Genomic DNA, 72,089 nt, shown 5'->3' with positions numbered 1-72,089 from the left:
TGTGCATAAGTCCTTTGGTTTAGGCGTGACACTCAATTTGAGTTTTTATTGCTTTAAATGCATTTTCAGCCCGAGCTGAGCACGTTTTGTGAGTTTGAATGTATCTTCATAGGAATGAGTTGTGTGGTCAAATTAATGCTCATTTAGGCTTCAGGTGGTCATCCTGAACTAAATACCTGTTGAAGTGTGTGAATAAGTCCTTTGGTTTAGGTGTGACACTCAATTTGAGTTTTATTGCTTTAAATGCATTTTCAGCCCGAGCTGAGCACGTTTTGTGAGTTTGAATGTATCTTCATAGGAATGAGTTGTGTGGTCAAATTAATGCTCATTTTGGCTTCAGGTGGTCATCCTGAACTAAATACACGTTGAAGTGTGTGCATATGTCCTTTGGTTTAGGCGTGACACTCAATTTGAGTTTTTATTGCTTTAAATGCATTTTCAGCCCGAGCTGAGCGCGCTTTCTGACTTTGAATGTATCTTCATAGGAATGAGTTGTGTAGTCAAACTAATGCTCATATGGGCTTCAGGAGGTCATCCTGAACAAAATACATGTTGAAGTGTGTGCATATGTCCTTTGGTTTAGGTGTGACACTCAATTTGAGTTTTTATTGCTTTAAATGCATTTTCAGCCCGAGCTGAGCACGTTTTGTGAGTTTGAATGTATCTTCATAGGAATGAGTTGTGTGGTCAAATTAATGCTCATTTAGGCGTCAGGTGGTCATCCTGAACAAAATACATGTTGAAGTGTGTGCATAAGTCCTTTGGTTTAGGCGTGACACTCAATTTGAGTTTTTATTGCTTTAAATGCATTTTCAGCCCGAGCTGAGCACGTTTTGTGAGTTTGAATGTATCTTCATAGGAATGAGTTGTGTAGTCAAATTAATGCTCATATGGGCTTCAGGAGGTCATCCTGAACAAAATACATGTTGAAGTGTGTGCATAAGTCCTTTGGTTTAGGCGTGACACTCAATTTGAGTTTTTATTGCTTTAAATGCATTTTCAGCCCGAGCTGAGCACGTTTTGTGAGTTTGAATGTATCTTCATAGGAATGAGTTGTGTGGTCAAATTAATGCTCATTTAGGCTTCAGGTGGTCATCCTGAACAAAATACATGTTGAAGTGTGTGCATAAGTCCTTTGGTTTAGGCGTGACACTCAATTTGAGTTTTTATTGCTTTAAATGCATTTTCAGCCCAAGCTGAGCACGTTTTGTGAGTTTGAATGTATCTTCATAGGAATGAGTTGTGTGGTCAAATTAATGCTCATTTAGGCGTCAGGTGGTCATCCTGAACAAAATACATGTTGAAGTGTGTGCATAAGTCCTTTGGTTTAGGCGTGACACTCAATTTGAGTTTTTATTGCTTTAAATGCATTTTCAGCCCGAGCTGAGCACGTTTTGTGAATTTGAATGTATCTTCATAGGAATGAGTTGTGTAGTCAAATTAATGCTCATATGGGCTTCAGGAGGTCATCCTGAACAAAATACATGTTGAAGTGTGTGCATAAGTCCTTTGGTTTAGGCGTGACACTCAATTTGAGTTTTTATTGCTTTAAATGCATTTTCAGCCCGAGCTGAGCACGTTTTGTGAGTTTGAATGTATCTTCATAGGAATGAGTTGTGTGGTCAAATTAATGCTCATTTAGGCTTCAGGTGGTCATCCTGAACAAAATACATGTTGAAGTGTGTGCATAAGTCCTTTGGTTTAGGCGTGACACTCAATTTGAGTTTTTATTGCTTTAAATGCATTTTCAGCCCGAGCTGAGCACATTTTGTGAGTTTGAATGTATCTTCATAGGAATAAGTTCTGTGGTCAAATTAATGCTCATTTAGGCGTCAGGTGGTCATCCTGAACAAAATACATGTTGAAGTGTGTGCATAAGTCCTTTGGTTTGGGCGTGACACTCAATTAATTTTTTATTGCTTTAAATGCATTTTCAGCCCGAGCTGAGCGCGCTTTCTGACTTTGAATGTATCTTCATAGGAATGAGTTGTGTGGTCAAATTAATGCTTATATGCTCTTCAGGAGGTCATCCTGAACAAAATACATGTTGAAGTGTGTGAATAAGTCCTTTGGTTTAGGTGTGACACTCAATTTGAGTTTTATTGCTTTAAATGCATTTTCAGCCCGAGCTGAGCACGTTTTGTGAGTTTGAATGTATCTTCATAGGAATGAGTTGTGTGGTCAAATTAATGCTCATTTTGGCTTCAGGTGGTCATCCTGAACTAAATACACGTTGAAGTGTGTGCATAAGTCCTTTGGTTTAGGCGTGACACTCAATTTGAGTTTTTATTGCTTTAAATGCATTTTCAGCCCGAGCTGAGCGCGCTTTCTGACTTTGAATGTATCTTCATAGGAATGAGTTGTGTAGTCAAACTAATGCTCATATGGGCTTCAGGAGGTCATCCTGAACAAAATACATGTTGAAGTGTGTGCATATGTCCTTTGGTTTAGGTGTGACACTCAATTTGAGTTTTTATTGCTTTAAATGCATTTTCAGCCCGAGCTGAGCACGTTTTGTGAGTTTGAATGTATCTTCATAGGAATGAGTTGTGTGGTCAAATTAATGCTCATTTAGGCGTCAGGTGGTCATCCTGAACAAAATACATGTTGAAGTGTGTGCATAAGTCCTTTGGTTTAGGCGTGACACTCAATTTGAGTTTTTATTGCTTTAAATGCATTTTCAGCCCGAGCTGAGCACGTTTTGTGAGTTTGAATGTATCTTCATAGGAATGAGTTGTGTAGTCAAATTAATGCTCATATGGGCTTCAGGAGGTCATCCTGAACAAAATACATGTTGAAGTGTGTGCATAAGTCCTTTGGTTTAGGCGTGACACTCAATTTGAGTTTTTATTGCTTTAAATGCATTTTCAGCCCGAGCTGAGCACGTTTTGTGAGTTTGAATGTATCTTCATAGGAATGAGTTGTGTGGTCAAATGAATGCTCATTTAGGCGTCAGGTGGTCATCCTGAACAAAATACATGTTGAAGTGTGTGCATAAGTCCTTTGGTTTAGGCGTGACACTCAATTTGAGTTTTTATTGCTTTAAATGCATTTTCAGCCCGAGCTGAGCACGTTTTGTGAGTTTGAATGTATCTTCATAGGAATGAGTTGTGTAGTCAAATTAATGCTCATATGGGCTTCAGGAGGTCATCCTGAACAAAATACATGTTGAAGTGTGTGCATAAGTCCTTTGGTTTAGGCGTGACACTCAATTTGAGTTTTTATTGCTTTAAATGCATTTTCAGCCCGAGCTGAGCACGTTTTGTGAGTTTGAATGTATCTTCATAGGAATGAGTTGTGTGGTCAAATTAATGCTCATTTAGGCTTCAGGTGGTCATCCTGAACAAAATACATGTTGAAGTGTGTGCATAAGTCCTTTGGTTTAGGCGTGACACTCAATTTGAGTTTTTATTGCTTTAAATGCATTTTCAGCCCAAGCTGAGCACGTTTTGTGAGTTTGAATGTATCTTCATAGGAATGAGTTGTGTGGTCAAATTAATGCTCATTTAGGCGTCAGGTGGTCATCCTGAACAAAATACATGTTGAAGTGTGTGCATAAGTCCTTTGGTTTAGGCGTGACACTCAATTTGAGTTTTTATTGCTTTAAATGCATTTTCAGCCCGAGCTGAGCACGTTTTGTGAGTTTGAATGTATCTTCATAGGAATGAGTTGTGTGGTCAAATTAATGCTCATTTAGGCTTCAGGTGGTCATCCTGAACAAAATACATGTTGAAGTGTGTGCATAAGTCCTTTGGTTTAGGCGTGACACTCAATTTGAGTTTTTATTGCTTTAAATGCATTTTCAGCCCGAGCTGAGCACATTTTGTGAGTTTGAATGTATCTTCATAGGAATAAGTTCTGTGGTCAAATTAATGCTCATTTAGGCGTCAGGTGGTCATCCTGAACAAAATACATGTTGAAGTGTGTGCATAAGTCCTTTGGTTTGGGCGTGACACTCGATTAATTTTTTATTGCTTTAAATGCATTTTCAGCCCGAGCTGAGCGCGCTTTCTGACTTTGAATGTATCTTCATAGGAATGAGTTGTGTGGTCAAATTAATGCTTATATGCTCTTCAGGAGGTCATCCTGAACAAAATACATGTTGAAGTGTGTGCATAAGTCCTTTGGTTTAGGCGTGACACTCAATTTGAGTTTTTATTGCTTTAAATGCATTTTCAGCCCGAGCTGAGCACGTTTTGTGAGTTTGAATGTATCTTCATAGGAATGAGTTGTGTGGTCAAATTAATGCTCATTTAGGCTTCAGGTGGTCATCCTGAACAAAATACATGTTGAAGTGTGTGCATAAGTCCTTTGGTTTAGGCGTGACACTCAATTTGAGTTTTTATTGCTTTAAATGCATTTTCAGCCCGAGCTGAGCACATTTTGTGAGTTTGAATGTATCTTCATAGGAATAAGTTCTGTGGTCAAATTAATGCTCATTTAGGCGTCAGGTGGTCATCCTGAACAAAATACATGTTGAAGTGTGTGCATAAGTCCTTTGGTTTGGGCGTGACACTCAATTAATTTTTTATTGCTTTAAATGCATTTTCAGCCCGAGCTGAGCGCGCTTTCTGACTTTGAATGTATCTTCATAGGAATGAGTTGTGTGGTCAAATTAATGCTTATATGCTCTTCAGGAGGTCATCCTGAACAAAATACATGTTGAAGTGTGTGAATAAGTCCTTTGGTTTAGGTGTGACACTCAATTTGAGTTTTATTGCTTTAAATGCATTTTCAGCCCGAGCTGAGCACGTTTTGTGAGTTTGAATGTATCTTCATAGGAATGAGTTGTGTGGTCAAATTAATGCTCATTTTGGCTTCAGGTGGTCATCCTGAACTAAATACACGTTGAAGTGTGTGCATAAGTCCTTTGGTTTAGGCGTGACACTCAATTTGAGTTTTTATTGCCTTAAATGCATTTTCAGCCCGAGCTGAGCGCGCTTTCTGACTTTGAATGTATCTTCATAGGAATGAGTTGTGTAGTCAAACTAATGCTCATATGGGCTTCAGGAGGTCATCCTGAACAAAATACATGTTGAAGTGTGTGCATATGTCCTTTGGTTTAGGTGTGACACTCAATTTGAGTTTTTATTGCTTTAAATGCATTTTCAGCCCGAGCTGAGCGCGCTTTCTGACTTTGAATGTATCTTCATAGGAATGAGTTGTGTAGTCAAACTAATGCTCATATGGGCTTCAGGAGGTCATCCTGAACAAAATACATGTTGAAGTGTGTGCATATGTCCTTTGGTTTAGGTGTGACACTCAATTTGAATTTTTATTGCTTTAAATGCATTTTCAGCCCGAGCTGAGCACGTTTTGTGAGTTTGAATGTATCTTCATAGGAATGAGTTGTGTGGTCAAATTAATGCTCATTTAGGCGTCAGGTGGTCATCCTGAACAAAATACATGTTGAAGTGTGTGCATAAGTCCTTTGGTTTAGGCGTGACACTCAATTTGAGTTTTTATTGCTTTAAATGCATTTTCAGCCCGAGCTGAGCACGTTTTGTGAGTTTGAATGTATCTTCATAGGAATGAGTTGTGTAGTCAAATTAATGCTCATATGGGCTTCAGGAGGTCATCCTGAACAAAATACATGTTGAAGTGTGTGCATAAGTCCTTTAGTTTAGGCGTGACACTCAATTTGAGTTTTTATTGCTTTAAATGCATTTTCAGCCCGAGCTGAGCACGTTTTGTGAGTTTGAATGTATCTTCATAGGAATGAGTTGTGTGGTCAAATTAATGCTCATTTAGGCTTCAGGTGGTCATCCTGAACAAAATACATGTTGAAGTGTGTGCATAAGTCCTTTGGTTTAGGCGTGACACTCAATTTGAGTTTTTATTGCTTTAAATGCATTTTCAGCCCAAGCTGAGCACGTTTTGTGAGTTTGAATGTATCTTCATAGGAATGAGTTGTGTAGTCAAATTAATGCTCATATGGGCTTCAGGAGGTCATCCTGAACAAAATACATGTTGAAGTGTGTGCATAAGTCCTTTGGTTTAGGCGTGACACTCAATTTGAGTTTTTATTGCTTTAAATGCATTTTCAGCCCGAGCTGAGCACGTTTTGTGAGTTTGAATGTATCTTCATAGGAATGAGTTGTGTGGTCAAATCAATGCTCATTTAGGCTTCAGGTGGTCATCCTGAACAAAATACATGTTGAAGTGTGTGCATAAGTCCTTTGGTTTAGGCGTGACACTCAATTTGAGTTTTTATTGCTTTAAATGCATTTTCAGCCCGAGCTGAGCACATTTTGTGAGTTTGAATGTATCTTCATAGGAATGAGTTCTGTGGTCAAATTAATGCTCATTTAGGCGTCAGGTGGTCATCCTGAACAAAATACATGTTGAAGTGTGTGCATAAGTCCTTTGGTTTGGGCGTGACACTCAATTAATTTTTTATTGCTTTAAATGCATTTTCAGCCCGAGCTGAGCGCGCTTTCTGACTTTGAATGTATCTTCATAGGAATGAGTTGTGTGGTCAAATTAATGCTTATATGCTCTTCAGGAGGTCATCCTGAACAAAATACATGTTGAAGTGTGTGAATAAGTCCTTTGGTTTAGGTGTGACACTCAATTTGAGTTTTATTGCTTTAAATGCATTTTCAGCCCGAGCTGAGCACGTTTTGTGAGTTTGAATGTATCTTCATAGGAATGAGTTGTGTGGTCAAATTAATGCTCATTTTGGCTTCAGGTGGTCATCCTGAACTAAATACACGTTGAAGTGTGTGCATAAGTCCTTTGGTTTAGGCGTGACACTCAATTTGAGTTTTTATTGCTTTAAATGTATTTTCAGCCCGAGCTGAGCGCGCTTTCTGACTTTGAATGTATCTTCATAGGAATGAGTTGTGTAGTCAAACTAATGCTCATATGGGCTTCAGGAGGTCATCCTGAACAAAATACATGTTGAAGTGTGTGCATATGTCCTTTGGTTTAGGTGTGACACTCAATTTGAGTTTTTATTGCTTTAAATGCATTTTCAGCCCGAGCTGAGCACGTTTTGTGAGTTTGAATGTATCTTCATAGGAATGAGTTGTGTGGTCAAATTAATGCTCATTTAGGCTTCAGGTGGTCATCCTGAACAAAATACATGTTGAAGTGTGTGCATAAGTCCTTTGGTTTAGGCGTGACACTCAATTTGAGTTTTTATTGCTTTAAATGCATTTTCAGCCCGAGCTGAGCACGTTTTGTGAGTTTGAATGTATCTTCATAGGAATGAGTTGTGTGGTCAAATTAATGTTCATTTAGGCGTCAGGTGGTCATCCTGAACAAAATACATGTTGAAGTGTGTGCATAAGTCCTTTGGTTTAGGCGTGACACTCAATTTGAGTTTTTATTGCTTTAAATGCATTTTCAGCCCGAGCTGAGCACGTTTTGTGAGTTTGAATGTATCTTCATAGGAATGAGTTGTGTAGTCAAATTAATGCTCATTTAGGCTTCAGGTGGTCATCCTGAACTAAATACATGTTGAAGTGTGTGCATAAGTCCTTTGGTTTAGGCGTGACACTCAATTTGAGTTTTTATTGCTTTAAATGCATTATCAATCCGAGCTGAGCGCGCTTTCTGACTTTGAATGTATCTTCATAGGAATGAGTTGTGTGGTCAAATTATTGCTCATTTAGGCTTCAGGAGGTCATCCTGAACAAAATACATGTTGAAGTGTGTGCATAAGTCCTTTGGTTTAGGCGTGACACTCATTTTGAGTTTTTATTGCTTTAAATGCATTTTCAGCCCGAGCTGAGCACGTTTTGTGAGTTTGAATGTATCTTCATAGAATGAGTTGTGTGGTCAAATTAATGCTCATTTAGGCTTCAGGTTGTCATCCTGAACAAAATACATGTTGAAGTGTGTGCATAAGTCCTTTGGTTTAGGCGTGACACTCAATTTGAGTTTTTATTGCTTTAAATGCATTTTCAGCCCGAGCTGAGCGCGCTTTCTGACTTTGAATGTATCTTCATAGGAAAGAGTTGTGTGGTCAAATTATTGCTCATTTAGGCTTCAGGAGGTCATCCTGAACAAAATACATGTTGAAGTGTGTGCATAAGTCCTTTGGTTTAGGCGTGACACTCAATTTGAGTTTTTATTGCTTTAAATGCATTTTCAGCCCGAGCTGAGCACGTTTTGTGTTTTTGAATGTATCTTCATAGGAATGAGTTGTGTGGTCAAATTAATGCTCATATGGGCTTCAGGAGGTCATCCTGAACAAAATACATGTTGAAGTGTGTGCATAAGTCCTTTGGTTTAGGCGTGACACTCAATTTGAGTTATTATTGCTTTAAATGCATTTTCAGGCCGAGTGGAACAAGTTTTCAAAATGTGTCTTGAATCATGTTATGGTCTATGTTGCCCTCTACTGACCAAAGTCCGTTATTGTCTCCGAGGCCTGAAACCATCTTACATTTATATGACTGTATAACTGTACTCTTGAGCCAATTATTCAATTTCTCTTTGTTCTTGAACTAATTATAACTCAACGCGGGTACCATGACTATACTCAATTTCAGTTTTTATTGCTTTAAGTGCAGTTTCGGGCCGAGCTGAGCACTTGTTCTGAGTTTGAATGTATCTTCATAGGAATGAGATGTGTGATCATATTAATGCTCATTTAGGCTTCAGGAGGACATCTTGAACAAAATACATGTTGAAGTGTGTGCATAAGTCCTTTGGTTTAGGCGTGACACTCAATTTGAGTTTTTATTGCTTTAAATGCATTTTCAGCCCGAGCTGAGCACGTTTTGTGAGTTTGAATGTATCTTCATAGGAATGAGTTGTGTAGTCAAATTAATGCTCATATGGGCTTCAGGAGGGCATCCTGAACAAAATACATGTTGAAGTGTGTGCATAAGTCCTTTGGTTTAGGCGTGACACTCAATTTGAGTTTTTATTGCTTTAAATGCATTTTCAGCCCGAGCTGAGCACGTTTTGTGAGTTTGAATGTATCTTCATAGGAATGAGTTGTGTGGTCAAATTAATGCTCATTTAGGCTTCAGGTGGTCATCCTGAACAAAATACATGTTGAAGTGTGTGCATAAGTCCTTTGGTTTAGGCGTGACACTCAATTTGAGTTTTTATTGCTTTAAATGCATTTTCAGCCCAAGCTGAGCACGTTTTGTGAGTTTGAATGTATCTTCATAGGAATGAGTTGTGTGGTCAAATTAATGCTTATTTAGGCGTCAGGTGGTCATCCTGAACAAAATACATGTTGAAGTGTGTGCATAAGTCCTTTGGTTTAGGCGTGACACTCAATTTGAGTTTTTATTGCTTTAAATGCATTTTCAGCCCGAGCTGAGCACGTTTTGTGAGTTTGAATGTATCTTCATAGGAATGAGTTGTGTAGTCAAATTAATGCTCATATGGGCTTCAGGAGGTCATCCTGAACAAAATACATGTTGAAGTGTGTGCATAAGTCCTTTGGTTTAGGCGTGACACTCAATTTGAGTTTTTATTGCTTTAAATGCATTTTCAGCCCGAGCTGAGCACGTTTTGTGAGTTTGAATGTATCTTCATAGGAATGAGTTGTGTGGTCAAATTAATGCTCATTTAGGCTTCAGGTGGTCATCCTGAACAAAATACATGTTGAAGTGTGTGCATAAGTCCTTTGGTTTAGGCGTGACACTCAATTTGAGTTTTTATTGCTTTAAATGCATTTTCAGCCCGAGCTGAGCACATTTTGTGAGTTTGAATGTATCTTCATAGGAATAAGTTCTGTGGTCAAATTAATGCTCATTTAGGCGTCAGGTGGTCATCCTGAACAAAATACATGTTGAAGTGTGTGCATAAGTCCTTTGGTTTGGGCGTGACACTCAATTAATTTTTTATTGCTTTAAATGCATTTTCAGCCCGAGCTGAGCGCGCTTTCTGACTTTGAATGTATCTTCATAGGAATGAGTTGTGTGGTCAAATTAATGCTTATATGCTCTTCAGGAGGTCATCCTGAACAAAATACATGTTGAAGTGTGTGAATAAGTCCTTTGGTTTAGGTGTGACACTCAATTTGAGTTTTATTGCTTTAAATGCATTTTCAGCCCGAGCTGAGCTCGTTTTGTGAGCTTGAATGTATCTTCATAGGAATGAGTTGTGTGGTCAAATTAATGCTCATTTTGGCTTCAGGTGGTCATCCTGAACTAAATACACGTTGAAGTGTGTGCATAAGTCCTTTGGTTTAGGCGTGACACTCAATTTGAGTTTTTATTGCTTTAAATGCATTTTCAGCCCGAGCTGAGCGCGCTTTCTGACTTTGAATGTATCTTCATAGGAATGAGTTGTGTAGTCAAACTAATGCTCATATGGGCTTCAGGAGGTCATCCTGAACAAAATACATGTTGAAGTGTGTGCATATGTCCTTTGGTTTAGGTGTGACACTCAATTTGAGTTTTTATTGCTTTAAATGCATTTTCAGCCCGAGCTGAGCGCGCTTTCTGACTTTGAATGTATCTTCATAGGAATGAGTTGTGTAGTCAAACTAATGCTCATATGGGCTTCAGGAGGTCATCCTGAACAAAATACATGTTGAAGTGTGTGCATATGTCCTTTGGTTTAGGTGTGACACTCAATTTGAGTTTTTATTGCTTTAAATGCATTTTCAGCCCGAGCTGAGCACGTTTTGTGAGTTTGAATGTATCTTCATAGGAATGAGTTGTGTGGTCAAATTAATGCTCATTTAGGCGTCAGGTGGTCATCCTGAACAAAATACATGTTGAAGTGTGTGCATAAGTCCTTTGGTTTAGGCGTGACACTCAATTTGAGTTTTTATTGCTTTAAATGCATTTTCAGCCCGAGCTGAGCACGTTTTGTGAGTTTGAATGTATCTTCATAGGAATGAGTTGTGTAGTCAAACTAATGCTCATATGGGCTTCAGGAGGTCATCCTGAACAAAATACATGTTGAAGTGTGTGCATATGTCCTTTGGTTTAGGTGTGACACTCAATTTGAGTTTTTATTGCTTTAAATGCATTTTCAGCCCGAGCTGAGCACGTTTTGTGAGTTTGAATGTATCTTCATAGGAATGAGTTGTGTGGTCAAATTAATGCTCATTTAGGCGTCAGGTGGTCATCCTGAACAAAATACATGTTGAAGTGTGTGCATAAGTCCTTTGGTTTAGGCGTGACACTCAATTTGAGTTTTTATTGCTTTAAATGCATTTTCAGCCCGAGCTGAGCACGTTTTGTGAGTTTGAATGTATCTTCATAGGAATGAGTTGTGTAGTCAAATTAATGCTCATATGGGCTTCAGGAGGTCATCCTGAACAAAATACATGTTGAAGTGTGTGCATAAGTCCTTTGGTTTAGGCGTGACACTCAATTTGAGTTTTTATTGCTTTAAATGCATTTTCAGCCCGAGCTGAGCACGTTTTGTGAGTTTGAATGTATCTTCATAGGAATGAGTTGTGTGGTCAAATTAATGCTCATTTAGGCTTCAGGTGGTCATCCTGAACAAAATACATGTTGAAGTGTGTGCATAAGTCCTTTGGTTTAGGCGTGACACTCAATTTGAGTTTTTATTGCTTTAAATGCATTTTCAGCCCAAGCTGAGCACGTTTTGTGAGTTTGAATGTATCTTCATAGGAATGAGTTGTGTGGTCAAATTAATGCTCATTTAGGCGTCAGGTGGTCATCCTGAACAAAATACATGTTGAAGTGTGTGCATAAGTCCTTTGGTTTAGGCGTGACACTCAATTTGAGTTTTTATTGCTTTAAATGCATTTTCAGCCCGAGCTGAGCACGTTTTGTGAGTTTGAATGTATCTTCATAGGAATGAGTTGTGTAGTCAAATTAATGCTCATATGGGCTTCAGGAGGTCATCCTGAACAAAATACATGTTGAAGTGTGTGCATAAGTCCTTTGGTTTAGGCGTGACACTCAATTTGAGTTTTTATTGCTTTAAATGCATTTTCAGCCCGAGCTGAGCACGTTTTGTGAGTTTGAATGTATCTTCATAGGAATGAGTTGTGTGGTCAAATTAATGCTCATTTAGGCTTCAGGTGGTCATCCTGAACAAAATACATGTTGAAGTGTGTGAATAAGTCCTTTGGTTTAGGTGTGACACTCAATTTGAGTTTTATTGCTTTAAATGCATTTTCAGCCCGAGCTGAGCACGTTTTGTGAGTTTGAATGTATCTTCATAGGAATGAGTTGTGTGGTCAAATGAATGCTCATTTTGGCTTCAGGTGGTCATCCTGAACTAAATACACGTTGAAGTGTGTGCATAAGTCCTTTGGTTTAGGCGTGACACTCAATTTGAGTTTTTATTGCTTTAAATGCATTTTCAGCCCGAGCTGAGCGCGCTTTCTGACTTTGAATGTATCTTCATAGGAATGAGTTGTGTAGTCAAACTAATGCTCATATGGGCTTCAGGAGGTCATCCTGAACAAAATACATGTTGAAGTGTGTGCATATGTCCTTTGGTTTAGGTGTGACACTCAATTTGAGTTTTTATTGCTTTAAATGCATTTTCAGCCCGAGCTGAGCACGTTTTGTGAGTTTGAATGTATCTTCATAGGAATGAGTTGTGTGGTCAAATTAATGCTCATTTAGGCTTCAGGTGGTCATCCTGAACAAAATACATGTTGAAGTGTGTGCATAAGTCCTTTGGTTTAGGCGTGACACTCAATTTGAGTTTTTATTGCTTTAAATGCATTTTCAGCCCGAGCTGAGCACGTTTTGTGAGTTTGAATGTATCTTCATAGGAATGAGTTGTGTAGTCAAATTAATGCTCATTTAGGCTTCAGGTGGTCATCCTGAACTAAATACATGTTGAAGTGTGTGCATAAGTCCTTTGGTTTAGGCGTGACACTCAATTTGAGTTTTTATTGATTTAAATGCATTATCAATCCGAGCTGAGCGCGCTTTCTGACTTTGAATGTATCTTCATAGGAATGAGTTGTGTGGTCAAATTATTGCTCATTTAGGCTTCAGGAGGTCATCCTGAACAAAATACATGTTGAAGTGTGTGCATAAGTCCTTTGGTTTAGGCGTGACACTCATTTTGAGTTTTTATTGCTTTAAATGCATTTTCAGCCCGAGCTGAGCACGTTTTGTGAGTTTGAATGTATCTTCATAGAATGAGTTGTGTGGTCAAATTAATGCTCATTTAGGCTTCAGGTGGTCATCCTGAACAAAATACATGTTGAAGTGTGTGCATAAGTCCTTTGGTTTAGGCGTGACACTCAATTTGAGTTTTTATTGCTTTAAATGCATTTTCAGCCCGAGCTGAGCGCGCTTTCTGACTTTGAATGTATCTTCATAGGAAAGAGTTGTGTGGTCAAATTATTGCTCATTTAGGCTTCAGGAGGTCATCCTGAACAAAATACATGTTGAAGTGTGTGCATAAGTCCTTTGGTTTAGGCGTGACACTCAATTTGAGTTTTTATTGCTTTAAATGCATTTTCAGCCCGAGCTGAGCACGTTTTGTGAGTTTGAATGTATCTTCATAGGAATGAGTTCTGTGGTCAAATTAATGCTCATTTAGGCGTCAGGTGGTCATCCTGAACAAAATACATGTTGAAGTGTGTGCATAAGTCCTTTGGTTTGGGCGTGACACTCAATTAATTTTTTATTGCTTTAAATGCATTTTCAGCCCGAGCTGAGCGCGCTTTCTGACTTTGAATGTATCTTCATAGGAATGAGTTGTGTGGTCAAATTAATGCTTATATGCTCTTCAGGAGGTCATCCTGAACAAAATACATGTTGAAGTGTGTGAATAAGTCCTTTGGTTTAGGTGTGACACTCAATTTGAGTTTTATTGCTTTAAATGCATTTTCAGCCCGAGCTGAGCTCGTTTTGTGAGCTTGAATGTATCTTCATAGGAATGAGTTGTGTGGTCAAATTAATGCTCATTTTGGCTTCAGGTGGTCATCCTGAACTAAATACACGTTGAAGTGTGTGCATAAGTCCTTTGGTTTAGGCGTGACACTCAATTTGAGTTTTTATTGCTTTAAATGCTATTTCAGCCCGAGCTGAGCGCGCTTTCTGACTTTGAATGTATCTTCATAGGAATGAGTTGTGTAGTCAAACTAATGCTCATATGGGCTTCAGGAGGTCATCCTGAACAAAATACATGTTGAAGTGTGTGCATATGTCCTTTGGTTTAGGTGTGACACTCAATTTGAGTTTTTATTGCTTTAAATGCATTTTCAGCCCGAGCTGAGCGCGCTTTCTGACTTTGAATGTATCTTCATAGGAATGAGTTGTGTAGTCAAACTAATGCTCATATGGGCTTCAGGAGGTCATCCTGAACAAAATACATGTTGAAGTGTGTGCATATGTCCTTTGGTTTAGGTGTGACACTCAATTTGAGTTTTTATTGCTTTAAATGCATTTTCAGCCCGAGCTGAGCACGTTTTGTGAGTTTGAATGTATCTTCATAGGAATGAGTTGTGTGGTCAAATTAATGCTCATTTAGGCGTCAGGTGGTCATCCTGAACAAAATACATGTTGAAGTGTGTGCATAAGTCCTTTGGTTTAGGCGTGACACTCAATTTGAGTTTTTATTGCTTTAAATGCATTTTCAGCCCGAGCTGAGCACGTTTTGTGAGTTTGAATGTATCTTCATAGGAATGAGTTGTGTAGTCAAATTAATGCTCATATGGGCTTCAGGAGGTCATCCTGAACAAAATACATGTTGAAGTGTGTGCATAAGTCCTTTGGTTTAGGCGTGACACTCAATTTGAGTTTTTATTGCTTTAAATGCATTTTCAGCCCGAGCTGAGCGCGCTTTCTGACTTTGAATGTATCTTCATAGGAAAGAGTTGTGTGGTCAAATTATTGCTCATTTAGGCTTCAGGAGGTCATCCTGAACAAAATACATGTTGAAGTGTGTGCATAAGTCCTTTGGTTTAGGCGTGACACTCAATTTGAGTTTTTATTGCTTTAAATGCATTTTCAGCCCGAGCTGAGCACGTTTTGTGAGTTTGAATGTATCTTCATAGGAATGAGTTCTGTGGTCAAATTAATGCTCATTTAGGCGTCAGGTGGTCATCCTGAACAAAATACATGTTGAAGTGTGTGCATAAGTCCTTTGGTTTGGGCGTGACACTCAATTAATTTTTTATTGCTTTAAATGCATTTTCAGCCCGAGCTGAGCGCGCTTTCTGACTTTGAATGTATCTTCATAGGAATGAGTTGTGTGGTCAAATTAATGCTTATATGCTCTTCAGGAGGTCATCCTGAACAAAATACATGTTGAAGTGTGTGAATAAGTCCTTTGGTTTAGGTGTGACACTCAATTTGAGTTTTATTGCTTTAAATGCATTTTCAGCCCGAGCTGAGCTCGTTTTGTGAGCTTGAATGTATCTTCATAGGAATGAGTTGTGTGGTCAAATTAATGCTCATTTTGGCTTCAGGTGGTCATCCTGAACTAAATACACGTTGAAGTGTGTGCATAAGTCCTTTGGTTTAGGCGTGACACTCAATTTGAGTTTTTATTGCTTTAAATGCATTTTCAGCCCGAGCTGAGCGCGCTTTCTGACTTTGAATGTATCTTCATAGGAATGAGTTGTGTAGTCAAACTAATGCTCATATGGGCTTCAGGAGGTCATCCTGAACAAAATACATGTTGAAGTGTGTGCATATGTCCTTTGGTTTAGGTGTGACACTCAATTTGAGTTTTTATTGCTTTAAATGCATTTTCAGCCCGAGCTGAGCGCGCTTTCTGACTTTGAATGTATCTTCATAGGAATGAGTTGTGTAGTCAAACTAATGCTCATATGGGCTTCAGGAGGTCATCCTGAACAAAATACATGTTGAAGTGTGTGCATATGTCCTTTGGTTTAGGTGTGACACTCAATTTGAGTTTTTATTGCTTTAAATGCATTTTCAGCCCGAGCTGAGCACGTTTTGTGAGTTTGAATGTATCTTCATAGGAATGAGTTGTGTGGTCAAATTAATGCTCATTTAGGCGTCAGGTGGTCATCCTGAACAAAATACATGTTGAAGTGTGTGCATAAGTCCTTTGGTTTAGGCGTGACACTCAATTTGAGTTTTTATTGCTTTAAATGCATTTTCAGCCCGAGCTGAGCACGTTTTGTGAGTTTGAATGTATCTTCATAGGAATGAGTTGTGTAGTCAAATTAATGCTCATATGGGCTTCAGGAGGTCATCCTGAACAAAATACATGTTGAAGTGTGTGCATAAGTCCTTTGGTTTAGGCGTGACACTCAATTTGAGTTTTTATTGCTTTAAATGCATTTTCAGCCCGAGCTGAGCACGTTTTGTGAGTTTGAATGTATCTTCATAGGAATGAGTTGTGTGGTCAAATTAATGCTCATTTAGGCTTCAGGTGGTCATCCTGAACAAAATACATGTTGAAGTGTGTGCATAAGTCCTTTGGTTTAGGCGTGACACTCAATTTGAGTTTTTATTGCTTTAAATGCATTTTCAGCCCAAGCTGAGCACGTTTTGTGAGTTTGAATGTATCTTCATAGGAATGAGTTGTGTGGTCAAATTAATGCTCATTTAGGCGTCAGGTGGTCATCCTGAACAAAATACATGTTGAAGTGTGTGCATAAGTCCTTTGGTTTAGGCGTGACACTCAATTTGAGTTTTTATTGCTTTAAATGCATTTTCAGCCCGAGCTGAGCACGTTTTGTGAGTTTGAATGTATCTTCATAGGAATGAGTTGTGTGGTCAAATTAATGCTCATTTAGGCTTCAGGTGGTCATCCTGAATAAAATACATGTTGAAGTGTGTGCATAAGTCCTTTGGTTTAGGCGTGACACTCAATTTGAGTTTTTAAAATGCATTTTCAGCCCGAGCTGAGCACATTTTGTGAGTTTGAATGTATCTTCATAGGAATGAGTTCTGTGGTCAAATTAATGCTCATTTAGGCGTCAGGTGGTCATCCTGAACAAAATACATGTTGAAGTGTGTGCATAAGTCCTTTGGTTTGGGCGTGACACTCAATTAATTTTTTATTGCTTTAAATGCATTTTCAGCCCGAGCTGAGCGCGCTTTCTGACTTTGAATGTATCTTCATAGGAATGAGTTGTGTGGTCAAATTAATGCTTATATGCTCGTCAGGAGGTCATCCTGAACAAAATACATGTTGAAGTGTGTGAATAAGTCCTTTGGTTTAGGTGTGACACTCAATTTGAGTTTTATTGCTTTAAATGCATTTTCAGCCCGAGCTGAGCACGTTTTGTGAGTTTGAATGTATCTTCATAGGAATGAGTTGTGTGGTCAAATGAATGCTCATTTTGGCTTCAGGTGGTCATCCTGAACTAAATACACGTTGAAGTGTGTGCATAAGTCCTTTGGTTTAGGCGTGACACTCAATTTGAGTTTTTATTGCTTTAAATGCATTTTCAGCCCGAGCTGAGCGCGCTTTCTGACTTTGAATGTATCTTCATAGGAATGAGTTGTGTAGTCAAACTAATGCTCATATGGGCTTCAGGAGGTCATCCTGAACAAAATACATGTTGAAGTGTGTGCATATGTCCTTTGGTTTAGGTGTGACACTCAATTTGAGTTTTTATTGCTTTAAATGCATTTTCAGCCCGAGCTGAGCACGTTTTGTGAGTTTGAATGTATCTTCATAGGAATGAGTTGTGTGGTCAAATTAATGCTCATTTAGGCTTCAGGTGGTCATCCTGAACAAAATACATGTTGAAGTGTGTGCATAAGTCCTTTGGTTTAGGCGTGACACTCAATTTGAGTTTTTATTGCTTTAAATGCATTTTCAGCCCGAGCTGAGCACGTTTTGTGAGTTTGAATGTATCTTCATAGGAATGAGTTGTGTGGTCAAATTAATGTTCATTTAGGCGTCAGGTGGTCATCCTGAACAAAATACATGTTGAAGTGTGTGCATAAGTCCTTTGGTTTAGGCGTGACACTCAATTTGAGTTTTTATTGCTTTAAATGCATTTTCAGCCCGAGCTGAGCACGTTTTGTGAGTTTGAATGTATCTTCATAGGAATGAGTTGTGTAGTCAAATTAATGCTCATTTAGGCTTCAGGTGGTCATCCTGAACTAAATACATGTTGAAGTGTGTGCATAAGTCCTTTGGTTTAGGCGTGACACTCAATTTGAGTTTTTATTGATTTAAATGCATTATCAATCCGAGCTGAGCGCGCTTTCTGACTTTGAATGTATCTTCATAGGAATGAGTTGTGTGGTCAAATTATTGCTCATTTAGGCTTCAGGAGGTCATCCTGAACAAAATACATGTTGAAGTGTGTGCATAAGTCCTTTGGTTTAGGCGTGACACTCATTTTGAGTTTTTATTGCTTTAAATGCATTTTCAGCCCGAGCTGAGCACGTTTTGTGAGTTTGAATGTATCTTCATAGAATGAGTTGTGTGGTCAAATTAATGCTCATTTAGGCTTCAGGTGGTCATCCTGAACAAAATACATGTTGAAGTGTGTGCATAAGTCCTTTGGTTTAGGCGTGACACTCAATTTGAGTTTTTATTGCTTTAAATGCATTTTCAGCCCGAGCTGAGCGCGCTTTCTGACTTTGAATGTATCTTCATAGGAAAGAGTTGTGTGGTCAAATTATTGCTCATTTAGGCTTCAGGAGGTCATCCTGAACAAAATACATGTTGAAGTGTGTGCATAAGTCCTTTGGTTTAGGCGTGACACTCAATTTGAGTTTTTATTGCTTTAAATGCATTTTCAGCCCGAGCTGAGCACGTTTTGTGAGTTTGAATGTATCTTCATAGGAATGAGTTGTGTGGTCAAATTAATGCTCATTTAGGCTTCAGGTGGTCATCCTGAACAAAATACATGTTGAAGTGTGTGCATAAGTCCTTTGGTTTAGGCGTGACACTCAATTTGAGTTTTTATTGCTTTAAATACATTTTCAGCCCAAGCTGAGCACGTTTTGTGAGTTTGAATGTATCTTCATAGGAATGAGTTGTGTGGTCAAATTAATGCTCATTTAGGCGTCAGGTGGTCATCCTGAACAAAATACATGTTGAAGTGTGTGCATAAGTCCTTTGGTTTAGGCGTGACACTCAATTTGAGTTTTTATTGCTTTAAATGCATTTTCAGCCCGAGCTGAGCACGTTTTGTGAGTTTGAATGTATCTTCATAGGAATGAGTTGTGTAGTCAAATTAATGCTCATATGGGCTTCAGGAGGTCATCCTGAACAAAATACATGTTGAAGTGTGTGCATAAGTCCTTTGGTTTAGGCGTGACACTCAATTTGAGTTTTTATTGCTTTAAATGCATTTTCAGCCCGAGCTGAGCACGTTTTGTGAGTTTGAATGTATCTTCATAGGAATGAGTTGTGTGGTCAAATTAATGCTCATATGGGCTTCAGGAGGTCATCCTGAACTAAATACATGTTGGAGTGTGTGCATAAGTCCTTTGGTGTAGGCGTGACACTCAATTTGAGTTTTTATTGCTTTAAATGCATTTTCAGCCCGAGCTGAGCACATTTTGTGAGTTTGAATGTATCTTCATAGGAATGAGTTCTGTGGTCAAATTAATGCTCATTTAGGCGTCAGGTGGTCATCCTGAGCAAAATACATGTTGAAGTGTGTGCATAAGTCCTTTGGTTTGGGCGTGACACTCAATTAATTTTTTATTGCTTTAAATGCATTTTCAGCCCGAGCTGAGCGCGCTTTCTGACTTTGAATGTATCTTCATAGGAATGAGTTGTGTGGTCAAATTAATGCTTATATGCTCTTCAGGAGGTCATCCTGAACAAAATACATGTTGAAGTGTGTGAATAAGTCCTTTGGTTTAGGTGTGACACTCAATTTGAGTTTTATTGCTTTAAATGCATTTTCAGCCCGAGCTGAGCACGTTTTGTGAGTTTGAATGTATCTTCATAGGAATGAGTTGTGTGGTCAAATTAATGCTCATTTTGGCTTCAGGTGGTCATCCTGAACTAAATACACGTTGAAGTGTGTGCATAAGTCCTTTGGTTTAGGCGTGACACTCAATTTGAGTTTTTATTGCTTTAAATGCATTTTCAGCCCGAGCTGAGCACGTTTTGTGAGTTTGAATGTATCTTCATAGGAATGAGTTGTGTGGTCAAATTAATGTTCATTTAGGCGTCAGGTGGTCATCCTGAACAAAATACATGTTGAAGTGTGTGCATAAGTCCTTTGGTTTAGGCGTGACACTCAATTTGAGTTTTTATTGCTTTAAATGCATTTTCAGCCCGAGCTGAGCACGTTTTGTGAGTTTGAATGTATCTTCATAGGAATGAGTTGTGTAGTCAAATTAATGCTCATTTAGGCTTCAGGTGGTCATCCTGAACTAAATACATGTTGAAGTGTGTGCATAAGTCCTTTGGTTTAGGCGTGACACTCAATTCGAGTTTTTATTGCTTTAAATGCATTATCAATCCGAGCTGAGCGCGCTTTCTGACTTTGAATGTATCTTCATAGGAATGAGTTGTGTGGTCAAATTATTGCTCATTTAGGCTTCAGGAGGTCATCCTGAACAAAATACATGTTGAAGTGTGTGCATAAGTCCTTTGGTTTAGGCGTGACACTCATTTTGAGTTTTTATTGCTTTAAATGCATTTTCAGCCCGAGCTGAGCACGTTTTGTGAGTTTGAATGTATCTTCATAGAATGAGTTGTGTGGTCAAATTAATGCTCATTTAGGCTTCAGGTGGTCATCCTGAACAAAATACATGAAGTGTGTGCATAAGTCCTTTGGTTTAGGCGTGACACTCAATTTGAGTTTTTATTGCTTTAAATGCATTTTCAGCCCGAGCTGAGCGCGCTTTCTGACTTTGAGTGTATCTTCATAGGAAAGAGTTGTGTGGTCAAATTATTGCTCATTTAGGCTTCAGGAGGTCATCCTGAACAAAATACATGTTGAAGTGTGTGCATATGTCCTTTGGTTTAGGTGTGACACTCAATTTGAGTTTTTATTGCTTTAAATGCATTTTCAGCCCGAGCTGAGCGCGCTTTCTGACTTTGAATGTATCTTCATAGGAATGAGTTGTGTAGTCAAACTAATGCTCATATGGGCTTCAGGAGGTCATCCTGAACAAAATACATGTTGAAGTGTGTGCATATGTCCTTTGGTTTAGGTGTGACACTCAATTTGAGTTTTTATTGCTTTAAATGCATTTTCAGCCCGAGCTGAGCACGTTTTGTGAGTTTGAATGTATCTTCATAGGAATGAGTTGTGTAGTCAAATTAATGCTCATATGGGCTTCAGGAGGTCATCCTGAACAAAATACATGTTGAAGTGTGTGCATAAGTCCTTTGGTTTAGGCGTGACACTCAATTTGAGTTTTTATTGCTTTAAATGCATTTTCAGCCCGAGCTGAGCACGTTTTGTGAGTTTGAATGTATCTTCATAGGAATGAGTTGTGTGGTCAAATTAATGCTCATTTAGGCTTCAGGTGGTCATCCTGAACAAAATACATGTTGAAGTGTGTGCATAAGTCCTTTGGTTTAGGCGTGACACTCAATTTGAGTTTTTATTGCTTTAAATGCATTTTCAGCCCGAGCTGAGCACATTTTGTGAGTTTGAATGTATCTTCATAGGAATGAGTTCTGTGGTCAAATTAATGCTCATTTAGGCGTCAGGTGGTCATCCTGAACAAAATACATGTTGAAGTGTGTGCATAAGTCCTTTGGTTTGGGCGTGACACTCAATTAATTTTTTATTGCTTTAAATGCATTTTCAGCCCGAGTTGAGCGCGCTTTCTGACTTTGAATGTATCTTCATAGGAATGAGTTGTGTGGTCAAATTAATGCTTATATGCTCTTCAGGAGGTCATCCTGAACAAAATACATGTTGAAGTGTGTGAATAAGTCCTTTGGTTTAGGTGTGACACTCAATTTGAGTTTTATTGCTTTAAATGCATTTTCAGCCCGAGCTGAGCACGTTTTGTGAGTTTGAATGTATCTTCATAGGAATGAGTTGTGTGGTCAAATTAATGCTCATTTTGGCTTCAGGTGGTCATCCTGAACTAAATACACGTTGAAGTGTGTGCATATGTCCTTTGGTTTAGCTGTGACACTCAATTTGAGTTTTTATTGCTTTAAATGCATTTTCAGCCCGAGCTGAGCGCGCTTTCTGACTTTGAATGTATCTTCATAGGAATGAGTTGTGTAGTCAAACTAATGCTCATATGGGCTTCAGGAGGTCATCCTGAACAAAATACATGTTGAAGTGTGTGCATAAGTCCTTTGGTTTAGGCGTGACACTCAATTTGAGTTTTTATTGCTTTAAATGCATTTTCAGCCCGAGCTGAGCACGTTTTGTGAGTTTGAATGTATCTTCATAGGAATGAGTTGTGTGGTCAAATTAATGCTCATTTAGGCTTCAGGTGGTCATCCTGAACAAAATACATGTTGAAGTGTGTGCATAAGTCCTTTGGTTTAGGCGTGACACTCAATTTGAGTTTTTATTGCTTTAAATGCATTTTCAGCCCGAGCTGAGCACATTTTGTGAGTTTGAATGTATCTTCATAGGAATAAGTTCTGTGGTCAAATTAATGCTCATTTAGGCGTCAGGTGGTCATCCTGAACAAAATACATGTTGAAGTGTGTGCATAAGTCCTTTGGTTTGGGCGTGACACTCAATTAATTTTTTATTGCTTTAAATGCATTTTCAGCCCGAGCTGAGCGCGCTTTCTGACTTTGAATGTATCTTCATAGGAATGAGTTGTGTGGTCAAATTAATGCTTATATGCTCTTCAGGAGGTCATCCTGAACAAAATACATGTTGAAGTGTGTGCATAAGTCCTTTGGTTTAGGCGTGACACTCAATTTGAGTTTTTATTGCTTTAAATGCATTTTCAGCCCGAGCTGAGCACGTTTTGTGAGTTTGAATGTATCTTCATAGGAATGAGTTGTGTGGTCAAATTAATGCTCATTTAGGCTTCAGGTGGTCATCCTGAACAAAATACATGTTGAAGTGTGTGCATAAGTCCTTTGGTTTAGGCGTGACACTCAATTTGAGTTTTTATTGCTTTAAATGCATTTTCAGCCCGAGCTGAGCACATTTTGTGAGTTTGAATGTATCTTCATAGGAATAAGTTCTGTGGTCAAATTAATGCTCATTTAGGCGTCAGGTGGTCATCCTGAACAAAATACATGTTGAAGTGTGTGCATAAGTCCTTTGGTTTGGGCGTGACACTCAATTAATTTTTTATTGCTTTAAATGCATTTTCAGCCCGAGCTGAGCGCGCTTTCTGACTTTGAATGTATCTTCATAGGAATGAGTTGTGTGGTCAAATTAATGCTTATATGCTCTTCAGGAGGTCATCCTGAACAAAATACATGTTGAAGTGTGTGAATAAGTCCTTTGGTTTAGGTGTGACACTCAATTTGAGTTTTATTGCTTTAAATGCATTTTCAGCCCGAGCTGAGCACGTTTTGTGAGTTTGAATGTATCTTCATAGGAATGAGTTGTGTGGTCAAATTAATGCTCATTTTGGCTTCAGGTGGTCATCCTGAACTAAATACACGTTGAAGTGTGTGCATAAGTCCTTTGGTTTAGGCGTGACACTCAATTTGAGTTTTTATTGCTTTAAATGCATTTTCAGCCCGAGCTGAGCGCGCTTTCTGACTTTGAATGTATCTTCATAGGAATGAGTTGTGTAGTCAAACTAATGCTCATATGGGCTTCAGGAGGTCATCCTGAACAAAATACATGTTGAAGTGTGTGCATATGTCCTTTGGTTTAGGTGTGACACTCAATTTGAGTTTTTATTGCTTTAAATGCATTTTCAGCCCGAGCTGAGCGCGCTTTCTGACTTTGAATGTATCTTCATAGGAATGAGTTGTGTAGTCAAACTAATGCTCATATAGGCTTCAGGAGGTCATCCTGAACAAAATACATGTTGAAGTGTGTGCATATGTCCTTTGGTTTAGGTGTGACACTCAATTTGAGTTTTTATTGCTTTAAATGCATTTTCAGCCCGAGCTGAGCACGTTTTGTGAGTTTGAATGTATCTTCATAGGAATGAGTTGTGTGGTCAAATTAATGCTCATTTAGGCGTCAGGTGGTCATCCTGAACAAAATACATGTTGAAGTGTGTGCATAAGTCCTTTGGTTTAGGCGTGACACTCAATTTGAGTTTTTATTGCTTTAAATGCATTTTCAGCCCGAGCTGAGCACGTTTTGTGAGTTTGAATGTATCTTCATAGGAATGAGTTGTGTAGTCAAATTAATGCTCATATGGGCTTCAGGAGGTCATCCTGAACAAAATACATGTTGAAGTGTGTGCATAAGTCCTTTAGTTTAGGCGTGACACTCAATTTGAGTTTTTATTGCTTTAAATGCATTTTCAGCCCGAGCTGAGCACGTTTTGTGAGTTTGAATGTATCTTCATAGGAATGAGTTGTGTGGTCAAATTAATGCTCATTTAGGCTTCAGGTGGTCATCCTGAACAAAATACATGTTGAAGTGTGTGCATAAGTCCTTTGGTTTAGGCGTGACACTCAATTTGAGTTTTTATTGCTTTAAATGCATTTTCAGCCCAAGCTGAGCACGTTTTGTGAGTTTGAATGTATCTTCATAGGAATGAGTTGTGTAGTCAAATTAATGCTCATATGGGCTTCAGGAGGTCATCCTGAACAAAATACATGTTGAAGTGTGTGCATAAGTCCTTTGGTTTAGGCGTGACACTCAATTTGAGTTTTTATTGCTTTAAATGCATTTTCAGCCCGAGCTGAGCACGTTTTGTGAGTTTGAATGTATCTTCATAGGAATGAGTTGTGTGGTCAAATTAATGCTCATTTAGGCTTCAGGTGGTCATCCTGAACAAAATACATGTTGAAGTGTGTGCATAAGTCCTTTGGTTTAGGCCTGACACTCAATTTGAGTTTTTATTGCTTTAAATGCATTTTCAGCCCGAGCTGAGCACATTTTGTGAGTTTGAATGAATCTTCATAGGAATGAGTTCTGTGGTCAAATTAATGCTCATTTAGGCGTCAGGTGGTCATCCTGAACAAAATACATGTTGAAGTGTGTGCATAAGTCCTTTGGTTTGGGCGTGACACTCAATTAATTTTTTATTGCTTTAAATGCATTTTCAGCCCGAGCTGAGCGCGCTTTCTGACTTTGAATGTATCTTCATAGGAATGAGTTGTGTGGTCAAATTAATGCTTATATGCTCTTCAGGAGGTCATCCTGAACAAAATACATGTTGAAGTGTGTGAATAAGTCCTTTGGTTTAGGTGTGACACTCAATTTGAGTTTTATTGCTTTAAATGCATTTTCAGCCCGAGCTGAGCACGTTTTGTGAGTTTGAATGTATCTTCATAGGAATGAGTTGTGTGGTCAAATTAATGCTCATTTTGGCTTCAGGTGGTCATCCTGAACTAAATACACGTTGAAGTGTGTGCATAAGTCCTTTGGTTTAGGCGTGACACTCAATTTGAGTTTTTATTGCTTTAAATGCATTTTCAGCCCGAGCTGAGCGCGCTTTCTGACTTTGAATGTATCTTCATAGGAATGAGTTGTGTAGTCAAACTAATGCTCATATGGGCTTCAGGAGGTCATCCTGAACAAAATACATGTTGAAGTGTGTGCATATGTCCTTTGGTTTAGGTGTGACACTCAATTTGAGTTTTTATTGCTTTAAATGCATTTTCAGCCCGAGCTGAGCACGTTTTGTGAGTTTGAATGTATCTTCATAGGAATGAGTTGTGTGGTCAAATTAATGCTCATTTAGGCTTCAGGTGGTCATCCTGAACAAAATACATGTTGAAGTGTGTGCATAAGTCCTTTGGTTTAGGCGTGACACTCAATTTGAGTTTCTATTGCTTTAAATGCATTTTCAGCCCGAGTTGAGCACGTTTTGTGAGTTTGAATGTATCTTCATAGGAATGAGTTGTGTGGTCAAATTAATGCTCATTTAGGCTTCAGGTGGTCATCCTGAACAAAATACATGTTGAAGTGTGTGCATAAGTCCTTTGGTTTAGGCGTGACACTCAATTTGAGTTTTTATTGCTTTAAATGCATTTTCAGCCCGAGCTGAGCACGTTTTGTGAGTTTGAATGTATCTTCATAGGAATGAGTTGTGTGGTCAAATTAATGCTCATTTAGGCTTCAGGTGGTCATCCTGAACAAAATACATGTTGAAGTGTGTGCATAAGTCCTTTGGTTTAGGCGTGACACTCAATTTGAGTTTTTATTGCTTTAAATGCATTTTCAGCCCGAGCTGAGCGCGCTTTCTGACTTTGAATGTATCTTCATAGGAAAGAGTTGTGTGGTCAAATTATTGCTCATTTAGGCTTCAGGAGGTCATCCTGAACAAAATACATGTTGAAGTGTGTGCATAAGTCCTTTGGTTTAGGCGTGACACTCAATTTGAGTTTTTATTGCTTTAAATGCATTTTCAGCCCGAGCTGAGCACGTTTTGTGTTTTTGAATGTATCTTCATAGGAATGAGTTGTGTGGTCAAATTAATGCTCATATGGGCTTCAGGAGGTCATCCTGAACAAAATACATGTTGAAGTGTGTGCATAAGTCCTTTGGTTTAGGCGTGACACTCAATTTGAGTTATTATTGCTTTAAATGCATTTTCAGGCCGAGTGGAACAAGTTTTCAAAATGTGTCTTGAATCATGTTATGGTCTATGTTGCCCTCTACTGACCAAAGTCCGTTATTGTCTCCGAGGCCAGAAACCATCTTACATTTATATGACTGTATAACTGTACTCTTGAGCCAATTATTCAATTTCTCTTTGTTCTTGAACTAATTATAACTCAACGCGGGTACCATGACTATACTCAATTTCAGTTTTTATTGCTTTCAGTGCAGTTTCGGGCCGAGCTGAGCACTTGTTCTGAGTTTGAATGTATCTTCATAGGAATGAGATGTGTGATCATATTAATGCTCATTTAGGCTTCAGGAGGACATCTTGAACAAAATACATGTTGAAGTGTGTGCATAAGTCCTTTGGTTTGGGCGTGACACTCAATTTGAGTTTTTATTGCTTTAAATGCATTTTCAGGCCGAGCTGAGCACGTTTTGTGAGTTAAAATGTATCTTCATAGGAATGAGTTGTGTCGTCAAATGAATGCTCATTTAGGCTTCAGGAGGTCACCTTGAACAAAATACATGTTGAAGTGTGTGCATAAGTCCTTTGGTTTAGGCGTGACACTCAATTTGAGTTTTTATTGCTTTAAATGCATTTTCAGCCCGAGCTGAGCACGTTTTGTGAGTTTGAATGTATCTTCATAGGAATGAGTTGTGTGGTCAAATTATTGCTCATTTAGGCTTCTTCAGGTCATCCTGAACAAAATACATGTTGAAGTGTGTGCATAAGTCCTTTGGTTTAGGCGTGACACTCAATTTGAGTTTTTATTGCTTTAAATGCATTTTCAGCCCGAGCTGAGCACGTTTTGTGAGTTTGAATGTATCTTCATAGGAATGAGTTGTGTGGTCAAATTAATGCTCATTTAGGCTTCAGGAGGACATCCTGAACAAAATACATGTTGAAGTGTGTGCATAAGTCCTTTGGTTTAGGCGTGACACTCAATTTGAGTTTTTATTGCTTTAAATGCATTTTCAGCCCGAGCTGAGCACGTTTTGTGAGTTTGAATGTATCTTCATAGGAATGAGTTGTGTGGTCAAATTAATGCTCATTTAGGCGTCAGGTGGTCATCCTGAACAAAATACATGTTGAAGTGTGTGCATAAGTCCTTTGGTTTGGGCGTGACACTCAATTTGAGTTTTTATTGCTTTAAATGCATTTTCAGCCCGAGCTGAGCACGTTTTGTGTGTTTGAATGTATCTTCATAGGAATGAGTTGTGTGGTCAAATTAATGCTCATATGGGCTTCAGGAGGTCATCCTGAACAAAATACATGTTGAAGTGTGTGCATAAGTCCTTTGGTTTAGGCGTGACACTCAATTTGAGTTTCTATTGCTTTAAATGCATTTTCAGCCCGAGTTGAGCACGTTTTGTGAGTTTGAATGTATCTTCATAGGAATGAGTTCTGTGGTCAAATTAATGCTCATTTAGGCGTCAGGTGGTCATCCTGAACAAAATACATGTTGAAGTGTGTGCATAAGTCCTTTGGTTTAGGCGTGACACTCAATTTGAGTTTCTATTGCTTTAAATGCATTTTCAGCCCGAGCTGAGCACATTTTGTGAGTTTGAATGTATCTTCATAGGAATGAGTTCTGTGGTCAAATTAATGCTCATTTAGGCGTCAGGTGGTCATCCTGAACAAAATACATGTTGAAGTGTGTGCATAAGTCCTTTGGTTTGGGCGTGACACTCAATTAATTTTTTATTGCTTTAAATGCATTTTCAGCCCGAGCTGAGCGCGCTTTCTGACTTTGAACTTATCTTCATAGGAATGAGTTGTGTGGTCAAATTATTGCTCATTTAGGCTTCAGGAGGTCATCCTGAACAAAATACATGTTGAAGTGTGTGCATAAGTCCTTTGGTTTAGGCGTGACACTCAATTTGAGTTTTTATTGCTTTAAATGCATTTTCAGCCCGAGCTGAGCACGTTTTGTGTGTTTGAATGTATCTTCATAGGAATGAGTTGTGTGGTCAAATTAATGCTCATACGGGCTTCAGGAGGTCATCCTGAACAAAATACATGTTGAAGTGTGTGCATAAGTCCTTTGGTTTAGGCGTGACACTCAATTTGAGTTTTTATTGCTTTAAATGCATTTTCAGCCCGAGCTGAGCACGTTTTGTGAGTTTGAATGTATCTTCATAGGAATGAGTTGTGTGGTCAAATTAATGCTCATATGTGCTTCAGGAGGTCATCCTGAACAAAATACATGTTGAAGTGTGTGCATAAGTCCTTTGGTTTAGGTGTGACACTCAATTTGAGTTTTTATTGCTTTAAATGCCTTTTCAGCCCGAGCTGTTTACGTTTTGTGAGTTTGAATGTATATTCATAGGAATGAGTTGTGTGGTCAAATTAATGCTCATTTAGGCTTCAGGTGGTCATCCTGAACTAAATACATGTTGAATGTGTGCATAAGTCCTTTGGTTTAGGCGTGACACTCAATTTGAGTTTTTATTGCTTTAAATGCTTTTTCAGCCCAAGCTGAGCGCGCTTTCTGACTTTGAATGTATCTTCATAGGAATGAGTTGTGTGGTCAAATTATTGCTCATTTAGGCTTCAGGAGGTCATCCTGAACAAAATACATGTTGAAGTGTGGCTATAAGTCCTTTGGTTTAGGCGTGACACTCAATTTGAGTTTTTATTGCTTTAAATGCATTTTCAGCCCGAGCTGAGCACGTTTTGTGAGTTTGAATGTATCTTCATAGGAATGAGTTGTGTGGTCAAATTAATGCTCATTTAGGCGTCAGGTGGTCATCCTGAACAAAATACATGTTGAAGTGTGTGCATAAGTCCTTTGGTTTAGGCGTGACACTCAATTTGAGTTTTTATTGCTTTAAATGCATTTTCAGCCCGAGCTGAGCACGTTTTGTGAGTTTGAATGTATCTTCATAGGAATGAGTTGTGTAGTCAAATTAATGCTCATTTAGGCTTCAGGTGGTCATCCTGAACAAAATACATGTTGAAGTGTGTGCATAAGTCCTTTGGTTTAGGCGTGACACTCAATTTGAGTTTTTATTGCTTTAAATGCATTTTCAGCCCGAGCTGAGCGCGCTTTCTGACTTTGAATGTATCTTCATAGGAAAGAGTTGTGTGGTCAAATTATTGCTCATTTAGGCTTCTTCAGGTCATCCTGAACAAAATACATGTTGAAGTGTGTGCATAAGTCCTTTGGTTCAGGCGTGACACTCAATTTGAGTTTTTATTGCTTTAAATGCATTTTCAGCCCGAGCTGAGCACGTTTTGTGAGTTTGAATGTATCTTCATAGGAATGAGTTGTGTAGTCAAATTATTGCTCATTTAGGCGTCAGGAGGACATCCTGAACTAAATACATTGAAGTGTGTGCAAAAGTCCTTTGGTTTGGGAGTGACACTCAATTTGAGTTATTATTGCTTTAAATGCATTTTCAGGCCGAGTGGAACAAGTTTTCAAAATGTGTCTTGAATCATGTTATGGTCTATGTTGCCCTCTACTGACCAAAGTCCGTTATTGTCTCCGAGGCCTGAAACCATTTTACAATACAATACAATACATGCAGATTTATATAGCGCTTTCACAACAGCGACAGCTGTAACAAAGCGCTTCACAAAACAGTTAACATAAAGTAAAATAATAAACACAACACATAACATAAAACACGGACAGTCGTGCAGTCCTTTATATTACTGTGTAACTGTACTCTTGAGCCAATTATTCAATTTCTCTTTGTTCTTGAACTAATTATAACTCAACGCGGGTACCATGACTATACTCAATTTGAGTTTTTATTGCTTTAAATGCATTTTCAGGCCGAGCTGAGCACGTTTTGTGAGTTAGAATGTATCTTCATAGGAATGAGTTGTGTGGTCAAATTAATGCTCATATGGGCTTCAGGAGGTCATCCTGAACTAAATACATGTTGAAGTGTGTGCATAAGTCCTTTGGTTTTGGGCGTGACACTCAATTTGAGTTTTTATTGCTTTTAATGCATTTTCAGCCCGAGCTGAGCGCGCTTTCTGACTTTGAATGTATCTTCATAGGAATGAGTTGTGTGGTCAAATTAATGCTCATTTAGGCTTCAGGTGGTCATCCTGAACAAAATACATGTTGAAGTGTGTGCATAAGTCCTTTGGTTTAGGCGTGACACTCAATTTGAGTTTTTATTGCTTTAAATGCATTTTCAGCCCGAGCTGAGCACGTTTTGTGAGTTTGAATGTATCTTCATAGGAATGAGTTGTGTGGTCAAATTAATGCTCATATGTGCTTCAGGAGGTCATCCTGAACAAAATACATGTTGAAGTGTGTGCATAAGTCCTTTGGTTTAGGTGTGACACTCAATTTGAGTTTTTATTGCTTTAAATGCATTTTCAGCCCGAGCTGAGCACGTTTTGTGAGTTTGAATGTATATTCATAGGAATGAGTTGTGTGGTCAAATTAATGCTCATTTAGGCTTCAGGTGGTCATCCTGAACTAAATACATGTTGAATGTGTGCATAAGTCCTTTGGTTTAGGCGTGACACTCAATTTGAGTTTTTATTGCTTTAAATGCTTTTTCAGCCCAAGCTGAGCGCGCTTTCTGACTTTGAATGTATCTTCATAGGAATGAGTTGTGTGGTCAAATTATTGCTCATTTAGGCTTCAGGAGGTCATCCTGAACAAAATACATGTTGAAGTGTGGCTATAAGTCCTTTGGTTTAGGCGTGACACTCAATTTGAGTTTTTATTGCTTTAAATGCATTTTCAGCCCGAGCTGAGCACGTTTTGTGAGTTTGAATGTATCTTCATAGGAATGAGTTGTGTAGTCAAATTAATGCTCATTTAGGCTTCAGGTGGTCATCCTGAACAAAATACATGTTGAAGTGTGTGCATAAGTCCTTTGGTTTAGGCGTGACACTCAATTTGAGTTTTTATTGCTTTAAATGCATTTTCAGCCCGAGCTGAGCGCGCTTTCTGACTTTGAATGTATCTTCATAGGAAAGAGTTGTGTGGTCAAATTATTGCTCATTTAGGCTTCAGGAGGTCATCCTGAACAAAATACATGTTGAAGTGTGTGCATAAGTCCTTTGGTTTAGGCGTGACACTCAATTTGAGTTTTTATTGCTTTAAATGCATTTTCAGCCCGAGCTGAGCACGTTTTGTGTTTTTGAATGTATCTTCATAGGAATGAGTTGTGTGGTCAAATTAATGCTCATATGGGCTTCAGGAGGTCATCCTGAACAAAATACATATTGAAGTGTGTGCATAAGTCCTTTGGTTTAGGCGTGACACTCAATTTGAGTAAATATTATTGCTTTAAATGCATTTTCAGGCCGAGTGGAACAAGTTTTCAAAATGTGTCCTGAATCATGTTATGGTCTATGTTGCTCTCTACTGACCAAAGTCCGTTATTGTCTCGAGGCCTGAAACCATCTTACATTTATATGACTGTATAACTGTACTCTTGAGCCAATTATTCAATTTCTCTTTGTTCTTGAACTAATTATAACTCAACGCGGGTACCATGACTATACTCAATTTCAGTTTTTATTGCTTTAAGTGCAGTTTCGGGCCGAGCTGAGCACTTGTTCTGAGTTTGAATGTATCTTCATAGGAATGAGATGTGTGATCATATTAATGCTCATTTAGGCTTCAGGAGGACATCTTGAACAAAATACATGTTGAAGTGTGTGCATAAGTCCTTTGGTTTGGGCGTGACACTCAATTTGAGTTTTTATTGCTTTAAATGCATTTTCAGGCCGAGCTGAGCACGTTTTGTGAGTTAAAATGTATCTTCATAGGAATGAGTTGTGTCGTCAAATGAATGCTCATTTAGGCTTCAGGAGGTCACCTTGAACAAAATACATGTTGCAGTGTGTGCATAAGTCCTTTGGTTTAGGCGTGACACTCAATTTGAGTTTTTATTGCTTTAAATGCATTTTCAGCCCGAGCTGAGCACGTTTTGTGAGTTTGAATGTATCTTCATAGGAATGAGTTGTGTGGTCAAATTATTGCTCATTTAGGCTTCTTCAGGTCATCCTGAACAAAATACATGTTGAAGTGTGTGCATAAGTCCTTTGGTTTAGGCGTGACACTCAATTTGAGTTTTTATTGCTTTAAATGCATTTTCAGCCCGAGCTGAGCACGTTTTGTGAGTTTGAATGTATCTTCATAGGAATGAGTTGTGTGGTCAAATTAATGCTCATTTAGGCTTCAGGAGGACATCCTGAACAAAATACATGTTGAAGTGTGTGCATAAGTCCTTTGGTTTAGGCGTGACACTCAACTTGAGTTTTTATTGCTTTAAATGCATTTTCAGCCCGAGCTGAGCACGTTTTGTGAGTTTGAATGTATCTTCATAGGAATGAGTTGTGTGGTCAAATTAATGCTCATTTAGGCGTCAGGTGGTCATCCTGAACAAAATACATGTTGAAGTGTGTGCATAAGTCCTTTGGTTTGGGCGTGACACTCAATTTGAGTTTTTATTGCTTTAAATGCATTTTCAGCCCGAGCTGAGCACGTTTTGTGTGTTTGAATGTATCTTCATAGGAATGAGTTGTGTGGTCAAATTAATTCTCATATGGGCTTCAGGAGGTCATCCTGAACAAAATACATGTTGAAGTGTGTGCATAAGTCCTTTGGTTTAGGCGTGACACTCAATTTGAGTTTCTATTGCTTTAAATGCATTTTCAGCCCGAGTTGAGCACGTTTTGTGAGTTTGAATGTATCTTCATAGGAATGAGTTGTGTGGTCAAATTAATGCTCATTTAGGCTTCAGGTGGTCATCCTGAACAAAATACATGTTGAAGTGTGTGCATAAGTCCTTTGGTTTAGGCGTGACACTCAATTTGAGTTTTTATTGCTTTAAATGCATTTTCAGCCCGAGCTGAGCACGTTTTGTGAGTTTGAATGTATCTTCATAGGAATGAGTTGTGTGGTCAAATTCATGCTCATATGGGCTTCAGGAGGTCATCCTGAACAAAATACATGTTGAAGTGTGTGCATAAGTCCTTTGGTTTAGGTGTGACACTCAATTTGAGTTTTTATTGCTTTAAATGCATTTTCAGCCCGAGCTAAGCACGTTTTTTGAGTTAGAATGTATCTTCATAGGAATGAGTTGTGTGGTCAAATGATTGCTCATTTAGGCTTGAGGAGGTCATCCTGAGCAAAATACATGTTGAAGTGTGTGCATAAGTCCTTTGGTTTAGGCGTGACACTCGTTTTGAGTTTTTACTGCTTTAAATGCATTTTCAGCCCGAGCTGAGCACATTTTGTGAGTTTGAATGTATCTTCATAGGAATGAGTTCTGTGGTCAAATTAATGCTCATTTAGGCGTCAGGTGGTCATCCTGAACAAAATACATGTTGAAGTGTGTGCATAAGTCCTTTGGTTTGGGCGTGACAATTAATTTTTTATTGCTTTAAATGCATTTTCAGCCCGAGCTGAGCGCGCTTTCTGACTTTGAACTTATCTTCATAGGAATGAGTTGTGTGGTCAAATTATTGCTCCTTTAGGCTTCAGGAGGTCATCCTGAACAAAATACATGTTGAAGTGTGTGCATAAGTCCTTTGGTTTAGGCGTGACACTCAATTTGAGTTTTTATTGCTTTAAATGCATTTTCAGCCCGAGCTGAGCACGTTTTGTGAGTTTGAATGTATCTTCATAGGAATGAGTTGTGTGGTCAAATTAATGCTCATTTAGGCGTCAGGTGGTCATCCTGAACAAAATACATGTTGAAGTGTGTGCATAAGTCCTTTGGTTTAGGCGTGACACTCAATTTGAGTTTTTATTGCTTTTAATGCATTTTCAGCCCGAGCTGAGCACGTTTTGTGAGTTTGAATGTATCTTCATAGGAATGAGTTTTGTAGTCAAATTAATGCTCATTTAGGCTTCAGGTGGTCATCCTGAACTAAATACATGTTGAAGTGTGTGCATAAGTCCTTTGGTTTAGGCGTGACACTCATTTTGAGTTTTTATTGCTTTAAATGCATTTTCAGCCCGAGCTGAGCACGTTTTGTGAGTTTGAATGTATCTTCATAGAATGAGTTGTGTGGTCAAATTAATGCTCATTTAGGCTTCAGGTGGTCATCCTGAACAAAATACATGTTGAAGTGTGTGCATAAGTCCTTTGGTTTAGGCGTGACACTCAATTTGAGTTTTTATTGCTTTAAATGCATTTTCAGCCCGAGCTGAGCGCGCTTTCTGACTTTGAATGTATCTTCATAGGAAAGAGTTGTGTGGTCAAATTATTGCTCATTTAGGCTTCAGGAGGTCATCCTGAACAAAATACATGTTGAAGTGTGTGCATAAGTCCTTTGGTTTAGGCGTGACACTCAATTTGAGTTTTTATTGCTTTAAATGCATTTTCAGCCCGAGCTGAGCACGTTTTGTGTTTTTGAATGTATCTTCATAGGAATGAGTTGTGTGGTCAAATTAATGCTCATATGGGCTTCAGGAGGTCATCCTGAACAAAATACATATTGAAGTGTGTGCATAAGTCCTTTGGTTTAGGCGTGACCCTCAATTTGAGTAAATATTATTGCTTTAAATGCATTTTCAGGCCGAGTGGAACAAGTTTTCAAAATGTGTCCTGAATCATGTTATGGTCTATGTTGCTCTCTACTGACCAAAGTCCGTTATTGTCTCCGAGGCCTGAAACCATCTTACATTTATATGACTGTATAACTGTACTCTTGAGCCAATTATTCAATTTCTCTTTGTTCTTGAACTAATTATAACTCAACGCGGGTACCATGACTATACTCAATTTCAGTTTTTATTGCTTTAAGTGCAGTTTCGGGCCGAGCTGAGCACTTGTTCTGAGTTTGAATGTATCTTCATAGGAATGAGATGTGTGATCATATTAATGCTCATTTAGGCTTCAGGAGGACATCTTGAACAAAATACATGTTGAAGTGTGTGCATAAGTCCTTTGGTTTGGGCGTGACACTCAATTTGAGTTTTTATTGCTTTAAATGCATTTTCAGGCCGAGCTGAGCACGTTTTGTGAGTTAAAATGTATCTTCATAGGAATGAGTTGTGTCGTCAAATGAATGCTCATTTAGGCTTCAGGAGGTCACCTTGAACAAAATACATGTTGAAGTGTGTGCATAAGTCCTTTGGTTTAGGCGTGACACTCAATTTGAGTTTTTATTGCTTTAAATGCATTTTCAGCCCGAGCTGAGCACGTTTTGTGAGTTTGAATGTATCTTCATAGGAATGAGTTGTGTGGTCAAATTATTGCTCATTTAGGCTTCTTCAGGTCATCCTGAACAAAATACATGTTGAAGTGTGTGCATAAGTCCTTTGGTTTAGGCGTGACACTCAATTTGAGTTTTTATTGCTTTAAATGCATTTTCAGCCCGAGCTGAGCACGTTTTGTGAGTTTGAATGTATCTTCATAGGAATGAGTTGTGTGGTCAAATTAATGCTCATTTAGGCTTCAGGAGGACATCCTGAACAAAATACATGTTGAAGTGTGTGCATAAGTCCTTTGGTTTAGGCGTGACACTCAACTTGAGTTTTTATTGCTTTAAATGCATTTTCAGCCCGAGCTGAGCGTGCTTTCTGACTTTGAATGTATCTTCATAGGAATGAGTTGTGTGGTCAAATTAATGCTCATTTAGGCTTCAGGTGGTCATCCTGAACTAAATACATGTTGAAGTGTGTGCATAAGTCCTTTGGTTTAGGCGTGACACTCAATTTGAGTTTTTATTGCTTTAAATGCATTTTCAGCCCGAGCTGAGCGCGCTTTCTGACTTTGAACTTATCTTCATAGGAATGAAATGTGTGGTCAAATTATTGCTCATTTAGGCTTCAGGAGGTCATCCTGAACAAAATACATGTTGAAGTGTGTGCATAAGTCCTTTGGTTTAGGCGTGACACTCAATTTGAGTTTTTATTGCTTTAAATGCATTTTCAGCACGAGCTGAGCGCGCTTTCTGACTTTGAATGTATCTTCATAGGAATGAGTTGTGTGGTCAAATTATTGCTCATTTAGGCTTCAGGAGGTCATCCTGAACAAAATACATGTTGAAGTGTGTGCATAAGTCCTTTGGTTTAGGCGTGACACTCAATTTGAGTTTTTATTGCCTTTAATGCATTTTCAGCCCGAGCTGAGCGCGCTTTCTGACTTTGAATGTATCTTCATAGGAATGAGTTGTGTGGTCAAATTAATGCTCATATAGGCTTCGGGAGGTCATCCTGAACTAAATACATGTTGAAGTGTGCGCATAAGTCCTTTGGTTTAGGCGTGACACTCAATTTGAGTTTTTATTGCTTTAAATGCATTTTCAGCCCGAGCTGAGCGCGCTTTCTGACTTTGAATGTATCTTCATAGGAATGAGTTGTGTGGTCAAATTATTGCTCATTTAGGCTTCAGGAGGACATCCTGAACTAAATACATTGAAGTGTGTGCAAAAGTCCTTTGGTTTGGGAGTGACACTCAATTTGAGTTATTATTGCTTTAAATGCATTTTCAGGCCGAGTGGAACAAGTTTTCAAAATGTGTCTTGAATCATGTTATGGTCTATGTTGCCCTCTACTGACCAAAGTCCGTTATTGTCTCCGAGGCCTGAAACCATTTTACATTTATATTACTGTGTAACTGTACTCTTGAGCCAATTATTCAATTTCTCTTTGTTCTTGAACTAATTATAACTCAACGCGGGTACCATGACTATACTCAATTTGAGTTTTTATTGCTTTAAATGCATTTTCAGCCCGAGCTGAGCACGTTTTGTGAGTTTGAATGTATCTTCATAGGAATGAGTTGTGTAGTCAAATTAATGCTCATATGGGCTTCAGGAGGTCATCCCGAACAAAATACATGTTGAAGTGTGTGCATAAGTCCTTTGGTTTAGGCGTGACACTCAATTTGAGTTTTTATTGCTTTAAATGCATTTTCAGCCCGAGCTGAGCGCGCTTTCTGACTTTGAATGTATCTTCATAGGAATGAGTTGTGTAGTCAAATTACTGCTCATTTAGGCTTCAGGAGGACATCCTGAACTAAATACATTGAAGTGTGTGCAAAAGTCCTTTGGTTTGGGAGTGACACTCAATTTGAGTTATTATTGCTTTAAATGCATTTTCAGGCCGAGTGGAACAAGTTTTCAAAATGTGTCTTGAATCATGTTATGGTCTATGTTGCCCTCTACTGACCAAAGTCCGTTATTGTCTCCGAGGCCTGAAACCATTTTACATTTATATGACTGTATAACTGTACTCTTGAGCCAATTATTCAATTTCTCTTTGTTCTTGAATTAATTATAACTCAACGCAGGTACCATGACTATACTCAATTTCAGTTTTTATTGCTTTAAGTGCAGTTTCGGGCCGAGTTGAGCACGTGTTCTGAGTTTGAATGTATCTTCATAGGAATGAGATGTGTGATCATATTAATGCTCATTTAGGCTTCAGGAGGACATCTTGAACAAAATACATGTTGAAGTGTGTGCATAAGTCCTTTGGTTTGGGCGTGACACTCAATTTGAGTTTTTATTGCTTTAAATGCATTTTCAGCCCGAGCTGAGCACGTTTTGTGAGTTTGAATGTATCTTTATAGGAATGAGTTGTGTAGTCAAATTAATGCTCATATGGGCTTCAGGAGGTCATCCCGAACAAAATACATGTTGAAGTGTGTGCATAAGTCCTTTGGTTTAGGCGTGACACTCAATTTGAGTTTTTATTGCTTTAAATGCAGTTTCAGCCCGAGCTGAGCGCGCTTTCTGACTTTGAATGTATCTTCATAGGAATGAGTTGTGTGGTCAAATTATTGCTCATTTAGGCTTCAGGAGGTCATCCTGAACAAAATACATGTTGAAGTGTGTGCATAAGTCCTTTGGTTTAGGCGTGAACACTCAATTTGAGTTTTTATTGCTTTAAATGCTTTTTCAGCCCGAGCTGAGCGCACTTTCTGACTTTGAATGTATCTTCATAGGAATGAGTTGTGTGGTCAAATTATTGCTCATTTAGGCTTCAGGAGGTCATCCTGAACAAAATACATGTTGAAGTGTGTGTATACGTCCTTTGGTTTAGGCGTGACACTCAATTTGAGTTTTTATTGCTTTAAATGCATTTTCAGCCCGAGCTGAGCACGTTTTGTGAGTTTGAATGTATCTTCATAGGAATGAGTTGTGTGGTCAAATTAATGCTCATTTAGGCTTCAGGAGGACATCCTGAACTAAATACATGATGAAGTGTGTGCATAAGCCCTTTGGTTTAGGCGTTGACACTCAATTTGAGTTTTTATTGCTTTTAATGCATTTTCAGCCCGAGCTGAGCGCGCTTTCTGACGTTGAATGTATCTTCATAGGAATGAGTTGTGTGGTCAAATTAATGCTCATTTAGGCTTCAGGTGGTCATCCTGAACTAAATACATGTTGAAGTGTGTGCATAAGTCCTTTGGTTTAGGCGTGACACTCAATTTGAGTTTTTATTGCTTTAAATGCATTTTCAGCCCGAGCTGAGCACGTTTTGTGAGTTTGAATGTATCTTCATAGGAATGAGTTGAGTAGTCAAATTAATGCTCATATGGGCTTCAGGAGGTCATCCTGAACAAAATACATGTTGAAGTGTGTGCATAAGTCCTTTGGTTTAGGCGGGAGACTCAATTTGAGTTTTTATTGCTTAAAATGCATTTTCAGCCCGAGCTGAGCACGTTTTGTGAGTTTGAATGTATCTTCATAGGAATGAGTTGTGTGGTCAAATTAATGCTCATTTAGGCTTCAGGAGGACATCCTGAACTAAGTACATGTTGAAGTGTGTGCATAAGTCCTTTGGTTTAGGCGTGACACTCAATTTGAGTTTTTATTGCTTTAAATGCATTTTCAGCCCGAGCTGAGCACGTTTTGTGTTTTTGAATGTATCTTCATAGGAATGAGTTGTGTGGTCAAATTAATGCTCATATGGGCTTCAGGAGGTCATCCTGAACAAAATACATGTTGAAGTGTGTGCATAAGTCCTTTGGTTTAGGCGTGACACTCAATTTGAGTTATTATTGCTTTAAATGCATTTTCAGGCCGAGCTGAGGACGTTTTTTGAGTTTGAATGTATCTTCATAGGAATGAGTTGTGTGGTCAAATTAATGCTCATATGGGCTTCAGGAGGTCATCCTGAACAAAATACATGTTGAAGTGTGTGCATAAGTCCTTTGGTTTAGGCGTGACACTCAATTTGAGTTATTATTGCTTTAATTGCATTTTCAGGCCGAGTGGAACAAGTTTTCAAAATGTGTCTTGAATCATGTTATGGTCTATGTTGCCCTCTACTGACCAAAGTCCGTTATTGTCTCCGAGGCCTGAAACCATCTTACATTTATATGACTGTATAACTGTACTCTTGAGCCAATTATTCAATTTCTCTTTGTTCTTGAACTAATTATAACTCAACGCGGGTACCATGACTATACTCAATTTCAGTTTTTATTGCTTTAAGTGCAGTTTCGGGCCGAGCTGAGCACTTGTTCTGAGTTTGAATGTATCTTCATAGGAATGAGATGTGTGATCATATTAATGCTCATTTAGGCTTCAGGAGGACATCTTGAACAAAATACATGTTGAAGTGTGTGCATAAGTCCTTTGGTTTGGGCGTGACACTCAATTTGAGTTTTTATTGCTTTAAATGCATTTTCAGCCCGAGCTGAGCACGTTTTGTGAGTTTGAATGTATCTTCATAGGAATGAGTTGTGTGGTCAAATTAATGCTCATATGGGCTTCAGGAGGTCATCCTGAACAAAATACATGTTGAAGTGTGTGCATAAGTCCTTTGGTTTAGGCGTGACACTCAATTTGAGTTTTTATTGCTTTAAATGCATTTTAAGCCCGAGTTGAGCACGTTTTGTGAGTTTGAATGTATCTTCATAGGAATGGGTTGTGTGGTCAAATTAATGCTCATTTGGGCTTCAGGTGGTCATCCTGAACAAAATACATGTTGAAGTGTGTGCATAAGTCCTTTGGTTTGGGCGTGACACTCAATTTGAGTTTTTATTGCTTTAAATGCATTTTCAGGCCGAGCTGAGCACGTTTTGTGAGTTAAAATGTATCTTCATAGGAATGAGTTGTGTCGTCAAATGAATGCTCATTTAGGCTTCAGGAGGTCACCTTGAACAAAATACATGTTGAAGTGTGTGCATAAGTCCTTTGGTTTAGGCGTGACACTCAATTTGAGTTTTTATTGCTTTAAATGCATTTTCAGCCCGAGCTGAGCACGTTTTGTGAGTTTGAATGTATCTTCATAGGAATGAGTTGTGTGGTCAAATTATTGCTCATTTAGGCTTCTTCAGGTCATCCTGAACAAAATACATGTTGAAGTGTGTGCATAAGTCCTTTGGTTTAGGCGTGACACTCAATTTGAGTTTTTATTGCTTTAAATGCATTTTCAGCCCGAGCTGAGCACGTTTTGTGAGTTTGAATGTATCTTCATAGGAATGAGTTGTGTGGTCAAATTAATGCTCATTTAGGCTTCAGGAGGACATCCTGAACAAAATACATGTTGAAGTGTGTGCATAAGTCCTTTGGTTTAGGCGTGACACTCAACTTGAGTTTTTATTGCTTTAAATGCATTTTCAGCCCGAGCTGAGCACGTTTTGTGAGTTTGAATGTATCTTCATAGGAATGAGTTGTGTGGTCAAATTAATGCTCATTTAGGCGTCAGGTGGTCATCCTGAACAAAATACATGTTGAAGTGTGTGCATAAGTCCTTTGGTTTGGGCGTGACACTCAATTTGAGTTTTTATTGCTTTAAATGCATTTTCAGCCCGAGCTGAGCACGTTTTGTGTGTTTGAATGTATCTTCATAGGAATGAGTTGTGTGGTCAAATTAATGCTCATATGGGCTTCAGGAGGTCATCCTGAACAAAATACATGTTGAAGTGTGTGCATAAGTCCTTTGGTTTAGGCGTGACACTCAATTTGAGTTTCTATTGCTTTAAATGCATTTTCAGCCCGAGTTGAGCACGTTTTGTGAGTTTGAATGTATCTTCATAGGAATGAGTTGTGTGGTCAAATTAATGCTCATTTAGGCTTCAGGTGGTCATCCTGAACAAAATACATGTTGAAGTGTGTGCATAAGTCCTTTGGTTTAGGCGTGACACTCAATTTGAGTTTTTATTGCTTTAAATGCATTTTCAGCCCGAGCTGAGCACGTTTTGTGAGTTTGAATGTATCTTCATAGGAATGAGTTGTGTGGTCAAATTCATGCTCATATGGGCTTCAGGAGGTCATCCTGAACAAAATACATGTTGAAGTGTGTGCATAAGTCCTTTGGTTTAGGTGTGACACTCAATTTGAGTTTTTATTGCTTTAAATGCATTTTCAGCCCGAGCTAAGCACGTTTTTTGAGTTTGAATGTATCTTCATAGGAATGAGTTGTGTGGTCAAATGATTGCTCATTTAGGCTTGAGGAGGTCATCCTGAGCAAAATACATGTTGAAGTGTGTGCATAAGTCCTTTGGTTTAGGCGTGACACTCGTTTTGAGTTTTTACTGCTTTAAATGCATTTTCAGCCCGAGCTGAGCACATTTTGTGAGTTTGAATGTATCTTCATAGGAATGAGTTCTGTGGTCAAATTAATGCTCATTTAGGCGTCAGGTGGTCATCCTGAACAAAATACATGTTGAAGTGTGTGCATAAGTCCTTTGGTTTAGGCGTGACACTCAATTTGAGTTTTTATTGCTTTTAATGCATTTTCAGCCCGAGCTGAGCACGTTTTGTGAGTTTGAATGTATCTTCATAGGAATGAGTTGTGTGGTCAAATTATTGCTCATTTAGGCTTCAGGAGGTCATCCTGAACAAAATACATGTTGAAGTGTGTGCATAAGTCCTTTGGTTTAGGCGTGACACTCATTTTGAGTTTTTATTGCTTTAAATGCATTTTCAGCCCGAGCTGAGCACGTTTTGTGAGTTTGAATGTATCTTCATAGAATGAGTTGTGTGGTCAAATTAATGCTCATTTAGGCTTCAGGTGGTCATCCTGAACAAAATACATGTTGAAGTGTGTGCATAAGTCCTTTGGTTTAGGCGTGACACTCAATTTGAGTTTTTATTGCTTTAAATGCATTTTCAGCCCGAGCTGAGCGCGCTTTCTGACTTTGAATGTATCTTCATAGGAAAGAGTTGTGTGGTCAAATTATTGCTCATTTAGGCTTCAGGAGGTCATCCTGAACAAAATACATGTTGAAGTGTGTGCATAAGTCCTTTGGTTTAGGCGTGACACTCAATTTGAGTTTTTATTGCTTTAAATGCATTTTCAGCCCGAGCTGAGCACGTTTTGTGTTTTTGAATGTATCTTCATAGGAATGAGTTGTGTGGTCAAATTAATGCTCATATGGGCTTCAGGAGGTCATCCTGAACAAAATACATATTGAAGTGTGTGCATAAGTCCTTTGGTTTGGGAGTGACACTCAATTTGAGTAAATATTATTGCTTTAAATGCATTTTCAGGCCGAGTGGAACAAGTTTTCAAAATGTGTCTTGAATCATGTTATGGTCTATGTTGCCCTCTACTGACCAAAGTCCGTTATTGTCTCCGAGGCCTGAAACCATTTTACATGTATATTACTGTGTAACTGTACTCTTGAGCCAATTATTCAATTTCTCTTTGTTCTTGAACTAATTATAACTCAACGCGGGTACCATGACTATACTCAATTTGAGTTTTTATTGCTTTAAATGCATTTTCAGCCCGAGCTGAGCACGTTTTGTGAGTTTGAATGTATCTTCATAGGAATGAGTTGTGTGGTCAAATTAATGCTCATTTAGGCTTCAGGAGGACATCCTGAACAAAATACATGTTGAAGTGTGTGCATAAGTCCTTTGGTTGAGGCGTGACACTCAACTTGAGTTTTTATTGCTTTAAATGCATTTTCAGCCGGAGCTGAGCGTGCTTTCTGACTTTGAATGTATCTTCATAGGAATGAGTTGTGTGGTCAAATTAATGCTCATTTAGGCTTCAGGTGGTCATCCTGAACTAAATACATGTTGAAGTGTGTGCATAAGTCCTTTGGTTTAGGCGTGACACTCAATTTGAGTTTTTATTGCTTTAAATGCATTTTCAGCACAAGCTGAGCGCGCTTTCTGACTTTGAATGTATCTTCATAGGAATGAGTTGTGTGGTCAAATTATTGCTCATTTAGGCTTCAGGAGGTCATCCTGAACAAAATACATGTTGAAGTGTGTGCATAAGTCCTTTGGTTTAGGCGTGACACTCAATTTGAGTTTTTATTGCCTTTAATGCATTTTCAGCCCGAGCTGAGCGCGCTTTCTGACTTTGAATGTATCTTCATAGGAATGAGTTGTGTGGTCAAATTAATGCTCATATAGGCTTCGGGAGGTCATCCTGAACTAAATACATGTTGAAGTGTGTGCATAAGTCCTTTGGTTTAGGCGTGACACTCAATTTGAGTTTTTATTGCTTTAAATGCATTTTCAGCCCGAGCTGAGCGCGCTTTCTGACTTTGAATGTATCTTCATAGGAATGAGTTGTGTAGTCAAATTACTGCTCATTTAGGCTTCAGGAGGAAATCCTGAACTAAATACATTGAAGTGTGTGCATAAGTCCTTTGGTTTAGGCGTGACACTCAATTTGAGTTTTTATTGCTTTAAATGCATTTTCAGCCCGAGCTGAGCGCGCTTTCTGACTTTGAATGTATCTTCATAGGAATGAGTTGTGTAGTCAAATTACTGCTCATTTAGGCTTCAGGAGGACATCCTGAACTAAATACATTGAAGTGTGTGCAAAAGTCCTTTGGTTTGGGAGTGACACTCAATTTGAGTTATTATTGCTTTAAATGCATTTTCAGGCCGAGTGGAACAAGTTTTCAAAATGTGTCTTGAATCATGTTATGGTCTATGTTGCCCTCTACTGACCAAAGTCCGTTATTGTCTCCGAGGCCTGAAACCATTTTACATTTATATGACTGTATAACTGTACTCTTGAGCCAATTATTCAATTTCTCTTTGTTCTTGAATTAATTATAACTCAACGCAGGTACCATGACTATACTCAATTTCAGTTTTTATTGCTTTAAGTGCAGTTTCGGGCCGAGTTGAGCACGTGTTCTGAGTTTGAATGTATCTTCATAGGAATGAGATGTGTGATCATATTAATGCTCATTTAGGCTTCAGGAGGACATCTTGAACAAAATACATGTTGAAGTGTGTGCATAAGTCCTTTGGTTTGGGCGTGACACTCAATTTGAGTTTTTATTGCTTTAAATGCATTTTCAGCCCGAGCTGAGCACGTTTTGTGAGTTTGAATGTATCTTTATAGGAATGAGTTGTGTAGTCAAATTAATGCTCATATGGGCTTCAGGAGGTCATCCCGAACAAAATACATGTTGAAGTGTATGCATAAGTCCTTTGGTTTAGGCGTGACACTCAATTTGAGTTTTTATTGCTTTAAATGCAGTTTCAGCCCGAGCTGAGCACGCTTTCTGACTTTGAATGTATCTTCATAGGAATGAGTTGTGTGGTCAAATTATTGCTCATTTAGGCTTCAGGAGGTCATCCTGAACAAAATACATGTTGAAGTGTGTGCATAAGTCCTTTGGTTTAGGCGTGACACTCAATTTGAGTTTTTATTGCTTTAAATGCTTTTTCAGCCCGAGCTGAGCGCACTTTCTGACTTTGAATGTATCTTCATAGGAATGAGTTGTGTGGTCAAATTATTGCTCATTTAGGCTTCAGGAGGTCATCCTGAACAAAATACATGTTGAAGTGTGTGTATACGTCCTTTGGTTTAGGCGTGACACTCAATTTGAGTTTTTATTGCTTTAAATGCATTTTCAGCCCGAGCTGAGCACGTTTTGTGAGTTTGAATGTATCTTCATAGGAATGAGTTGTGTGGTCAAATTAATGCTCATTTAGGCTTCAGGAGGACATCCTGAACTAAATACATGAAGTGTGTGCATAAGCCCTTTGGTTTAGGCGTTGACACTCAATTTGAGTTTTTATTGCTTTTAATGCATTTTCAGCCCGAGCTGAGCGCGCTTTCTGACGTTGAATGTATCTTCATAGGAATGAGTTGTGTGGTCAAATTAATGCTCATTTAGGCTTCAGGTGGTCATCCTGAACTAAATACATGTTGAAGTGTGTGCATAAGTCCTTTGGTTTAGGCGTGACACTCAATTTGAGTTTTTATTGCTTTAAATGCATTTTCAGCCCGAGCTGAGCACGTTTTGTGAGTTTGAATGTATCTTCATAGGAATGAGTTGAGTAGTCAAATTAATGCTCATATGGGCTTCAGGAGGTCATCCTGAACAAAATACATGTTGAAGTGTGTGCATAAGTCCTTTGGTTTAGGCGTGACACTCAATTTGAGTTTTTATTGCTTTAAATGCATTTTCAGCCCGAGCTGAGCACGTTTTGTGAGTTTGAATGTATCTTCATAGGAATGAGTTGTGTGGTCAAATTAATGCTCATTTAGGCTTCAGGAGGACATCCTGAACAAAATACATGTTGAAGTGTGTGCATAAGTCCTTTGGTTTAGGCGTGACACTCAATTTGAGTTTTTATTGCTTTAAATGCATTTTCAGCCCGAGCTGAGCACGTTTTGTGAGTTTGAATGTATCTTCATAGGAATGAGTTGTGTGGTCAAATTAATGCTCATTTAGGCTTCAGGAGGACATCTGAACTAAGTACATGTTGAAGTGTGTGCATAAGTCCTTTGGTTTGGGCGTGACACTCAATTTGAGTTTTTATTGCTTTAAATGCATTTTCAGCCCGAGCTGAGCACGTTTTGTGAGTTTGAATGTATCTTCATAGGAATGAGTTGTGTAGTCAAATTAATGCTCATTTAGGCTTCAGGAGGACATCCTGAACTAAATACATGATGAAGTGTGTGCATAAGCCCTTTGGTTTAGGCGTGACACTCAATTTGAGTTTTTATTGCTTTTAATGCATTTTCAGCCCGAGCTGAGCGCGCTTTCTGACTTTGAATGTATCTTCATAGGAATGAGTTGTGTGGTCAAATTAATGCTCCTTTAGGCTTCAGGTGGTCATCCTGAACTAAATACATGTTGAAGTGTGTGCATAAGTCCTTTGGTTTAGGCGTGACACTCAATTTGAGTTTTTATTGCTTTAAATGCATTTTCAGCCCGAGCTGAGCGCGCTTTCTGACTTTGAATGTATCTTCATAGGAATGAGTTGTGTAGTCAAATTACTGCTCATTTAGGCTTCAGGAGGACATCCTGAACTAAATACATTGAAGTGTGTGCAAAAGTCCTTTGGTTTGGGAGTGACACTCAATTTGAGTTATTATTGCTTTAAATGCATTTTCAGGCCGAGTGGAACAAGTTTTCAAAATGTGTCTTGAATCATGTTATGGTCTATGTTGCCCTCTACTGACCAAAGTCCGTTATTGTCTCCGAGGCCTGAAACCATTTTACATTTATATGACTGTATAACTGTACTCTTGAGCCAATTATTCAATTTCTCTTTGTTCTTGAACTAATTATAACTCAACGCAGGTACCATGACTATACTCAATTTCAGTTTTTATTGCTTTAAGTGCAGTTTCGGGCCGAGCTGAGCACGTGTTCTGAGTTTGAATGTATCTTCATAGGAATGAGATGTGTGATCATATTAATGCTCATTTAGGCTTCAGGAGGACATCTTGAACAAAATACATGTTGAAGTGTGTGCATAAGTCCATTGGTTTGGGCGTGACACTCAATTTGAGTTTTTATTGCTTTAAATGCATTTTCAGCCCGAGCTGAGCACGTTTTGTGACTTTGAATGTATCTTCATAGGAATGAGTTGTGTAGTCAAATTACTGCTCATTTAGGCTTCAGGAGGAAATCCTGAACTAAATACATTGAAGTGTGTGCATAAGTCCTTTGGTTTAGGCGTGACACTCAATTTGAGTTTTTATTGCTTTAAATGCATTTTCAGCCCGAGCTGAGCGCGCTTTCTGACTTTGAATGTATCTTCATAGGAATGAGTTGTGTAGTCAAATTACTGCTCATTTAGGCTTCAGGAGGACATCCTGAACTAAATACATTGAAGTGTGTGCAAAAGTCCTTTGGTTTGGGAGTGACACTCAATTTGAGTTATTATTGCTTTAAATGCATTTTCAGGCCGAGTGGAACAAGTTTTCAAAATGTGTCTTGAATCATGTTATGGTCTATGTTGCCCTCTACTGACCAAAGTCCGTTATTGTCTCCGAGGCCTGAAACCATTTTACATTTATATGACTGTATAACTGTACTCTTGAGCCAATTATTCAATTTCTCTTTGTTCTTGAATTAATTATAACTCAACGCAGGTACCATGACTATACTCAATTTCAGTTTTTATTGCTTTAAGTGCAGTTTCGGGCCGAGTTGAGCACGTGTTCTGAGTTTGAATGTATCTTCATAGGAATGAGATGTGTGATCATATTAATGCTCATTTAGGCTTCAGGAGGACATCTTGAACAAAATACATGTTGAAGTGTGTGCATAAGTCCTTTGGTTTGGGCGTGACACTCAATTTGAGTTTTTATTGCTTTAAATGCATTTTCAGCCCGAGCTGAGCACGTTTTGTGAGTTTGAATGTATCTTTATAGGAATGAGTTGTGTAGTCAAATTAATGCTCATATGGGCTTCAGGAGGTCATCCCGAACAAAATACATGTTGAAGTGTATGCATAAGTCCTTTGGTTTAGGCGTGACACTCAATTTGAGTTTTTATTGCTTTAAATGCAGTTTCAGCCCGAGCTGAGCACGCTTTCTGACTTTGAATGTATCTTCATAGGAATGAGTTGTGTGGTCAAATTATTGCTCATTTAGGCTTCAGGAGGTCATCCTGAACAAAATACATGTTGAAGTGTGTGCATAAGTCCTTTGGTTTAGGCGTGACACTCAATTTGAGTTTTTATTGCTTTAAATGCTTTTTCAGCCCGAGCTGAGCGCACTTTCTGACTTTGAATGTATCTTCATAGGAATGAGTTGTGTGGTCAAATTATTGCTCATTTAGGCTTCAGGAGGTCATCCTGAACAAAATACATGTTGAAGTGTGTGTATACGTCCTTTGGTTTAGGCGTGACACTCAATTTGAGTTTTTATTGCTTTAAATGCATTTTCAGCCCGAGCTGAGCACGTTTTGTGAGTTTGAATGTATCTTCATAGGAATGAGTTGTGTGGTCAAATTAATGCTCATTTAGGCTTCAGGAGGACATCCTGAACTAAATACATGAAGTGTGTGCATAAGCCCTTTGGTTTAGGCGTTGACACTCAATTTGAGTTTTTATTGCTTTTAATGCATTTTCAGCCCGAGCTGAGCGCGCTTTCTGACGTTGAATGTATCTTCATAGGAATGAGTTGTGTGGTCAAATTAATGCTCATTTAGGCTTCAGGTGGTCATCCTGAACTAAATACATGTTGAAGTGTGTGCATAAGTCCTTTGGTTTAGGCGTGACACTCAATTTGAGTTTTTATTGCTTTAAATGCATTTTCAGCCCGAGCTGAGCACGTTTTGTGAGTTTGAATGTATCTTCATAGGAATGAGTTGAGTAGTCAAATTAATGCTCATATGGGCTTCAGGAGGTCATCCTGAACAAAATACATGTTGAAGTGTGTGCATAAGTCCTTTGGTTTAGGCGTGACACTCAATTTGAGTTTTTATTGCTTTAAATGCATTTTCAGCCCGAGCTGAGCACGTTTTGTGAGTTTGAATGTATCTTCATAGGAATGAGTTGTGTGGTCAAATTAATGCTCATTTAGGCTTCAGGAGGACATCCTGAACAAAATACATGTTGAAGTGTGTGCATAAGTCCTTTGGTTTAGGCGTGACACTCAATTTGAGTTTTTATTGCTTTAAATGCATTTTCAGCCCGAGCTGAGCACGTTTTGTGAGTTTGAATGTATCTTCATAGGAATGAGTTGTGTGGTCAAATTAATGCTCATTTAGGCTTCAGGAGGACATCTGAACTAAGTACATGTTGAAGTGTGTGCATAAGTCCTTTGGTTTGGGCGTGACACTCAATTTGAGTTTTTATTGCTTTAAATGCATTTTCAGCCCGAGCTGAGCACGTTTTGTGAGTTTGAATGTATCTTCATAGGAATGAGTTGTGTAGTCAAATTAATGCTCATTTAGGCTTCAGGAGGACATCCTGAACTAAATACATGATGAAGTGTGTGCATAAGCCCTTTGGTTTAGGCGTGACACTCAATTTGAGTTTTTATTGCTTTTAATGCATTTTCAGCCCGAGCTGAGCGCGCTTTCTGACTTTGAATGTATCTTCATAGGAATGAGTTGTGTGGTCAAATTAATGCTCCTTTAGGCTTCAGGTGGTCATCCTGAACTAAATACATGTTGAAGTGTGTGCATAAGTCCTTTGGTTTAGGCGTGACACTCAATTTGAGTTTTTATTGCTTTAAATGCATTTTCAGCCCGAGCTGAGCGCGCTTTCTGACTTTGAATGTATCTTCATAGGAATGAGTTGTGTAGTCAAATTACTGCTCATTTAGGCTTCAGGAGGACATCCTGAACTAAATACATTGAAGTGTGTGCAAAAGTCCTTTGGTTTGGGAGTGACACTCAATTTGAGTTATTATTGCTTTAAATGCATTTTCAGGCCGAGTGGAACAAGTTTTCAAAATGTGTCTTGAATCATGTTATGGTCTATGTTGCCCTCTACTGACCAAAGTCCGTTATTGTCTCCGAGGCCTGAAACCATTTTACATTTATATGACTGTATAACTGTACTCTTGAGCCAATTATTCAATTTCTCTTTGTTCTTGAACTAATTATAACTCAACGCAGGTACCATGACTATACTCAATTTCAGTTTTTATTGCTTTAAGTGCAGTTTCGGGCCGAGCTGAGCACGTGTTCTGAGTTTGAATGTATCTTCATAGGAATGAGATGTGTGATCATATTAATGCTCATTTAGGCTTCAGGAGGACATCTTGAACAAAATACATGTTGAAGTGTGTGCATAAGTCCATTGGTTTGGGCGTGACACTCAATTTGAGTTTTTATTGCTTTAAATGCATTTTCAGCCCGAGCTGAGCACGTTTTGTGAGTTTGAATGTATCTTTATAGGAATGAGTTGTGTAGTCAAATTAATGCTCATATGGGCTTCAGGAGGTCATCCTGAACAAAATACATGTTGAAGTGTGTGCATAAGTCCTTTGGTTTAGGCGTGACACTCAATTTGAGTTTTTATTGCTTTAAATGCTTTTTCAGCCCGAGCTGAGCGCGCTTTCTGACTTTGAATGTATCTTCATAGGAATGAGTTGTGTGGTCAAATTATTGCTCATTTAGGCTTCAGGAGGTCATCCTGAACAAAATACATGTTGAAGTGTGTGCATAAGTCCTTTGGTTTAGGCGTGACACTCAATTTGAGTTTTTATTGCTTTAAATGCATTTTCAGCCCGAGCTGAGCACGTTTTGTGAGTTTGAATGTATCTTCATAGGAATGAGATGTGTGATCATATTAATGCTCATTTAGGCTTCAGGAGGACATCTTGAACAAAATACATGTTGAAGTGTGTGCATAAGTCCTTTGGTTTGGGCGTGACACTCAATTTGAGTTTTTATTGCTTTAAATGCATTTTCAGCCCGAGCTGAGCACGTTTTGTGAGTTTGAATGTATCTTTATAGGAATGAGTTGTGTAGTCAAATTAATGCTCATATGGGCTTCAGGAGGTCATCCTGAACAAAATACATGTTGAAGTGTTTGCATAAGTCCTTTGGTTTAGGCGTGACACTCAATTTGAGTGTTTATTGCTTTAAATGCAGTTTCAGCCCGAGCTGAGCGCGCTTTCTGACTTTGAATGTATCTTCATAGGAATGAGTTGTGTGGTCAAATTATTGCTCATTTAGGCTTCAGGAGGTCATCCTTAACAAAATACATGTTGAAGTGTGTGCATAAGTCCTTCGGTTTAGGCGTGACACTCAATTTGAGTTTTTATTGCTTTAAATGCTTTTTCAGCCCGAGCTGAGCGCACTTTCTGACTTTGAATGTATCTTCATAGGAATGAGTTGTGTGGTCAAATTATTGCTCATTTAGGCTTCAGGAGGTCATCCTGAACAAAATACATGTTGAAGTGTGTGTATAAGTCCTTTGGTTTAGGCGTGACACTCAATTTGAGTTTTTATTGCTTTAAATGCATTTTCAGCCCGAGCTGAGCACGTTTTGTGAGTTTGAATGTATCTTCATAGGAATGAGTTGTGTAGTCAAATTAATGCTCATTTAGGCTTCAGGAGGACATCCTGAACTAAATACATGATGAAGTGTGTGCATAAGCCCTTTGGTTTAGGCGTGACACTCAATTTGAGTTTTTATTGCTTTTAATGCATTTTCAGCCCGAGCTGAGCGCGCTTTCTGACTTTGAATGTAACTTCATAGGAATGAGTTGTGTGGTCAAATTAATGCTCATTTAGGCTTCAGGTGGTCATCCTGAACTAAATACATGTTGAAGTGTGTGCATAAGTCCTTTGGTTTAGGCGTGGCACTCAATTTGAGTTTTTATTGCTTTTAATGCATTTTCAGCCCGAGCTGAGCGCGCTTTCTGACTTTGAATGTATCTTCATAGGAATGAGTTGTGTGGTCAAATTATTGCTCATTTAGGCTTCAGGAGGTCATCCTGAACAAAATACATGTTGAAGTGTGTGTATAAGTCCTTTGGTTTAGGCGTGACACTCAATTTGAGTTTTTATTGCTTTAAATGCATTTTCAGCCCGAGCTGAGCACGTTTTGTGAGTTTGAATGTATCTTCATAGGAATGAGTTGTGTAGTCAAATTAATGCTCATTTAGGCTTCAGGAGGACATCCTGAACTAAATACATGATGAAGTGTGTGCATAAGCCCTTTGGTTTAGGCGTGACACTCAATTTGAGTTTTTATTGCTTTTAATGCATTTTCAGCCCGAGCTGAGCGCGCTTTCTGACTTTGAATGTATCTTCATAGGAATGAGTTGTGTGGTCAAATTAATGCTCATTTAGGCTTCAGGTGGTCATCCTGAACTAAATACATGTTGAAGTGTGTGCATAAGTCCTTTGGTTTAGGCGTGGCACTCAATTTGAGCTTTTATTGCTTTTAATGCATTTTCAGCCCGAGCTGAGCGCGCTTTCTGACTTTGAATGTATCTTCATAGGAATGAGTTGTGTAGTCAAATTACTGCTCATTTAGGCTTCAGGAGGACATCCTGAACTAAATACATTGAAGTGTGTGCAAAAGTCCTTTGGTTTGGGAGTGACACTCAATTTGAGTTATTATTCCTTTAAATGCATTTTCAGGCCGAGTGGAACAAGTTTTCAAAATGTGTCTTGAATCATGTTATGGTCTATGTTGCCCTCTACTGACCAAAGTCCGTTATTGTCTCCGAGGCCTGAAACCATTTTACATTTATATGACTGTATAACTGTACTCTTGAGCCAATTATTCAATTTCTCTTTGTTCTTGAACTAATTATAACTCAACGCAGGTACCATGACTATACTCAATTTCAGTTTTTATTGCTTTAAGTGCAGTTTCGGGCCGAGCTGAGCACGTGTTCTGAGTTTGAATGTATCTTCATAGGAATGAGATGTGTGATCATATTAATGCTCATTTAGGCTTCAAGAGGACATCTTGAACAAAATACATGTTGAAGTGTGTGCATAAGTCCTTTGGTTTGGGCGTGACACTCAATTTGAGTTTTTATTGCTTTAAATGCATTTTCAGCCCGAGCTGAGCACGTTTTGTGAGTTTGAATGTATCTTTATAGGAATGACTTGTGTAGTCAAATTAATGCTTATATGGGCTTCAGGAGGTCATCCTGAACAAAATACATGTTGAAGTGTGTGCATAAGTCCTTTGGTTTAGGCGTGACACTCAATTTGAGTTTTTATTGCTTTAAATGCAGTTTCAGCCCGAGCTGAGCGCGCTTTCTGACTTTGAATGTATCTTCATAGGAATGAGTTGTGTGGTCAAATTATTGCCCATTTAGGCTTCAGGAGGTCATCCTGAACAAAATACATGTTGAAGGGTGTGCATCAGTCCTTTGGTTTAGGCGTGACACTCAATTTGAGTTTTTATTGCTTTAAATGCTTTTTCAGCCCGAGCTGAGCACACTTTCTGACTTTGAATGTATCTTCATAGGAATGAGTTGTGTGGTCAAATTATTGCTCATTTAGGCTTCAGGAGGTCATCCTGAACAAAATACATGTTGAAGTGTGTGTATAAGTCCTTTGGTTTAGGCGTGACACTCAATTTGAGTTTTTATTGCTTTAAATGCATTTTCAGCCCGAGCTGAGCACGTTTTGTGAGTTTGAATGTATCTTCATAGGAATGAGTTGTGTAGTCAAATTAATGCTCATTTAGGCTTCAGGAGGACATCCTGAACTAAATACATGATGAAGTGTGTGCATAAGCCCTTTGGTTTAGGCGTGACACTCAATTTGAGTTTTTATTGCTTTTAATGCATTTTCAGCCCGAGCTGAGCGCGCTTTCTGACTTTGAATGTATCTTCATAGGAATGAGTTGTGTGGTCAAATTAATGCTCATTTAGGCTTCAGGTGGTCATCCTGAACTAAATACATGTTGAAGTGTGTGCATAATAAGTCCTTTGGTTTAGGCGTGGCACTCAATTTGAGTTTTTATTGCTTTAAATGCATTTTCAGCCCGAGCTGAGCGCGCTTTCTGACTTTGAATGTATCTTCATAGGAATGAGTTGTGTAGTCAAATTACTGCTCATTTAGGCTTCAGGAGGACATCCTGAACTAAATACATTGAAGTGTGTGCAAAAGTCCTTTGGTTTGGGAGTGACACTCAATTTGAGTTATTATTGCTTTAAATGCATTTTCAGGCCGAGTGGAACAAGTTTTCAAAATGTGTCTTGAATCATGTTATGGTCTATGTTGCCCTCTACTGACCAAAGTCCGTTATTGTCTCCGAGGCCTGAAACCATTTTACATTTATATGACTGTATAACTGTACTCTTGAGCCAATTATTCAATTTCTCTTTGTTCTTGAACTAATTATAACTCAACGCAGGTACCATGACTATACTCAATTTCAGTTTTTATTGCTTTAAGTGCAGTTTCGGGCCGAGCTGAGCACGTGTTCTGAGTTTGAATGTATCTTCATAGGAATGAGATGTGTGATCATATTAATGCTCATTTAGGCTTCAGGAGGACATCTTGAACAAAATACATGTTGAAGTGTGTGCATAAGTCCTTTGGTTTGGGCGTGACACTCAATTTGAGTTTTTATTGCTTTAAATGCATTTTCAGCCCGAGCTGAGCACGTTTTGTGAGTTTGAATGTATCTTTATAGGAATGAGTTGTGTAGTCTAATTAATGCTCATATGGGCTTCAGGAGGTCATCCTGAACAAAATACATGTTGAAGTGTGTGCATAAATCCTTTGGTTTAGGCGTGACACTCAATTTGAGTTTTTATTGCTTTAAATGCAGTTTCAGCCCGAGCTGAGCGCGCTTTCTGACTTTGAATGTATCTTCATAGGAATGAGTTGTGTGGTCAAATTATTGCCCATTTAGGCTTCAGGAGGTCATCCTGAACAAAATACATGTTGAAGGGTGTGCATCAGTCCTTTGGTTTAGGCGTGACACTCAATTTGAGTTTTTATTGCTTTAAATGCATTTTTTGCCGAGCTAAACTCATTTTTTGAGTTTGAATGTATCTTCATAGGAATGAGTTGTGTGGTCAAATTATTGCTCATTTAGGCTTCAGGAGGTCATCCTGAACAAAATACATGTTGAAGTGTGTGTATAAGTCCTTTGGTTTAGGCGTGACACTCAATTTGAGTTTTTATTGCTTTAAATGCATTTTCAGCCCGAGCTGAGCACGTTTTGTGAGTTTGAATGTATCTTCATAGGAATGAGTTGTGTGGTCAAATTATTGCTCATTTAGGCTTGAGGAGGTCATCCTGAACAAAATACATGTTGAAGTGTGTGCATAAGTCCTTTGGTTTAGGCGTGACACTCGTTTTGAGTTTTTATTGCTTTAAATACATTTCAGCCCGAGATGAGCACGTTTTGTGAGTTTGAATGTATCTTCATAGGAATGAGTTGTGTAGTCAAATTAATGCTCATTTAGGCTTCAGGAGGACATCCTGAACTAAATACATGATGAAGTGTGTGCATAAGCCCTTTGGTTTAGGCGTGACACTCAATTTGAGTTTTTATTGCTTTTAATGCATTTTCAGCCCGAGCTGAGCGCGCTTTCTGACTTTGAATGTATCTTCATAGGAATGAGTTGTGTGGTCAAATTAATGCTCATTTAGGCTTCAGGTGGTCATCCTGAACTAAATACACGTTGAAGTGTGTGCATAAGTCCTTTGGTTTAGGCGTGACACTCAATTTGAGTTTTTATTGCTTTAAATGCATTTTCAGCCCGAGCTGAGCGCGCTTTCTGACTTTGAATGTATCTTCATAGGAATGAGTTGTGTAGTCAAATTACTGCTCATTTAGGCTTCAGGATGACATCCTGAACTAAATACATTGAAGTGTGTGCAAAAGTCCTTTGGTTTGGGAGTGACACTCAATTTGAGTTATTATTGCTTTAAATGCATTTTCAGGCCGAGTGGAACAAGTTTTCAAAATGTGTCTTGAATCATGTTATGGTCTATGTTGCCCTCTACTGACCAAAGTTCGTTATTGTCTCCGAGGCCTGAAACCATTTTACATTTATATGACTGTATAACTGTACTCTTGAGCCAATTATTCAATTTCTCTTTGTTCTTGAACTAATTATAACTCAACGCAGGTACCATGACTATACTCAATTTCAGTTTTTATTGCTTTAAGTGCAGTTTCGGGCCGAGCTGAGCACGTGTTCTGAGTTTGAATGTATCTTCATAGGAATGAGATGTGTGATCATATTAATGCTCATTTAGGCTTCAGGAGGACATCTTGAACAAAATACATGTTGAAGTGTGTGCATAAGTCCTTTGGTTTAGGCGTGACACTCAATTTGAGTGTTTATTGCTTTAAATTAGTTTCAGCCCGAGCTGAGCGCGCTTTCTGACTTTGAATGTATCTTCATAGGAATGAGTTGTGTGGTCAAATAATGCTCATTTAGGCTTCAGGTGGCCATCCTGAACAAAATACATGTTGAAGTGTGTGCATGAGTCCTTTGGTTTAGGCGTGAGACTCAATTTGAGTTTTTATTGCTTTAAATGCATTTTCAGCCCGAGCTGAGCACGTTTTGTGAGTTTGAATGTATCTTCATAGGAATGAGTTGTGTAGTCAAATTAATGCTCATATGAGCTTCAGGAGGTCATCCTGAACAAAATACATGTTGAAGTGTGTGCATAAGTCCTTTGGTTTAGGCGTGACACTCAATTTGAGTTTTTATTGCTTTAAATGCTTTTTCAGCCCGAACTGAGCGCGCTTTCTGACTTTGAATGTATCTTCATAGGAATGAGTTGTGTGGTCAAATTATTGCTCATTTAGGCTTCAGGAGGTCATCCTGAACAAAATACATGTTGAAGTGTGTGTATAAGTCCTTCGGTTTAGGTGTGACACTCAATTTGAGTTTTTATTGCTTTAAATGCATTTTCAGCCCGAGCTGAGCACGTTTTGTGAGTTTGAATGTATCTTCATAGGAATGAGTTGTGTGGTCAAATTAATGCTCATTTAGGCGTCAGGTGGCCATCCTGAACAAAATACATGTTGAAGTGTGTGCATAAGTCCTTTGGTTTAGGCGTGAGACTCAATTTGAGTTTTTATTGCTTTAAATGCATTTTCAGCCCGAGCTGAGCACGTTTTGTGAGTTTGAATGTATCTTCATAGGAATGAGTTGTGTAGTCAAATTAATGCTCATATGGGCTTCAGGAGGTCATCCTGAACAAAATACATGTTGAAGTGTGTGCATAAGTCCTTTGGTTTAGGCGTGACACTCAATTTGAGTTTTTATTGCTTTAAATGCTTTTTCAGCCCGAGCTGAGCGCGCTTTCTGACTTTGAATGTATCTTCATAGGAATGAGTTGTGTGGTCAAATTATTGCTCATTTAGGCTTCAGGAGGTCATCCTGAACAAAATACATGTTGAAGTGTGTGCATAAGTCCTTTGGTTTAGGCGTGACACTCAATTTGAGTTTTTATTGCTTTAAATGCATTTTCAGCCCGAGCTGAGCACGTTTTGTGAGTTTGAATGTATCTTCATAGGAATGAGATGTGTGATCATATTAATGCTCATTTAGGCTTCAGGAGGACATCTTGAACAAAATACATGTTGAAGTGTGTGCATAAGTCCTTTGGTTTGGGCGTGACACTCAATTTGAGTTTTTATTGCTTTAAATGCATTTTCAGCCCGAGCTGAGCACGTTTTGTGAGTTTGAATGTATCTTTATAGGAATGAGTTGTGTAGTCAAATTAATGCTCATATGGGCTTCAGGAGGTCATCCTGAACAAAATACATGTTGAAGTGTTTGCATAAGTCCTTTGGTTTAGGCGTGACACTCAATTTGAGTGTTTATTGCTTTAAATGCAGTTTCAGCCCGAGCTGAGCGCGCTTTCTGACTTTGAATGTATCTTCATAGGAATGAGTTGTGTGGTCAAATTATTGCTCATTTAGGCTTCAGGAGGTCATCCTGAACAAAATACATGTTGAAGTGTGTGTATAAGTCCTTTGGTTTAGGCGTGACACTCAATTTGAGTTTTTATTGCTTTAAATGCATTTTCAGCCCGAGCTGAGCACGTTTTGTGAGTTTGAATGTATCTTCATAGGAATGAGTTGTGTAGTCAAATTAATGCTCATTTAGGCTTCAGGAGGACATCCTGAACTAAATACATGATGAAGTGTGTGCATAAGCCCTTTGGTTTAGGCGTGACACTCAATTTGAGTTTTTATTGCTTTTAATGCATTTTCAGCCCGAGCTGAGCGCGCTTTCTGACTTTGAATGTATCTTCATAGGAATGAGTTGTGTGGTCAAATTAATGCTCATTTAGGCTGCAGGTGGTCATCCTGAACTAAATACATGTTGAAGTGTGTGCATAAGTCCTTTGGTTTAGGCGTGGCACTCAATTTGAGTTTTTATTGCTTTTAATGCATTTTCAGCCCGAGCTGAGCGCGCTTTCTGACTTTGAATGTATCTTCATAGGAATGAGTTGTGTAGTCAAATTAGTGCTCATTTAGGCTTCAGGAGGACATCCTGAACTAAATACATTGAAGTGTGTGCAAAAGTCCTTTGGTTTGGGAGTGACACTCAATTTGAGTTATTATTCCTTTAAATGCATTTTCAGGCCGAGTGGAACAAGTTTTCAAAATGTGTCTTGAATCATGTTATGGTCTATGTTGCCCTCTACTGACCAAAGTCCGTTATTGTCTCCGAGGCCTGAAACCATTTTACATTTATATGACTGTATAACTGTACTCTTGAGCCAATTATTCAATTTCTCTTTGTTCTTGAACTAATTATAACTCAACGCAGGTACCATGACTATACTCAATTTCAGTTTTTATTGCTTTAAGTGCAGTTTCGGGCCGAGCTGAGCACGTGTTCTGAGTTTGAATGTATCTTCATAGGAATGAGATGTGTGATCATATTAATGCTCATTTAGGCTTCAGGAGGACATCTTGAACAAAATACATGTTGAAGTGTGTGCATAAGTCCTTTGGTTTGGGCGTGACACTCAATTTGAGTTTTTATTGCTTTAAATGCATTTTCAGCCCGAGCTGAGCACGTTTTGTGAGTTTGAATGTATCTTTATAGGAATGAGTTGTGTAGTCAAATTAATGCTCATATGGGCTTCAGGAGGTCATCCTGAACAAAATACATGTTGAAGTGTGTGCATAAGTCCTTTGGTTTAGGCGTGACACTCAATTTGAGTTTTTATTGCTTTAAATGCAGTTTCAGCCCGAGCTGAGCGCGCTTTCTGACTTTGAATGTATCTTCATAGGAATGAGTTGTGTGGTCAAATTATTGCCCATTTAGGCTTCAGGAGGTCATCCTGAACAAAATACATGTTGAAGGGTGTGCATCAGTCCTTTGGTTTAGGCGTGACACTCAATTTGAGTTTTTATTGCTTTAAATGCTTTTTCAGCCCGAGCTGAGCACACTTTCTGACTTTGAATGTATCTTCATAGGAATGAGTTGTGTGGTCAAATTATTGCTCATTTAGGCTTCAGGAGGTCATCCTGAACAAAATACATGTTGAAGTGTGTGTATAAGTCCTTTGGTTTAGGCGTGACACTCAATTTGAGTTTTTATTGCTTTAAATGCATTTTCAGCCCGAGCTGAGCACGTTTTGTGAGTTTGAATGTATCTTCATAGGAATGAGTTGTGTAGTCAAATTAATGCTCATTTAGGCTTCAGGAGGACATCCTGAACTAAATACATGATGAAGTGTGTGCATAAGCCCTTTGGTTTAGGCGTGACACTCAATTTGAGTTTTTATTGCTTTTAATGCATTTTCAGCCCGAGCTGAGCGCGCTTTCTGACTTTGAATGTATCTTCATAGGAATGAGTTGTGTGGTCAAATTAATGCTCATTTAGGCTTCAGGTGGTCATCCTGAACTAAATACATGTTGAAGTGTGTGCATAAGTCCTTTGGTTTAGGCGTGGCACTCAATTTGAGTTTTTATTGCTTTAAATGCATTTTCAGCCCGAGCTGAGCGCGCTTTCTGACTTTGAATGTATCTTCATAGGAATGAGTTGTGTAGTCAAATTACTGCTCATTTAGGCTTCAGGAGGACATCCTGAACTAAATACATTGAAGTGTGTGCAAAAGTCCTTTGGTTTGGGAGTGACACTCAATTTGAGTTATTATTGCTTTAAATGCATTTTCAGGCCGAGTGGAACAAGTTTTCAAAATGTGTCTTGAATCATGTTATGGTCTATGTTGCCCTCTACTGACCAAAGGCCGTTATTGTCTCCGAGGCCTGAAACCATTTTACATTTATATGACTGTATAACTGTACTCTTGAGCCAATTATTCAATTTCTCTTTGTTCTTGAACTAATTATAACTCAACGCAGGTACCATGACTATACTCAATTTCAGTTTTTATTGCTTTAAGTGCAGTTTCGGGCCGAGCTGAGCACGTGTTCTGAGTTTGAATGTATCTTCATAGGAATGAGATGTGTGATCATATTAATGCTCATTTAGGCTTCAGGAGGACATCTTGAACAAAATACATGTTGAAGTGTGTGCATAAGTCCTTTGGTTTGGGCGTGACACTCAATTTGAGTTTTTATTGCTTTAAATGCATTTTCAGCCCGAGCTGAGCACGTTTTGTGAGTTTGAATGTATCTTTATAGGAATGAGTTGTGTAGTCAAATTAATGCTCATATGGGCTTCAGGAGGTCATCCTGAACAAAATACATGTTGAAGTGTGTGCATAAATCCTTTGGTTTAGGCGTGACACTCAATTTGAGTTTTTATTGCTTTAAATGCAGTTTCAGCCCGAGCTGAGCGCGCTTTCTGACTTTGAATGTATCTTCATAGGAATGAGTTGTGTGGTCAAATTATTGCCCATTTAGGCTTCAGGAGGTCATCCTGAACAAAATACATGTTGAAGGGTGTGCATCAGTCCTTTGGTTTAGGCGTGACACTCAATTTGAGTTTTTATTGCTTTAAATGCATTTTTTGCCGAGCTAAACTCATTTTTTGAGTTTGAATGTATCTTCATAGGAATGAGTTGTGTGGTCAAATTAATGCTCATTTAGGCTTCAGGATGACATCCTGAACTAAATACATTGAAGTGTGTGCAAAAGTCCTTTGGTTTGGGAGTGACACTCAATTTGAGTTATTATTGCTTTAAATGCATTTTCAGGCCGAGTGGAACAAGTTTTCAAAATGTGTCTTGAATCATGTTATGGTCTATGTTGCCCTCTACTGACCAAAGTCCGTTATTGTCTCCGAGGCCTGAAACCATTTTACATTTATATGACTGTATAACTGTACTCTTGAGCCAATTATTCAATTTCTCTTTGTTCTTGAACTAATTATAACTCAACGCAGGTACCATGACTATACTCAATTTCAGTTTTTATTGCTTTAAGTGCAGTTTCGGGCCGAGCTGAGCACGTGTTCTGAGTTTGAATGTATCTTCATAGGAATGAGATGTGTGATCATATTAATGCTCATTTAGGCTTCAGGAGGACATCTTGAACAAAATACATGTTGAAGTGTGTGCATAAGTCCTTTGGTTTAGGCGTGACACTCAATTTGAGTGTTTATTGCTTTAAATGCAGTTTCAGCCCGAGCTGAGCGCGCTTTCTGACTTTGAATGTATCTTCATAGGAATGAGTTGTGTGGTCAAATTATTGCTCATTTAGGCTTCAGGAGGTCATCCTGAACAAAATACATGTTGAAGTGTGTGCATAAGTCCTTTGGTTTAGGCGTGACACTCAATTTGAGTTTTTATTGCTTTAAATGCTTTTTCAGCCCGAGCTGAGCGCACTTTCTGACTTTGAATGTATCTTCATAGGAATGAGTTGTGTGGTCAAATTATTGCTCATTTAGGCTTCAGGAGGTCATCCTGAACAAAATACATGTTGAAGTGTGTGTATAAGTCCTTTGGTTTAGGCGTGACACTCAATTTGAGTTTTTATTGCTTTAAATGCATTTTCAGCCCGAGCTGAGCACGTTTTGTGAGTTTGAATGTATCTTCATAGGAATGAGTTGTGTGGTCAAATAATGCTCATTTAGGCTTCAGGTGGCCATCCTGAACAAAATACATGTTGAAGTGTGTGCATGAGTCCTTTGGTTTAGGCGTGAGACTCAATTTGAGTTTTTATTGCTTTAAATGCATTTTCAGCCCGAGCTGAGCACGTTTTGTGAGTTTGAATGTATCTTCATAGGAATGAGTTGTGTAGTCAAATTAATGCTCATATGGGCTTCAGGAGGTCATCCTGAACAAAATACATGTTGAAGTGTGTGCATAAGTCCTTTGGTTTAGGCGTGACACTCAATTTGAGTTTTTATTGCTTTAAATGCTTTTTCAGCCCGAACTGAGCGCGCTTTCTGACTTTGAATGTATCTTCATAGGAATGAGTTGTGTGGTCAAATTATTGCTCATTTAGGCTTCAGGAGGTCATCCTGAACAAAATACATGTTGAAGTGTGTGTATAAGTCCTTCGGTTTAGGCGTGACACTCAATTTGAGTTTTTATTGCTTTAAATGCATTTTCAGCCCGAGCTGAGCACGTTTTGTGAGTTTGAATGTATCTTCATAGGAATGAGTTGTGTGGTCAAATTAATGCTCATTTAGGCTTCAGGTGGTCATCCTGAACTAAATACATGTTGAAGTGTGTGCATAAGTCCTTTGGTTTAGGCGTGACACTCAATTTGAGTTTTTATTGCTTTAAATGCATTATCAGCCAGAGCTGAGCGCGCTTTCTGACTTTGAATGTATCTTCATAGGAATAAGTTGTGTGGTCAAGATATTGCTCATTTAGGCTTCAGGTGGTCATCCTGAACTAAATACATGTTGAAGTGTGTGCATAAGTCCTTTGGTTTAGGCGTGAGACTCAATTTGAGTTTTTATTGCTTTAAATGCATTTTCAGCCCGAGCTGAGCACGTTTTGTGAGTTTGAATGTATCTTCATAGAAATGAGTTGTGTAGTCAAATTAATGCTCATATGGGCTTCAGGAGGTCATCCTGAACAAAATACATGTTGAAGTGTGTGCATAGGTCCTTTGGTTTAGGCGTGACACTCAATTTGAGTTTTTATTGCTTTAAATGCATTATCAGCCCGAGCTGAGCGCGCTTTGTGAGTTTGAATGTATCTTCATAGGAATGAGTTGTGTGGTCAAATTAATGGTCATTTAGGCGTCAGGTGGTCATCCTGAACAAAATACATGTTGAAGTGTGTGCATAAGTCCTTTGGTTTAGGCGTGACACTCAATTTGAGTTTTTATTGCTTTAAATGCATTTTCAGCCCGAGCTGAGCACGTTTTGTGTGTTTGAGTGTATCTTCATAGGAATGAGTTGTGTGGTCAAATTATTGCTCATTTAGGCTTCAGGAGGTCATCCTGAACAAAATACATGTTGAAGTGTGTGCATAAGTCCTTTGGTTTAGGCGTGACACTCAATTTGAGTTTTTATTGCTTTAAATGCATTTTCAGCCCGAGCTGAGCACGTTTTGTGAGTTTGAATGTATCTTCATAGGAATGAGATGTGTGATCATATTAATGCTCATTTAGGCTTCAGGAGGACATCTTGAACAAAATACATGTTGAAGTGTGTGCATAAGTCCTTTGGTTTGGGCGTGACACTCAATTTGAGTTTTTATTGCTTTAAATGCATTTTCAGCCCGAGCTGAGCACGTTTTGTGAGTTTGAATGTATCTTTATAGGAATGAGTTGTGTAGTCAAATTAATGCTCATATGGGCTTCAGGAGGTCATCCTGAACAAAATACATGTTGAAGTGTGTGCATAAGTCCTTTGGTTTAGGCGTGACACTCAATTAGAGTGTTTATTGCTTTAAATGCAGTTTCAGCCCGAGCTGAGCGCGCTTTCTGACTTTGAATGTATCTTCATAGGAATGAGTTGTGTAGTCAAATTACTGCTCATTTAGGCTTCAGGAGGACATCCTGAACTAAATACATTGAAGTGTGTGCAAAAGTCCTTTGGTTTGGGAGTGACACTCAATTTGAGTTATTATTGCTTTAAATGCATTTTCAGGCCGAGTGGAACAAGTTTTCAAAATGTGTCTTGAATCATGTTATGGTCTATGTTGCCCTCTACTGACCAAAGTCCGTTATTGTCTCCGAGGCCTGAAACCATTTTACATTAATATGACTGTATAACTGTACTCTTGAGCCAATTATTCAATTTCTCTTTGTTCTTGAACTAATTATAACTCAACGCAGGTACCATGACTATACTCAATTTCAGTTTTTATTGCTTTAAGTGCAGTTTCGGGCCGAGCTGAGCACGTGTTCTGAGTTTGAATGTATCTTCATAGGAATGAGATGTGTGATCATATTAATGCTCATTTAGGCTTCAGGAGGACATCTTGAACAAAATACATGTTGAAGTGTGTGCATAAGTCCTTTGGTTTGGGCGTGACACTCAATTTGAGTTTTTATTGCTTTAAATGCATTTTCAGCCCGAGCTGAGCACGTTTTGTGAGTTTGAATGTATCTTTATAGGAATGAGTTGTGTAGTCAAATTAATGCTCATATGGGCTTCAGGAGGTCATCCTGAACAAAATACATGTTGAAGTGTGTGCATAAGTCCTTTGGTTTAGGCGTGACACTCAATTTGAGTTTTTGCTTTAAATGCAGTTTCAGCCCGAGCTGAGCGCACTTTCTGACTTTGAATGTATCTTCATAGGAATGAGTTGTGTGGTCAAATTATTGCTCATTTAGGCTTCAGGAGGTCATCCTGAACAAAATACATGTTGAAGTGTGTGTATAAGTCCTTTGGTTTAGGCGTGACACTCAATTTGAGTTTTTATTGCTTTAAATGCATTTTCAGCCCGAGCTGAGCACGTTTTGTGAGTTTGAATGTATCTTCATAGGAATGAGTTGTGTGGTCAAATAATGCTCATTTAGGCTTCAGGTGGCCATCCTGAACAAAATACATGTTGAAGTGTGTGCATAAGTCCTTTGGTTTAGGCGTGAGACTCAATTTGAGTTTTTATTGCTTTAAATGCATTTTCAGCCCGAGCTGAGCACGTTTTGTGAGTTTGAATGTATCTTCATAGGAATGAGTTGTGTAGTCAAATTAATGCTCATATGGGCTTCAGGAGGTCATCCTGAACTAAATACATGTTGAAGTGTGTGCATAAGTCCTTTGGTTTAGGCGTGACACTCAATTTGAGTTTTTATTGCTTTAAATGCTTTTTCAGCCCGAGCTGAGCGCGCTTTCTGACTTTGAATGTATCTTCATAGGAATGAGTTGTGTGGTCAAATTATTGCTCATTTAGGCTTCAGGAGGTCATCCTGAACAAAATACATGTTGAAGTGTGTGCATAGGTCCTTTGGTTTAGGCGTGACACTCAATTTGAGTTTTTATTGCTTTAAATGCATTTTCAGCCCGAGCTGAGCACGTTTTGTGAGTTTGAATGTATCTTCATAGGAATGAGTTGTGTAGTCAAATTAATGCTAATATGGGCTTCAGGAGGTCATCCTGAACAAAATACATGTTGAAGTGTGTGCATAAGTCCTTCGGTTTAGGCGTGACACTCAATTTGAGTTTTTATTGCTTTAAATGCATTTTCAGCCCGAGCTGAGCGCGCTTTCTGACTTTGAATGTATCTTCATAGGAATGAGTTGTGTAGTCAAATTAATGCTCATTTAGGCTTCAGGTGGTCATCCTGAACTAAATACATGTTGAAGTGTGTGCATAAGTCCTTTGGTTTAGGCGTGACACTCAATTTGAGTTTTTATTGCTTTAAATGCATTATCAGCCCGAGCTGAGCGCGCTTTCTGACTTTGAATGTATCTTCATAGGAATGAGTTGTGTGGTCAAATTATTGCTCATTTAGGCTTCAGGAGGTCATCCTGAACAAAATACATGTTGAAGTGTGTGCATAAGTCCTTTGGTTTAGGCGTGACACTCAATTTGAGTTTTTATTGCTTTGAATGCATTTTCAGCCCGAGCTGAGCACGTTTTGTGAGTTTGAATGTATCTTCATAGGAATGAGTTGTGTGGTCAAATTAATGCTCATTTAGGCGTCAGGTGGTCATCCTGAACAAAATACATGTTGAAGTGTGTGCATAAGTCCTTTGGTTTAGGCGTGACACTCAATTTGAGTTTTTATTGCTTTAAATGCATTTTCAGCCCGAGTTGAGCACGTTTTGTGAGTTTGAATGTATCTTCATAGCAATGGGTTGTGTGGTCAAATTAATGCTCATTTGGGCTTCAGGTGGTCATCCTGAACAAAATACATGTTGAAGTGTGTGCATAAGTCCTTTGGTTTAGGCGTGACACTCAATTTGAGTTTTTATTGCTTTAAATGCATTTTCAGCCCGAGCTGAGCACGTTTTGTGTGTTTGAATGTATCTTCATAGGAATGAGTTGTGTGGTCAAATTAATGCTCATATGGGCTTCAGGAGGTCATCCTGAACAAAATACATGTTGAAGTGTGTGCATAAGTCCTTTGGTTTAGGCGTGACACTCAATTTGAGTTTTTATTGCTTTAAATTCATTTTAAGCCCGAGTTGAGCACGTTTTGTGAGTTTGAATGTATCTTCATAGGAATGGGTTGTGTGGTCAAATTAATGCTCATTTGGGCTTCAGGTGGTCATCCTGAACAAAATACATGTTGAAGTGTGTGCATAAGTCCTTTGGTTTAGGCGTGACACTCAATTTGAGTTTTTATTGCTTTAAATGCATTTTCAGCCCGAGCTGAGCACGTTTTGTGAGTTTGAATGTATCTTCATAGGAATGAGTTGTGTGGTCAAATTAATGCTCATTTAGGCTTGAGGAGGTCATCCTGAACAAAATACATGTTGAAGTGTGTGCATAAGTCCTTTGGTTTAGGCGTGACACTCGTTTTGAGTTTTTATTGCTTTAAATGCATTTTCAGCCCGAGCTGAGCACGTTTTGTGAGTTTGAATGTATCTTCATAGGAATGAGTTGTGTCGTCAAATTAATGCTCATTTAGGCTTCAGGTGGCAATCCTGAACAAAATACATGTTGAAGTGTGTGCATAAGTCCTTTGGTTTAGGCGTGAGACTCAATTTGAGTTTTTATTGCTTTAAATGCATTTTCAGCCCGAGCTGAGCACGTTTTGTGAGTTTGAATGTATCTTCATAGGAATGAGTTGTGTGGTCAAATTATTGCTCATATGGGCTTCAGGAGGTCATCCTGAACAAAATACATGTTGAAGTGTGTGCATAAGTCCTTTGGTTTAGGCGTGACACTCAATTTGAGTTTTTATTGCTTTAAATGCTTTTTCAGCCCGAGCTGAGCGCGCTTTCTGACTTTGAATGTATCTTCATAGGAATGAGTTGTGTGGTCAAATTATTGCTCATTTACGCTTCAGGAGGTCATCCTGAACAAAATACATGTTGAAGTGTGTGTATAAGTCCTTTGGTTTAGGCGTGACACTCCATTTGAGTTTTTATTGCTTTAAATGCATTTTCAGCCCGAGCTGAGCACGTTTTGTGAGTTTGAATGTATCTTCATAGGAATGAGTTGTGTGGTCAAATTAATGCTCATTTAGGCGTCAGGTGGTCATCCTGAACAAAATACATGTTGAAGTGTGTGCATAAGTCCTTTGGTTTAGGCGTGACTCTCAATTTGAGTTTTTATTGCTTTAAATGCATTTTCAGCCCGAGCTGAGCACGTTTTGTGAGTTTGAATGTATCTTCATAGGAATGAGTTGTGTAGTCAAATTAATGCTCATTTAGGCTTCAGGTGGTCATCCTGAACTAAATACATGTTGAAGTGTGTGGATAAGTCCTTTGGTTTAGGCGTGACACTCAATTTGAGTTTTTATTGCTTTAAATGCATTATCAGCCCGAGCTGAGCGCGCTTTCTGACTTTGAATGTATCTTCATAGGAATGAGTTGTGTGGTCAAATTATTGCTCATTTAGTCTTCAGGAGGTCATCCTGAACAAAATACATGTTGAAGTGTGTGCATAAGTCCTTTGGTTTAGGCGTGACACTCAATTTGAGTTTTTATTGCTTTGAATGCATTTTCAGCCCGAGCTGAGCACGTTTTGTGAGTTTGAATGTATCTTCATAGGAATGAGTTGTGTGGTCAAATTAATGCTCATTTAGGCGTCAGGTGGTCATCCTGAACAAAATACATGTTGAAGTGTGTGCATAAGTCCTTTGGTTTAGGCGTGACACTCAATTTGAGTTTTTATTGCTTTAAATGCATTTTCAGCCCGAGTTGAGCACATTTTGTGAGTTTGAATGTATCTTCATAGGAATGAGTTGTGTCGTCAAATTAATGCTCATTTGGGCTTCAGGTGGTCATCCTGAACAAAATACAGGTTGAAGTGTGTGCATAAGTCCTTTGGTTTAGGCGTGACACTCAATTTGAGTTTTTATTGCTTTAAATGCATTTTCAGCCCGAGCTGAGCACGTTTTGTGAGTTTGAATGTATCTTCATAGGAATGAGTTGTGTGGTCAAATTAATGCTCATATGGGCTTCAGGAGGTCATCCTGAACAAAATACATGTTGAAGTGTGTGCATAAGTCCTTTGGTTTAGGTGTGACACTCAATTTGAGTTTTTATTGCTTTAAATGCATTTTCAGCCCGAGTTGAGCACGTTTTGTGAGTTTGAATGTATCTTCATAGGAATGAGTTGTGTGGTCAAATTAATGCTCATATGGGCGTCAGGTGGTCATCCTGAACAAAATACATGTTGAAGTGTGTGCATAAGTCCTTTGGTTTAGGCGTGACACTCAATTTGAGTTTTTATTGCTTTAAATGCATTTTCAGCCCGAGCTGAGCACGTTTTGTGTGTTTGAATGTATCTTCATAGGAATGAGTTGTGTGGTCAAATTAATGCTCATATGGGCTTCAGGAGGTCATCCTGAACAAAATACATGTTGAAGTGTGTGCATAAGTCCTTTGGTTTAGGCGTGACACTCAATTTGAGTTTTTATTGCTTTAAATGCATTTTCAGCCCGAGCTGAGCACGTTTTGTGAGTTTGAATGTATCTTCATAGGAATGAGTTGTGTGGTCAAATTAATGCTCATATGGGCTTCAGGAGGTCATCCTGAACAAAATACATGTTGAAGTGTGTGCATAAGTCCTTTGGTTTAGGTGTGACACTCAATTTGAGTTTTTATTGCTTTAAATGCATTTTCAGCCCGAGCTGAGCACGTTTTGTGAGTTTGAATGTATCTTCATAGGAATGAGTTTTGTGGTCAAATTAATGCTCTAGGCGTCAGGTGGTCATCCTGAACAAAATACATGTTGAAGTGTGTGCATAAGTCCTTTGGTTTAGGCGTGACACTCAATTTGAGTTTTTATTGCTTTAAATGCATTTTCAGCCCGAGCTGAGCACGTTTTGTGTGTTTGAATGTATCTTCATAGGAATGAGTTGTGTGGTCAAATTAATGCTCATATGGGCTTCAGGAGGTCATCCTGAACAAAATACATGTTGAAGTGTGTATAAGTCCTTTGGTTTAGGCGTGACACTCAATTTGAGTTTTTATTGCTTTAAATGCATTTTCAGCCCGAGTTGAGCACGTTTTGTGAGTTTGAATGTATCTTCATAGGAATGAGTTGTGTGGTCAAATTAATGCTCATATGGGCTTCAGGAGGTCATCCTGAACAAAATACATGTTGAAGTGTGTGCATAAGTCCTTTGGTTTAGGCGTGACACTCAATTTGAGTTTTTATTGCTTTAAATGCATTTTCAGCCCGAGCTGAGCACGTTTTGTGTGTTTGAATGTATCTTCATAGGAATGAGTTGTGTGGTCAAATTAATGCTCATTTAGGCTTCAGGTGGTCATCCTGAACAAAATACATGTTGAAGTGTGTGCATAAGTCCTTTGGTTTAGGCGTGACACTCAATTTGAGTTTTTATTGCTTTAAATGCATTTTCAGCCCGAGCTGAGCACGTTTTGTGAGTTTGAATGTATCTTCATAGGAATGAGTTGTGTGGTCAAATTAATGCTCATATGGGCTTCAGGAGGTCATCCTGAACAAAATACATGTTGAAGTGTGTGCATAAGTCCTTTGGTTTAGGTGTGACACTCAATTTGAGTTTTTATTGCTTTAAATGCATTTTCAGCCCGAGCTGAGCACGTTTTGTGAGTTTGAATGTATCTTCATAGGAATGAGTTGTGTGGTCAAATTAATGCTCATTTAGGCGTCAGGTGGTCATCCTGAACAAAATACATGTTGAAGTGTGTGCATAAGTCCTTTGGTTTAGGCGTGACACTCAATTTGAGTTTTTATTGCTTTAAATGCATTTTCAGCCCGAGCTGAGCACGTTTTGTGTGTTTGAATGTATCTTCATAGGAATGAGTTGTGTGGTCAAATTAATGCTCATATGGGCGTCAGGTGGTCATCCTGAACAAAATACATGTTGAAGTGTGTGCATAAGTCCTTTGGTTTAGGCGTGACACTCAATTTGAGTTTTTATTGCTTTAAATGCATTTTCAGCCCGAGCTGAGCACGTTTTGTGTGTTTGAATGTATCTTCATAGGAATGAGTTGTGTGGTCAAATTAATGCTCATATGGGCTTCAGGAGGTCATCCTGAACAAAATACATGTTGAAGTGTGTGCATAAGTCCTTTGGTTTAGGCGTGACACTCAATTTGAGTTTTTATTGCTTTAAATGCATTTTCAGCCCGAGCTGAGCACGTTTTGTGAGTTTGAATGTATCTTCATAGGAATGAGTTGTGTGGTCAAATTAATGCTCATATGGGCTTCAGGAGGTCATCCTGAACAAAATACATGTTGAAGTGTGTGCATAAGTCCTTTGGTTTAGGTGTGACACTCAATTTGAGTTTTTATTGCTTTAAATGCATTTCCAGCCCGAGCTGAGCACGTTTTGTGAGTTTGAATGTATCTTCATAGGAATGAGTTTTGTGGTCAAATTAATGCTCATTTAGGCGTCAGGTGGTCATCCTGAACAAAATACATGTTGAAGTGTGTGCATAAGTCCTTTGGTTTAGGCGTGACACTCAATTTGAGTTTTTATTGCTTTAAATGCATTTTCAGCCCGAGCTGAGCACGTTTTGTGAGTTTGAATGTATCTTCATAGGAATGAGTTGTGTGGTCAAATTAATGCTCATTTAGGCGTCAGGTGGTCATCCTGAACAAAATACATGTTGAAGTGTGTGCATAAGTCCTTTGGTTTAGGCGTGACACTCAATTTGAGTTTTTATTGCTTTAAATGCTTTTTCAGCCCGAGCTGAGCACCTTTTTTGAGTTTGAATGTATCTTCATAGGAATGAGTTGTGTAGTCAAATTAATGCTCATTTAGGCTTCAGGTGGTCATCCTGAACTAAATACATGTTGAAGTGTGTGCATAAGTCCTTTGGTTTAGGCGTGACACTCAATTTGAGTTTTTATTGCTTTAAATGCATTATCAGCCCGAGCTGAGCGCGCTTTCTGACTTTGAATGTATCTTCATAGGAATGAGTTATGTGGTCAAATTATTGCTCATTTAGGCTTCAGGAGGTCATCCTGAACAAAATACATGTTGAAGTGTGTGCATAAGTCCTTTGGTTTAGGCGTGACACTCAATTTGAGTTTTTATTGCTTTAAATGCATTTTCAGCCCGAGTTGAGCACATTTTGTGAGTTTGAATGTATCTTCATAGGAATGAGTTGTGTGGTCAAATTAATGCTCATTTAGGCGTCAGGTGGTCATCCTGAACAAAATACATGTTGAAGTGTGTTCATAAGTCCTTTGGTTTAGGCGTGACACTCAATTTGAGTTTTTATTGCTTTAAATGCATTTTCAGCCCGAGCTGAGCACGTTTTGTGAGTTTGAATGTATCTTCATAGGAATGAGTTGTGTGGTCAAATTAATGCTCATATGGGCTTCAGGAGGTCATCCTGAACAAAATACATGTTGAAGTGTGTGCATAAGTCCTTTGGTTTAGGCGTGACACTCAATTTGAGTTTTTATTGCTTTAAATGCATTTTCAGCCCGAGTTGAGCACGTTTTGTGAGTTTGAATTTATCTTCATAGGAATGAGTTGTGTGGTCAAATTAATGCTCATTTAGGTTTCAGGTGGTCATCCTGAACAAAATACATGTTGAAGTGTGTGCATAAGTCCTTTGGTTTAGGCGTGACACTCAATTTGACTTTTTATTGCTTTAAATGCATTTTCAGCCCGAGCTGAGCACGTTTTGTGAGTTTGAATGTATCTT

This window comes from Hippocampus guttulatus, chromosome 10 (genome assembly GCF_054856545.1).
Source record: "Hippocampus guttulatus isolate MCC_2025c chromosome 10, RoL_Hgut_1.0, whole genome shotgun sequence".
NCBI classification, from domain to species: Eukaryota; Metazoa; Chordata; class Actinopteri; order Syngnathiformes; family Syngnathidae; genus Hippocampus; species Hippocampus guttulatus.
The sequence above is the reverse complement of the archived record's forward strand: the minus strand, read 5'-3'. Positions refer to the sequence as shown.